Source organism: Ursus americanus, chromosome 3 (assembly GCF_024610735.1).
Source record: "Ursus americanus isolate L20-20 chromosome 3, mUrsAme1.1.p, whole genome shotgun sequence".
Taxonomy (NCBI): domain Eukaryota; kingdom Metazoa; phylum Chordata; class Mammalia; order Carnivora; family Ursidae; genus Ursus; species Ursus americanus.
Window position 1 is genome coordinate 32,741,350 of NC_142129.1, and position 72,089 is coordinate 32,813,438.

The window sequence follows — 72,089 nt, forward strand, 5'->3', positions numbered from 1 at the left end:
GTCAGCCCTTGAAGTGTTTGAAAGTAGTTTTTAAACACCAACCCCTGTTCCTACTAAATCCCCTTTTTAACTGAACAGATTCATTTCCTGAAATTGTTTTTCACATGTCACTGTTACCAAATGCTTCTTCTAATTCTTTTTCTTTGATCCTGTTCCTTATCTCAAAATCACACATAAAGCATAACACTTGGTCTGGGGTCTCAGCAGTATGGGGTAAAGCAAGCATACTGTATTTCCTTCTGTGTGTTGATTTCTAGACTGTTTGATTCTATCCTGGTGCTGATTCAAACTAATACCATTGGATATTAAACTTTCTAAATCTTTGGTATTCATTTGTATTTTGGTTAGGTCATCTCCTAATATGAAGAATTGATTATTTGACCTTAACAGGATGACTATATTATTCCTATTAAATTTCATCATGCTTTGAGTTTCTTTTCTTATTTTTGACAGTTTTCAGTGTATTACTTTATTGTTAATCTGTGATTTTGTTTATATCTTTATCCATAGTCACTGGTAAACTTTTGAATAGGGCCTGGTTGAGAACTGAGTTAGTTATAAATCATTCCAGTGTAATGGCTATAACTATTATCTATATGCTGATGATTGGAAACCTGTTCCTAAGCTTCAAATTTATATATTCTGCTGAGAACTTTGACATCTCAAACTTTATACATACAAAACCTAGCTCTTGATTTCTACCACTGGTCATTCTCATCACATAGTTGGACAAACTCAAAGCCTATGAGTCAACTTGCATTCTTCCATTTTCCTCATTGCCTCTTTCCCCATCAAGCCAGTTAGTTTTACCTCCAAACCCAATGCTTTCACCTTCTTTAATTTTTATTTCCTCTGCCTGGTCTAAATTAAGATCTCAACCTGAATCATCTCAGTAGGTTCCATGTTTGACTCTGCTTCCATTCTTCTCCCAGAAATTATTTTCTCCACACAACAGCCAAAGAATATATATATATATATATTTGTTAAACTGTTATATGATATAATACACATGTATCATATATATACATATCAAATATATATATATATATATACACATATCAAAGTGAGCAAATTATAAGCATCAGCTCAACTTATCACAAGGAAAACACACCTATAACCTCCACTCAGATCAATAAATAGAAGATTACCAGACCTCAGAATCTGTCGCATGCCAGTCTCTGTATCACCCTCATCTCTTCCCACAAAGTAACTATGATCCTGTACTCTAGCATGATGTATTAGAATTGCTTGTTTTAAATTTTGCATAAAGGGCATCATATATAATACCTTCTAAAAATTTAACTCATTTCATTAAACACAACTGTGAGACACATACATTTGTATAGAGGAATAGTTATGTCATTTTCATTTCATTTCCCTTCATTGCTGTGTGGTGTTTCATTGTATGAATAAATCACAATTCATTTATCTACTCTAATGTTGGTGGGTTTGTGGGTTGTTTCCTTTGAGGGGTTGCTATGAATAATACGGCTACGAGCATTTCTGAATATGTCCTTGGTGCAGATATATTCATGTTTCTGTTGGGTTTGTATCTAAGAGAATATTCACTGAGTTAAAGTGTAAATACATATTCAATTATAGTAGATATTTCTATTTTATAAAGTGATTATACTAATTTACACTTTCACTAGCAGTGAGTGAAAATTCCAGTTGCTCCACATCCTTACCTTGAATTTACTAATTCAGTAAGAATATAGGAAAATATTAAGGTTGGCAATGTTAAGAGTGAAAGGTGACAGACCCCTGCTGTCTTTTTAAAATCAGGAGGTGGTTGAAAAGCAAAATTGAGTGCTGGTTTGAGATTACTATTTTTTCCAAAAGGTGGATCACTGGAAAACACACTCATAACACAAAAGGGTCCACATAATCAACCTAGCTCTTTGGGGAATAGAAAATGCATTCTTATTCACTCTACTCGCTTCCTGGGAAGGGATATATCAAGTGTTACAGGATATATCTTGCTTTTAGAAGCTGTCTTGTAAAATATCTAATTATGAGTGAGTGGATTTTTTTTCTGAATATGGTGATGTATTCAGTATCACATTCTTCATTTACATGCTGAAACTTCTCTAATCCTCTTATCTTTGCTGTCCCTTTTAGCTTAACTGCATGCAACTTTAAATATATATACATAAACGTATATATATGTAAATATGTGTAAATTTTTAATACATTTCAAGATCTATAGTTTTGATATCTAGCAATGACAGTTGAGAAGTACTGCTCTAATTCCTTGATGATTCTGATTAACCTTCATGGTATAAAGCCAATGTTAACATCTCAGGTCCAAACTAAAACATTTCTGGGAGTGCAAGGAGGGCACTGTTGATAATTACATTATGATAACCAGTGAAGACAGAGACTGTCCTGGGCAAATTAAAGCCTATTGCCATTGAGCTTGACAACAGTCTTCAGACCATTTTCCCCCATTTCCAGGGTTATTGATGGCAGACACTGTAATTGGGGATGCCTTACAGTGATTGGAGTTGTTCAGGAGGTTGGGGAAAAGAGAATTTTCCCCGAAGGTATCATGTAATAGAAAAAACATGAGTTTAAGGTTAAGTTTTAATTCTTTTCTACAAGTCATTAGCTTTGTAACTTTGGTTGTTACTTGACCTTATTCTTGAGTTCTTCATTGTAAAATGGTAATGACATAAGCATGAAACAAAATGTCTGAGAAAGTGTTAAATTCTGCCATTATCAGAAAAGATACTTAATACATTTTAGTCTCCTCAGAGGGTCAATGCTTGCAGAAAACAAGGTAACCAAAGGGAAGGGAGGTGCCCTCCCTTATACTGAAAAAGGTTCAATTCTCTCAACCAGCTCATAATTCTTAATATTGTATATGTCTTTTATATTTTTCTTCAAATACATTTTACATTTGCTGCCAAGAACTGTCCTTTGAGTTAGACAAGACAATTGTTATTTTATCCACATTAGAGACAAAGAAACTGAGGCTCAAAGAAGTTTATAGAGTTAACAGAGTTTTCATTGTTATTAAATATTAGGTCTGGTACATTAACTCAAGTTTCTTGAGTTTTGGCCCAGGACTTTTTCTAACATGTCCAGGTTCTTCCTGTTTCTTTCAAGGGAATGGATGGGGAATTAATTAACTCTGATCCTTAAGCTTGAGATAGGTAGAACATTGATTTGAAAAAAACCTATCAATAAGATATTTAAGGTGTGTTTGCTTTTAGGGTACACTCTGCTTTATTTTTTGACACAAGTGAGGTGTCAATTATAGTTCTGGAAGCAGCTAAAGAATAAAATCACTAACCTCATAATCTGCATATGTATTATATATTTTATGGTTATTCTAAAACAAAGGTTCAATTTTACAGTGACTTTTCCCTGAATACTAGAAATGCCCCAGATAGCTTTCCTTCAACCCCCTATTCAGTTAGGAGCATTATGCCATGGGAGGGCTGATAGTACATCCAAAATGAAATTGATAATTTCAATCTGTGAAAAAAAGCACATAAATTATTTTGAAGGCAAATGGAAAGGAAATTGTGGGCCAACTATTGTTGAGAATTATTTTCCACCGCCTTCTTCAATTGATAGCATGAGGAAGCTAGTATTAATCCTAAAATATTTGGAGCTTAAAAGTTAAGACTTTGCTAGTTCTTCAACAACAAAGGAAATAAGGGAAAACAGGTAGACAATGTTCCAAGTCAATGGGAGTGGCTCATGCCTTTCCAAAGGGGGATGGGCCCGTGGACTGACCCTGAGCACTGGCAAGGGAAAGGGCCACCCACATGGCTTCAGGTTTGGCCCAAATAGCTCTGAAGTGCCTCAGAAAGCACCGTACCAAAAGAGTAGAAAGAAATAAATGTACTTTGATGTCTTTGGGAGAATGGTCTAAATGGAAGATGGAACCACATGGAAAAAATTTGGGATATTTTTGGGTTTCTTTTTTTAAAGTAACAGCTTTATTGAGCTATAATTCACATACCATACAATTTACAAATTTAAAATGCACAATTCAGTGGTTTTTGGTGTATCCACAGAGTTGTGCAATCATCTCCACAATCAATCTTAGAACATTTTCCTCACCCTCAAAAGAATACACATTAGCTATTATCTCCTAATCCCTCCACTCCCCTCCCACTTATCCCCCCCAACCCTAGGCAACCTCTGATCTACTTTTCATCTCTGTAGATTTGCCTGTCTTGAGCATTTCATATAAATGAATGCATGCAATATCTGGTCTTTTGTGACTGCTTCTGTCTCTCAGCACATATTTCTTTTTATTTATACTTACTTTTTAAATTTTATTTTTTATTTAAATTCAAGTAGCCAACATATATTACATCATTAGTTTTTGATGTAGTGTTCAGTGATTCATTAGTTGTGTATAACACCCAGTGTTCATCATATCACATGCCCACCTTAATGTCCATTACCCAGTTACCCCATCCCCTCACCCACCTCCCTTTCCACAACCCTTAGTTTGTTTCCCAGAGTCAAGAGTGTCTCCTGGTTTATCTCCCCCTCTGATTTCTTCCCATTCAGTTTTCCCTCCCTTCCCCTATGATCCTCTGAACAATTCCTTATATTCCACACATGAGTGACACCATATGATAATTGTCTTTCTCTGATTGACTTATTTCACTTAGCATAGTAGTCTTTGGTTCCATCCATGTCGATGTTTTCAGATGGCTGAGTAATATTCCACTGTATGTATGAACCACATCTTCTTTATCCATTCATCTGTTGAAGGACATCTTGGCTCCTTCCCCAGTTTGGTTATTGTGAACATTGCTGCTATGAACCTTGGGGTTCATGTGCCCCTTTTTTCACTACATTTGTATCTTTGGGGTAAATACTCAGTAGTGCAATTGCTGGGTCATAGGGTAGCTCTATTTTCAACTTTTTGAAGAACCTCCATACTGTTTTCCAGAGTGGCTGTATCAGCTTGCATTCCAACCAACAGTGTAAGAGGGTTCCCCTTTCTTCACATCCTTGCCAACATTTGTCGTTCCCTGTCTTGCTAATTTTAGCCATTCTGATTGGTGGGAGGTGGTATCTCATTGTGGTTTTGATTTGTATTTCCCTGATGACAAGCGATGTGGATCATTTTTTCATGTCAGCAAAATATTTCTAAGGTTGTCAGTGTTGCATCCTATATCAGTACTTCATTCCTTTTGAGGAATGAATAATATTTCCTTTTAGTAATGTTATTTATCCATTAGTTGATGGACTTTTAGGTTGTTTCTACTTTTTGGTTATAATGAATAATGCTCCTGTGAACATTTGTGTATAGGTTTTTTTATAGAGACATGTTTTCATTTCTCTTGAATATATACCTAGGGGTGGAATTGCTGGGTCATATTGTACTTCTATGTTTAGTCTTTTTAGGAACTGCCAAACTGTTTCCCAAGGTGGCTGCACCATTTTTTACTTCTACCAGCTGTGTATGAGGGTTCCAGTTTCTCCATATTCTCATCATTGCTTATTATTTTTTATTTTTTTGAATATAGTCATATGAGTAGATGGTAAGTGGTATTTCATTTGGGATACTATAACAAAATACCACAGACTGGGTGGCTTATAAAAACAAATGTTTATTTCTCACAGTTCTGGAGTCTGGGAAGTCCAGGATCATGGTACCAGCAGATTCAGTGTTTGGTGAAGGCTTCGTGGTTCATAGCATAAAAAATGTATTACCTCAAAATCATATCTGTAGATATTATAGTGGAAGTCACATGGAATAATTGTTTCAAGAAAATAAAGGACCAAGCCAAATTTTTGACAATTAAAGAGAAGCTTGTCATGTATTTGCTCATACATTAATAAAATAGGTGATGATAGTATCAGATTGATGTGATATTTTTATTCCATTGGCTACATTTAAAACAATAATGTTAGTATTTATAATATTTTGGAAATTACATTCTTTGGAGTTATTTAAACTGTAGTAAAGAAGACTTTTTATATATCAACCTAGAAATTTACAAAGCAGTACATACTTTTTTCAAACTTTTTTCAGGAGGTATTGAGCAAAAAAAAAAATAAGTGAAGAACATTGCTATGGATCAAGGAAGGATATTTTCCAATTGCACAGGCTTTGCTTTTATAACTTACTTTCCCCTCTGATGCTATCCATTACATTAATTTTGATTCTGATTTTATCTGAAAAGCCTAGTGTTGGGGGAGGGTGGGAAAGCAAATGAACAGCAGCTGTCCAGCCTCTGAGCACATTCTGCTTCTGGAATTCATCCCAGAAGATGCTCCTGAAAGATTCCAGTGAGATGTGAACCAAGCCTGCTTTTCAAGACTTTCAGAGAAGGCTTTTGATCTTTCCCCTCAGAGTGATTATCATCATTATTTAGGATTTGTTTGTTGGTTTGGTTTTTGGTCAATATATTAAAAGAATTTAAAAATACTTTCCAGTTAAAAGAAAAACCTAGTTATGTTTAAATTATGGTAGGTAAAATTTCAGTAAAGTGATTACATTTAAATATTATAAGAGTGTTACAAGTTGGTAAGTATATTGCAATGTTTGATTTGGCAGTGAGAAGTAAAGCTTTAACTGAGGGTAAGATTTTCATCTTTTCAAGCCAAATATGGTCAATTTTTAACTCTTGACAATGTCCATCCATATATAGGTTTCTGTTTATAGTGTGACTTGGATTTATCACTCATACAATCTTCCATGTTGCAGAATGGGTTTTCCCTGCCTTTGAACTTCTTGTGGTTTGGCACTTATCCTGGCTCCCTCTGAGGTCCAAGCTCATAAAAAATTAAGCTAACAGGAGGAGATCTTTGGTAAAATGGATACAGGGAATCTGTGTGCATTCAGGATCTTGTGAGGAAATGGGCAGGGTCATTAAGGAGAGTGTAATAAGAGACTTTTTCCAAGGGTATGAGGTGGATAAGGGGGACCACTACCTACAGTGGGCGCTGTTGCCAAATACAGCCCTGAGGGGTAGGGAGAAAGGGTTAGTGACCAGAACCCAGAAGCCACCTGATAGTGTGGACTTTGGAAGACAGATACAGCTATTGGCGGGTTTGGGGGGAATAAAACCCAGGTGCATTCTCCTCCCATCCTTTGATCTTCTGCAGGTACCTCTAACTGGCCAAACTGAGCTAGAAGACAAAAGACAGGGGCACCCTAGATGCAGTCCACAAGACCAGCTCTCTGGGACACAGGCCAGAGAGAGGAGAGAATAGGGGAGAATAGAGAGCATATTTGAAGAGCACATTGAGAATATCCAGCATGCTGAGAAAAATAATACAATAGTGCTGTACAAGGTTGTCAGAGCAAGAGAAAGTTTTGTCTTGTAGCTCAATTGCTTATAGATTTCTAGAAGAATTGAGGGATGTGATGAACTGAATGTTTGTGTTTTCCTTCAAAATTCTTGTTGAAGCCCTAACCTCCAAAGTGATGGTATTAGGAGATAGTGCCTTTGGTAGGTAATTGGATTTAGATGACGTCGTGAGGGTGGAGCTCCCCTGATGGCATTAGTGCCCTTATAAAAAGAGGAAGAAACTCCAAGAAGAAGCACCTCTGCTACATGAGGGTACAGTGAGAAGGCAGCTATCTGTAAGCCAAGAAGAGTGCCTTTGTCATGAACTTGACCATGCTAGAACTCTATTCGTGGGCTTCCCAGCCTCTAAAACCGTGAGAAAAATAAATGTCTATTGTTAAGGCTCCCCAGTCTATGGTGTTTTGTTATGGTAGCCCAAACTGACTAAGACGAAGTGTGCATAGGTCCTAAAGTACTGTCCTCTACACAACACATACACATTTTGTATCTGGGAACCAGTACCCTGGGAAGTTATAGGGGCGATAAAAACTTTTAAGGCAGAAAGAGTATGAACTGATAAGAGGATTGATAAAGGAAATGAACTAGTTGATTTCATTCTCTGGGGACTCTGCTATTATCACTGAATAGCAGAATTCCTTTCTTGTAATGGATTTTTCCTCTCCATCTTTTCAAACATTAATGACACAGCTAAGAAATTATTTATGTATATGTATGTATATTTGTGTGTGTTTACACATACATACATACATATATGCATATATATTATATGTTATATAAACGCTGTTCTGAATATTGGTTGTTAATTTTAATTTAAAAAGATAGGTTTTATTTCAGTGTTTAGAAAGAGATCCTATATCTATATGACTTCCAAGTTTTATGCCATAGTGTCAAAACTATATAATTCAAAACTATATTTAACTTGTTTGATTCAGAACGTGTATAATTCCATAGACTTTTAACACTATTCTAGCATTTAAACATTTACAAATAGCTAATTTTAAAAGAAATAAAAAGTATGGAAATGTGATTTCTATAGATATCCTTTAAATAGGATCAGTGATTTTATGATAAATTTATTAGTTCTTGAATAAATATATATTACTTTCTAACATTTTCTTCAGAAGAAAGTGATTTAAAATAAGTGAAAGAAACTGAGTGTTAAGAAGCCTCTTCAGTTATATAAATATTGGCATATTCTCTCTCCATAGAAGGAAAGAGAAATAAATGGTATATTTGTGAGGACCTATATTCCAGGCCTCTTGTCCAGGGGGAGGCAGTAAATAATTGTGGCACTGAGGCAAGATATGGTTGAGAATCAGGAGCATTAACTGTTTGGACAATTGGTGGAAGAGTTAGTTAAAGCAGAGTATCTCCTAAAATTTTCACTTTTCAGAAGAGAGCGTACATATTGAGGGAAATACCTTTCCAGTCTTATTTCAAACAAAGCTTGTAACCTGGAAGTAGGGGGGACCTTAACTCACATCTTGGGATCATGAAGGCAAAGCAACTGTTTACTTGGAAGGCAGATTACAGGAAGAAGCTAAGTATGACTAACTGAATAGAAATAGCTAGACACAATGAAATGTCATAGTTGGAGTGGAAAAGAGGAGACATCTAAATAAACCAGTGTTCATTCCACATTGAACTATGGTACTAAGCAAGCATGTCTGCCTTAAATGGAACAAAAGAAGGCATAATTAAAGAGAAATGAAACAAGCGTTAGAAAGGCTAGAGACAAAAACAAAATGAAGCTTGAGAAAATGGTTGGGGCAAAATAAAAATGTAGTGAAGGGCATGGATGGCTTAAAGCTCAATTTGATGCAAGATGATCAACAAAAGTGAAATTATCTGCCTTCTAGAGGGAGAATGTGGGCCAGTTAACCATTGCTAGAAGGGAGGCTAAATTGCCAGGATTATCTTACTTCAGTCCTATTTGTCAAGGAGGAAAAAAAAAAAGGTAAGAAGCTGTTGAAGCTCTTAATAAATGAAGAGAAAGTATGATTGTGAAAGTAGGAGTTTGCAAAATGATTTATTCTTTTTTGAGTTATAATTACATGTGATAAGATGCACAGATCTCAAGTGTGGAGTTTGATGGATCCTGACATATGTGTACACCTGGGTAACCATCACCCTAATCAAGATTAAGAACATTGCTATTATTCTAGAATGTTCCTCCGTGCCCTTTTTCAGTTAATCTCTATTCATTACCTCCCTGCTGAGGAAATGACAGTTCCAATTTCTATCACCATAGATTAGTTTGGCTGATTCTTTTTTTTTTTTTTTTTTTAGTTTGTCCAATTCTTGAACCTATATAAATGGAATCCTATTAGCATGTACTCTTTCTGTATGGCTTCTTTTGCTCAACATATTTTGGAGAGCTATCCATGGTGTTATAAGAAGAGCTGTGTTTGAGTCCTAGCTCAAACACTCTAATTCTGTGAGTGCCACACAGAATTCAAGCTCCACAAGGGCAGGGATTTTTTTATCTATTTTGTATGTCCCATCCCCAGTGGCTAGAATAGAACCTGATACATGGTAAGTGCTCCACTTCTCAAGTATGACACGAAAATAAAGGTAGTAATCTTTTATTATATTCAAAGGGATTTGTGGGGCAGAAGTAAGGAAAAATATCTTAAATTGCTTTGTAAGCTCTATAGCACTTTCTAAAGGTTATCTTTTATTACAAACAAGCCATGAATTCCTTGAAGACAGCAACCTTACTGATCTTGGAATTTTTCACATCTAACGAAGTGTTAAATATACAGCGTGAAGTCATTAATGTTCCTTGAATAGATTTCAGTTTGTTCTGAGAATCTCAAGTTAGTGTGCACAGCTTTGCGGGGCAAGTAAATAGAATCAGTGTTCTCTGAGTATCTACTCTACACACTTTTTAATGTGAAGGTACTTCACGTGTGCTAATTGCTTGTGTTGCCTGTGTCATAATTACTTGGTAATAAGAAACTCTGAGAGTTCACACTGGGCTAATGTTGGGCCCACTAGACTGGGAGGAGCTCAGAGAAATAAGCTGGCTGTGGAGCTGGAGATGCATCAGATCGAGTCCTCTGAGGAACAGACACCAAAATGGGATTATATAAGGGATATGCAGGAGATTTCTTGGGGGAACACTTTGTGGGAGGAAAAGGGAAAGAAGCCTGTAGGTGGTGGGGAGAATTGTCAGATCACAGTGCAATGTGAAAGAGGAAAGGAAGAGTTGGTTAGGAAGAGGCTGAGACTGCAGCAAAGTTATAAGAAATTTGGGGCTGGCCTCAGCATTCCCATGCTCAGTTATTGGCTGTGGACAACCAGTGAGAAAGTGTGGTAACAGCAGGAACAGGGTATGGATCGAGAGAGCAGCAGCTAGGGCCACTTATCAATTATGCTCCTCATGACAGGAGATCTGAGTGGTGCATTTTGGTGTGGATGGGATTAGAGGCAGTATTCCAAATTACATTGTCAATGGGATGAGGCAAACCTGGTTTAATCTAGCCAGCTGATCCTGAGAAGTGGGTAGAGAAACAGTAAATTAGTAAGGAAGAATGGTAATCTAAAAGCATGTGTCAAGGAGGAGCCAGTCTTCTGGGGTTGAAATAAGTGAAATGGAGAATGATAGGTAGAGACACTTGTATGGTTCAATTAACTTCACTCATAAGGTTCAATTAACTTAATTGAACAATGGGTACAGAATATACTTAATTATACAGATGTTGAATCTTTAGATTCTTTTCAGTGTGGCAATGTACACTTAAGAATGGTTGATGGAATGTGCTGTGTCAGAATTTAGAGAAAAGACATCAAAGAGAATTAAAAGAACAGATCACAAATCTACCTAGTAGTGTGAGAAAAGAGCTAGGTGGAGGCTTGGCTAATAAAATTCTGAAAATTGAAGGGACCGTTTTGTCCTTCCTTTCTATTTTTTGAAAGACCTGTTAGCATTCACTTGTGTTTACTCAGTTATATTTTCTAAAAATTAATACATATCTTATATATTTTGTTGGCATATATGCATATCCTACACCACCCCTGCGCCCCCCCCTCCCCGCCAAAGAGTATCTTGAAACTATTTGCAAACTCAGCTTTGATCACATAACCTTGTGGCAATTATATAATCTAGGGTTGTGATAAATGATTTTTTAAAAATTGAAGTATAGTTGACACAAAATATTACATTGGTTCAGGGGTACAGCATAGTGATTTGACATTGTGATAAATGATTTTATAAGACAAATTCATCCCCTAGAATAGGGGATTTTCTATTTGTTCTGGTCTCCTAGATCTTCTGTGATCTTAGGATAATTGTGTGATGACTTTTCTTGCCATTACCTGATATTACCAATTAAAAAAAATTTTTTTAATGTGAATATACTAAGCTTACATTTAGGAGAAAATATATTATCATAAATTTCCATTTTCTTGATTTATTTAAATCTGTGTGTGAATAAATGGGAGTTACTATTTACCAAATCATGACTAACATTAATAGAAGAAGGTTTATTAAGAATCTTCTTAGGAATTGTAAATTTTTTTATAAGCAGTATAAGTGCTTTGCCAAATAGATGTTATATATTCTTCATATTTTACATAGCATGATAGATTTTGGTATTTACCTACTTTAATTATTGGCATTACTATAAGGTAAATACCAACATATTTAACACATACCTAGCACATTCTAACATATTTTCCACAATTTTGTTGTCCTTTAACTTATGCATTCTGTAACTCATTATAATCACTGTACTAAAATATTTTGTTAAGCATCTAAATTGCTTACTATGTCTTAAAATGGTAATTTTAAGGGTATTTTAGAATCTTTGGGATTTTGACAATGTTAAGGGATTTAAAAGAGAAAATACATTATGAAATGTAAAATATGTAAGGCACCATTTTGATGGCCTCTGAAATTTCAGTGAGTGTTTAATGCCCTATAAAAGGGTGTTTTTCACTATTTGGGTTGGTATACAAGTATTCTGGAATATAAAACATCCATAGCCCCCCTCCCACTTCCCAGTCAACACACACACACACACACACACACACACACACACACACACACATCAGTGTGTCTCTAATCTGTTGTACGCATGGAGCTTCTGTTTTGCTGCCAAACTCTGAGTTTTACCGTAGGAAGGTATCATAGGAAATGGGGGAAGCAGGTAGATGGAAGGGAGGGCATGGCGTATGTTCCTAGCCTGGCTCTTTGGAGTGGAATGGGGCCCTTGGGATTAGATTTAAAGAAAACTGTTCTTCAAAGACCTTGTAAAATTCTATAACTATTGGAGCTATTTTGGGACCCATTCTTGACTCTTTATGGATTCCAGTCCTGCTCTGACATCCCTAAGTTTAATGGCTTTGAGAGCTTTAGGATTCAGCACACTTCACATAGATTTTGGGTTGATGGGCACCATCAGTGGAGACAATTATAGGTTTCTTCAGTGAGACTCAGTGAAATGAGGGAGAGAGGATAGTGGATGCCATTAGGTGACTGTAGCTAGAGAAGAGTGTTCAAATGCAAATATTGATGGCAACCATTTGGAGCATTAGAAATAATTGGAGAGCACTTTGAATAGGTTAGCATTCAATTTGGTTATGTATATATGTACAGATACACACTGGTGAAACAAAGTGATAATTTGTTTGTGTTAAGAAAAGCCTTATGTGTGTGTGTGTGTGTGTGTGTGTGTGTGTGTGTTTAAAACCTACACATTATGAATTTCTTTAGCATAATAAATTTATTATAAAAGGACTTTTAAGTTCATTAAATTAATTTTAAATGGTTCTATTTGTTGCCTAGGATGTATGGGACTTTTGAGCTTAGAGGTGACTGTCCACAACCAGTTCTAACATGACAGTGAATGTCTTTGTTGAAACATTCAAGTTGCAATTATAACACATTGCTTCAGGTAGCAATTTCAGAAAGAAGTTGCCATATAAACTCCACTTAGTCTGAGGCTATACTCATTGTGTAGTCCCATCCAGGAATAAATCCTATACCAGCACTCTGTTAAAAAACAGTGTCAAAGACCAGCTCTAATTTCCCATAGTAAACAATTAGACAACAGAATAAAATAATGAAATAGATGTATTTAGTGATTGGGGAAGCAGCATGAAACTGTGATTCTTGAGAGAAAGAATGTAACTATGAACCCTGCAATCTTCCTGGCTTTCTGCCTAGAGTCAATTTCTAACCCTGGGCACAGAAAGGAAAACCCCATCAAATTCTGGAGGCCTACTGACTTGAGAAGATGAAGATCTGAGTCTGGGGAGACCAAGGCAGCTGGAAGCTAAAGGGTGGAGTTTTGGAAAGGCGGATACACTATACAAAAGAGCTCCATAAATCTGCATGGGGTCTCTCTAGTCTTTGTTTAGTACTAGGCTGCCTGTGTATGGAACAAAACTTCACAAAGATGGACAAAGAATCACCATGGAACTGTAAATGCAAATATTCCCAAAGGTCAGGAAGGGCAGGAAGATGCTTGAACTCTGACCATCCATAATGGAGAATTCTGATTGGTTATCTGGGAAATTTGATGGAGACTCCAGGTGTCCTTGGACTCAGAAGTAGGAGTGAACTAACATTGGAGTGAAGGCTATTGTAGACCCACCCTAACAAAATGTAAAAATAGGCTTCAAAGTGATGAAATGGATCTGCAAGTTATTTAACTCTATAAAGGAAGCAAACAACATCCAAACACTTAAGAACATAACATTCACAGCACCCAGCATCCAACAAAAAATTAATAAGCCAAGAAGAAGGAAAATGTGAACTGTAACCAGGAAACAAATTAGTCAATAGAAAAAGCACAAAAATAACACGAGTTGTTTGAATTAGCAGACAAAAATGTTAAAAACATGAACATAGTAGGGAGAGAAATGTAAACTATTAAAAAGGACCAAATAGAATTTATAGGAATAAAAATACTATATACGAAAAAAAGAAATGATGGCCCCAATTTTTCCAAGTTTGATGAAAGTTATAAACCCACAGATCCCTAGAACACAATGAACCCAAAGCAGGCTGAACACACACATGCTAACACAGATACATCAAAGTATACCATAATCAAATTTGTGAAAACCACTGCAAAAGAATATTTGAAAAGAAAAGAAAGGAAAAAGGCACATTATTTATAGAGGAACAAAGTTAAAATTACAGCAGATTTCTCATTTCATAATGTAAGTGGACAGTGGAATGACATTTTTAAAGTACTGAAAGGAAAAAGAAGCCATCAATCTAAAAGTCAATGAACCTCAACATTGCTTCCCCAAATAAAGCCAAATGAAGACATTTTTCAGAAAAAAAATCGAAAAAAATTGTTTTAAAAAAACCTAAACCCCAAGAAAAGTTGAAATTCTTTAGGTGGAGATGAAGTGAGACCAGATGGAAATGTGAATCAATACAAAGGAATGAAAAGCACTGGTAATTCTAAATCTATGGTTAAATATAAAGACGAGTCCCCTTAATTTTTAGTTCTTTTTTGAAAGTATGTAATTGCTTAGAGTAAAAATAATGCAATGTATTTTGAGAGTTTGTAACATATGTAGAAGTAAAATGTTAATAGCACAAAGGAGAGGAGGGAGAAGTAAAAAAAGATATACAAATGACAAACATGAAAATATGCTCAACATTTTTAGTCATTAGGGAAATGCAAATTAAAACCACCGTGGGGGGCCTGGGTGGCACAGGTGTTGGACTCTTGGTTTGGCTCAGGTCATGATCTCAGAGATCGAGAGCCCTGTGTCACACTGTGAGCTCAGTGCAGAATCTAGTTGAGATTCTCTCCCTCTCCTTCTATCCCTCCTGCTCATGATCTTTCTCTCTCTCGACCTCAAATAAACAAATAAATCTTAAAAAAAAAACCACTGAATTACCACCACACATCTACCAGATAATTTAGTTTTATTTTATTACTTTTTAAAAAAGATTTTATTTACTTATTTGAGAGAAAGAGAGAGAGAGACTGATCGAGAGATAAAAAGAGAGCACGAATGGGGGCAGGGGCAAGGGAGAAGCAGACTCCCCAGTGAGCAGAGAGCCCTATGTGGGGCTCAATTCCAGGATCCCAAGATCATGAACTGAGCCGAAGGCAGATACATAATGGACTGAGCCACCCAGGCGCCCCCCAGATTGTCTAATTTTAAAAAGACTGACCATACCAAGTATTGGCCAGGATGTAGAACAATTAGCACTATCATACATTGATTTTGACACTATAAATGGTATAGTTTGAGAGTTTCTTTTAAAGTTAAACATATACCGGGGCACCTGGGTGACTTAGTGAGTTAAGTGTCTGACTCCTGATTTCAATTCAGATCATGATTTCTGGGTCACGAGATAGAGACCACCATCCGGCTCCACACTCAGTGGGGAGTATGCTTCTTTTCCTCGCCCTCTGCTCCCGCCCCACCACGGCATGACCCCCCTTCTCTCTCTCTCTAATAAATAAGTAAATATTTGAAAATAAAGTAAAATGTAAACCTACAATGGGATTTAAAAATCCCACCCCTCTGTTTTTACCTGAGAAGTGAAAAGTTAAGTTCACATAGACTTATACATGAATCTTCATTACAACTTTATTTATAGCAGCCAGAAAGTGGAAATAGCCTGGGTGTCCATCAAGAGGTGATGGATACACAAATGATGGTAAATGTATAACAGAGAATATTACCAGTAAAAAGGAATGAAATACTGGTGCATGCAGCAACATAGATAAAGCTCAAAACTATTACAGTGAGTACAAGGAACCAGATTCCAAGGAGTATATACTTCATGATTCCATTTATATGAAACTACAGAGAAGACAACATTTATTTAGAGTGACAGAATAAAGATCAATGGTTACCAGGGAACAAGGCACATGGGGCAAGGGTATTTATTGACTTAGAAGGGACACTAGGTACTTTAGAGGCCATGGACGTATACTGTATTCTGACTGCAGTGGTTATATGCTATATATACTTGTAAAAACTCATTGAAATGTATACGTAAAATGGTTATGTTTTACATATGTAAATTATACCTCAATAAAGTTGATTAAAAAATCTGTCATCACTAGAACAGAAAGGAAACTAATTGTATTTGTGTGAAGAGTGGACACATTTTGTAGAGTCCTTTGTCCCTTAAAGTCCTGCTTTAAGCTTGTTTACTGCAAGAAACAGAATACAAAAATATATAACTATAGCAAGAAAGTAACTGAATTCATTTGCTAGTTTGTATCCTTGATCTTATATATGCTCTTAGTGCTTGTTTCTGGTTCAAAATGAAAGTATCTTTGAATTATTTTGGCATCATCATTCTTGCTCATCTTAGAAACAAGTCCGGTCTCTTGCAGTCTGTGACAACTTAAGTGTCCACTGCCACTTAAAACAATTGTTCTGTGAAATAAATATAATAGGGGCTCCTGGGTGGCTCAATTGGTTGAACATCTGACTCTTGGTTCCGGCTCAGGTCATGATCTCGAGGTTGTGGGATCGAGCTCCGACTTGAGCTTTGTGCTCAGTTCAGAGTCTGCTTCAGATTCTCTCTCAATCATTCTCTCTCTCAAATTAATAAATAAAATCTTTAAAAAAATGGAATAAAAGTAGTGTATGAACATAACATAGATGTAGCAGAATAAGTAATAAAATCATAGAATGGTAAGCATCTAGAAATTTTCCCAATATCTGAAGCCAAGGAAGATGAAATTACTGCCTAACACCACAAAACTAGTGAGTGGTAAACTCTTGACTTTTAACTGAATTTCTGCTTTTAATTGATATCGAATTTTAAAATAGAGTCCTTTTTTCTTGCTTTTTGTTACTCTGTCCTTGTTCATTCTGCCTTATATCTCCCTAGATGGGGCTTTTTGCTTTTCTCAGGCTTGTTTTTCCTGTTCCCATCTCTGTGCCTTTGCTTATATTACTCCCTCATCTGGAATGTCCTTTTGATTTTCAGCAAATACAAATGGTCAAGGAAATTGCCATGATGTTAGAGTATTGCAATATGTTTCTGTTTCTTAAGAAAATTATAATAATATACTTAATAAAATACACTCACCTGTATCATTTTTACTGCAATCTTTATGTCCATTATTCATGTCATGGACTGAATTATGTTCTTCCAAACTGTATAGTTTGGGTCAAAGCCCTTTCCTTCCAGTTGATTATTTTTGGAGATAGGACTTTGAAAGAATTGATTAAGGTTAAACGAAGTTGTAAGGGTGGGGCCCTAATCCAACTGGACTGGCGTCCTTAGAAGAAGCGGAAGAGACACCAGGAATGCACATGCACAGAGAAAAGGTCATGTAAGGACACTGTAGGAAGGCAGCCATTCATAAGCCAAGGAGGGAGTCCTCAGGAGAGGACAATCCTGCCAGGACTTTGATCTTTGACTTTCAGACTTCAGATCTGTGAGAAAATAGATGTCTGTCCAGTCTGTGGTATTTTGCTACAGTGGTCCTACCAGAATAATACAGCTCCCTTTGAATACTTTCTTAGGTCCACCTACTCCACGGAAGTATTTCTAACCCATAGTTAGTGTTTCCTCTATCCTTAGTATCTGTTTTGTACTTTATTATGTTTTATTTGCTTTAGTTTTTTTTATAGACAGTTATATCATAAGCTATATATAAAATAATGCTTTTAGAAAATTCATTATTTAGTGCTTATGGGTACTTTTATAGCAAACTAGAATTATTTGTTGGTTTGACCCGAGGCCTACAAGGCCTGATTATAGGCATTTCTCTATGATTATAAGAAAAATGCCCTTAAATTGAATAGCCATCTTTGAATTGTACAATTGATTTGCTTATCAAAAACTCATCCTCAGTTAATACTTTTTTAAAAAGATTGATTTATTTATTAGAGAGAGAGAGAGAGCATGAGCAGGAGGAGGGGCAGAGGGAGAGAATCTCAAGCCAACTCCCTGCTAAGTGCAAGGAGCCCCATACGGGGCTTGATCCCATGACCCTGAGATCATGACCTGAGCCGAAATCAAGAGTTGGACGCTCAACCGACTAAGCCACCCAGGCAACCGTCATCTTTGAATTTTGAGTCAATCTTGCATTCCCTGGAATAAACCCCACTTGGTCATAATGTAATAACTTTATTATATTTTGCTGTATCTGATTGGCTCATATTTACTAAAAATTTTTGCCTCTCATTCAGGAAGGATGATATTCTATTAATTCTGTTGAGGTTGAGATTTCACAGTTTACCGTGGTATCCTCTATCTCATTTTGCCTAATCCAAATGCTGATCTGTACCATATTCTCCCATTTTCTGTTCCAATTTATAGCTTTACTGGAGATTCTATGTCTCTCCCCTTCTTGCCCACCCAGTGTTTATGCTGGGATGTTGCTTTTTATTGATTTTTCTTTCCTTATTACAGGAAAAATTGAAAAAAATTTTGCAGAAAATCCTCAGTGTCTATCAATGTATTTGCTCAAAGATTGCAATGAGAATGAAGATCTTCACTTTCAAATCATTCTCTGTAACTTTGATCGACGATTTCTTTAGATATATTTCTTTAGATATCTATAATAACTTTCATATAAAGTACCAGATATTTTCTTTTCTTTTTTTTCATACAAGATATTTTAATTTGGATTGTTGCACAAATACCTTCACCGTTTTCCTCCCTTTCCTCACCCAATCATCTTTTCCAGTATTTTCTGCTTTTGGCAACTCCATACATTTTATCACCCAAATCAGAGAATGTGGTTCTTCCTCTTTGTCATTCTCTATTTTTGATCTGTAGCCAAATATTGCGAACTCCATACCTTAAGAATTCCTCAGTACTACCTCCTTTTCTGTATCCTATTACTGCCTAGATGCTCACCATATCTCTCCTGGATCACAGAAACTGTACTCTAACTGGCTTCTGTTGCCATTGCCAGCCTGTCCTTTACATTGCTACTAGCTTGACTGTTCTGAAAAATAAATTTACCTTTTCTGCTTAAAAATTATTTAATGTCTCCTTTTTTGTCTTTAGCTCATGAACTAATTAATGCAGTTCCCCAATTCTTCAAGATCTGTTCCCTATTAAAGAAATGTCCAGAATGGGTTTGAGCTGAAAATGAATTCCACGTAACTTAGCAAGGTGAAAAACTATCACAACTTCTGTGCAATAACCCTAGTCAACATTTCCCCAATGATAACATAAGAATTAAACACTTAATTTAACACAGCTAAGATGATGGGAGCTGTCTTATTCCCAGTATTGTATGGACCAGTAGTTACATATTCAATTAAAAAAATTGTCAAGTTATTCACATTTATTTGGCTCTAAATCAGTTTTAATTTGTGGGAGGTGAAAAGGCCCATGACCCTAATGGAAAACTCATCTTAATCCTATTCATATGGAAAATTAGGCTGCATTTGGTGAAAAGACAATGATTGACATTAAACATTTTAGCTCAAATGTCTCTTCATTCCTAATTCTTTACCCTAGTTCTAAAGTGAAAAATTATCCATTCTTTTCTTGTGCTCTGAAAGCACCTTTAAGCTCATACTGCCTTGCTTTGCAGTTGGTATTGAATGTTGAAGTTTTTAAGACAAGAACATAATAATATCTCGTGTGGAGTCTGGCTCAAAGATGTGACATAATAAATATGAATCAAATTATACCAAGATGAAAATCTAAGAATATAGACTCAGAGCTATTACAAACATGAATCTTATACAAAGCCAGCTTTGGAAACTCTGGTTTTTCTCTTCCTCTCTGCCCCGCAAATCCAGAGTTTCATGGAAATGCAAATGTAGGAACATAAAAAACAGCTTCTTATATTTGTATTAGTTAGACTTTGGTACTTGTTTGTATTTAAATAATTTTTTGCTGAAGTTTTATGGTGTAAAGCTCATGTCTTGCCAACAAGGCCAATACATCTTTTGGTTTTCTATCCCCTTACGCTTCAGGTATTTGATTTTGGTATGCTATTATTTTTTATTATTTGTCATTATTGACTTTATTTTTGATGAGAGAAAATATTTTGTTTTTCCTTATTTTTTATTTTGTCTTACAATAACTGTATGAAGTAAATTAAATCAAGGTTTTAAATATGGTTGGAGAAAAATTTTATTGAGAAATTTGGAGTATGTTTTGCATATGGTCAACATATTTAAAAATTTCATTTGCTTTTTACTTTAATCTTGGATATAAGAAAGGCATCATAAAAGCAGAATCTTAGCAGATGCATGATCTTCACATGTGGGTCATGAGCACAGATTACTAATGACTAATGCCAACTTGTTTATTGTTTCCATCCCTTGTGGAAACTTTGATGAATAGAAAGTTAGATCATGAGCAAATTGTAGCTTTCCCCGAAAAAGTAATTTGTATCATGGTACAAAAAATAAATATGCAAATTTATTTAAGGCATAACGCTATATTAGATTTATTTTGAAACTTTTTCTATCTACACCAAAATCCTCTTTGATAAATTTGGTTGTTAAAACCAGTAAAAATGGAACCCCTAGCATATATCATTCTGGCATATTAATCCACGGTATAAGCAAACAAATTAAGTAGGTTTATATCCAATATTGGGATGAAACTACAAGATTTAAAATATCTGGTAAATGTAGAGAACATAGACACTTCTGTCATATTTGGGAAATTGTGGTTTTGTATCTTTTGTTTTTTTGGATACACTTACTAGTTGGATGATTTGGGACAAGTCTCTACGTTGTCTCCGAGCCTGTATTTTTAACTGTGACATGGAAAAACATGTCTGCCTCACCTACCTTAGTTAATCCAGTAAATATTTCTTAAGCTCCTATTATGGGGCATAATGCCTGTTCTAGACATTTATGTTACATAACAGAAGAGACAGAAATAAGTAAGAAGATACACAATAACCACAATAAATCAATGAACCATATAGCAAGTTAGAAGATGGGATGTGGAAAATATAAAGCTGGGTAAAGGCAGAAAGTTTCTGGTGGGAGGGATGGGTTCATTGCTATTTAAAATAGAATCGTCAGGGTAGGCTCCATTGAGAAGGTGGCTTCTGAGCAAAGACTCAAGATACATAAAGGAGTCAGGCACCAAGGAGAATTCCAGCCTTAGGGATTCACTAGGGCAAAGGCCCAAGGCATGTTTGGTGAGTTGGCAGACAGCAAGGAGGCCAGTGTGACTAAAACTGAGTGAGTGGAAAAGTAGTAGAAATCAGAAAGGTAAGGAGGACAAGGGTGAAGGTTGATCATGTAAAGTCTTGTAAGCCATGGTAAGCAGTTTGCTTTGTTGCTGGGGGAGATGAGAAGAGTTATGAGGGTTTGATGAGGAGTGATATGATTTGAATTAGGTTTTAAAAGTACCACTCTAACTACTATCTTGAGAGTATATTCAAGAAAAAAAGAGTACGAGAAAGGAGATCTTTATGAAGCTGTAGAGGGGATCTGAGAAAGATGATGTTAGCCAATGCACCGGGCTGCTGGGACTGGAGGTGGTGTGAAGCGCTTGATTTGTAGATGTCTTTTGAGGCAGAGCAAACAGCATCTCCCGATAGATTGGTTGTGGGATGTGAGAAGTGAGTAGTCAGGGTTGCTCAAATAATTTGACCTGAGGAATTGGAAGGATGGAGTTGACATCAACCCACATAAGGAACCTGCAGTCTACTAGAGTAAATTTTGAGGAGGAACATCGGAAATTCATTTTGGTAACATTAAGATTGAGATGTCTATGTGACATCTAATTTAGAATAATCTAAATTATGCTATAGTTGAAACTAAATCTTAAAAATGTCAGTGGCTTAACATATCAAAAGGTTACTTCTCACTCATGTTATACATAAGACATGCTTTACACCCACAGACAAAGGGACCAAAGTTGATGGAAAGGCTGCCTTATTGTAACTGCTTTTACAAACATCTGGCTTCCAGGATCATGAAACAGGGGAAGAGAAGAACTAGGGAGTTAATCTTGGCTCTTAATATATCTGCCCAAAAGTGACACCACTCACTTTCTCCTACAACCCATTGACTAAACCTAGTCATATGGCACCATCTAATTGTAAGAGGGTGGGAAATATGGACTTTGATATATGAGCAGGCATTCAGGTGAGAGGTCTGTGCTGTGATATGAATTTGAGAGTGATTTGTCATGTGAATAATATTTAAATCCACAGGGGATTGTGAAATCACCAGGGATAGAACTAAGTTAGAGGAGAGACGAGAAAGAAGGATTGAGCTCTGGGGTTCTCCAATGTTTATAGGTCTGAGGGTGGAAGAAAAAAAGCTAAGGAGACTGACAAGGACCATATAATGAGGTAGGAGGAAAGCCAGGAGCATAGGGTGTCCTGAAATTCAAGTGAAGAAACGGTATCAAAGAAAATAGAGTGATGAACTATGACAGAGCTACTGATATTTCCAGTAAGATGAGAACTGAGAATTGACCATTGCATTGACAAGGTGGAGCTCATTGGTGTCCTCCATATTTTGAAGGTCTGATAACAACCTGTTGGAGTGGATCTAAGGGAGAGTTGGAGGAGAGGAATTGGAGATTGTAAGGTGAGGCAACTCTTTTTGAGAAAATATAATATAAAGGGTGAAATAAATGGAGTGTCAGCTAAAGAAAGAAGAGAGATGAAAAACAAGTTTTTTTTTTAAAAAAAGATTTTATTTATTTGAGAGAGACAGCAGGAGGGAGAGGGAGAGAGAATCTGAAGCAGACCCAAGCTGTGCCAGATCCCGTTGCAAGACCCAATCCTACAAAGCGAGATCACTGCCTGAGCCCAAACCAAGAGTTGGAAGCTTAACAGACTGAACCACCCAGACACCCCCAAACAAAATTTTTTTAAATGAGAAAAATAATAACCCATGTGTATGCTAATAGATGAATAGGGAAACACTGATGCAGGAGACAAGGGTAAAAGTTTCTGAAGTCATGTTCTTAAGCAAGGGGGAGTAGATAGGTCTACTGCAAGTGGAAGAATTGATTAGCTAGGGACAAGTAGGAAGGCAAAATAGAAGAATGAGATGTGGTGATGGGAGTCTCTGTAAAGCTTGTGTGCAAGTGTCTATGGAAATTGTGCCTTGGATTTGGCATGAACACCAAATGAAACAAACTCAAAATAACAGAGGAATGTAAGTTATTATTAATCGACTATTAGCTTCTAATAGCTTGGCATTGGTAAAAACTTCCAAGAAGGAGTCCAACAGGAATACAGCAGTCCAGGCTCACTTGGAAGAAGATGGAGCCTGTGTAGAGGCTGTTGGCAGTACTAGAGTCTGATGCAGGCTTTCTAGAAATCATCTTTGCAGAGATGATGTTCGCTAGAGAAACAAGGGGAGACTGAGGATTATCCTAAATTATTCCTATAGAAAGATGAATTAGGAATTGAATGGGTAGAGACTCATACTTCTGTTCGTAGCTTGTGTTTATATAGTTGTGTTAGCTCATAAATTAATCTATAGCCAAGAGTTACTGTATTAACTCAGTTGCATGGGCCTAATTTGTATGTGTCACACGTAAGCAAGCAGAAGCCATTCACAAGGGGTCAATGCTTTGGGACTCAGAAGGCCACATTTAGAAGAAACGTACCTTCTAAACGGTGTCATTTGTATGTTTACTTGAAAACATTTATGTTCTGTTCTACAATAGTAATTAATACCTTCCTAATATGGGATAAAATGAACTCTCTCAGGCTCAGAGTGCTATCCAGGAACCTGACAGACTGTTGACACTTCTGTTGCCTTAGTCATTATCATTTCCTTTTGGGACAAAACTAAACAATGCAGAAATTCATTCTAGTGTGTGTGTGTGTGTGTGTGTGTGTGTGTGTGTGTGTGTGTGTGTTATAAATTCAAATTGGCAATAATTAACCAATTAATTCCACGAATCATTGGAACTTTTCTAACTTTTTGGACCTATAAAAACTGTTTTCTCTTGAATTAGTTGATGTTATATCATGAAGCTGCCACGGTCTGGAAAATCAGACTCTTTTCCTGCTATAGTTCTAAAGATTTTCCAAGATTACTAGTAATCATAGAATTATCCAGAGCATTCCTACACTGCAGAGGTTTGTGTCCAGAGGAGTGAAGTGAAGGATTTTAGAGGCCATGAGGTAGCCCACTGCCATCTGTATTGCCCAAAGAAGGGAAAGACTGTGCACTAGAGTTGCCAGGGAAGCCTCTCTCTGGTTTTGTCAGAGAGTCTTTTATGAAAAACACAATTAATTCATTCTTCCACTCCAGTACTTTTAACAGGATAACAGTTGACAAACTGCCAGGCTTTATTAGCCAAAACAGAAACAGACATCACTATGTCATAACAGTCCTAAACAGGAGCTTCTATGTTTTCTATTGCAGCACTGGATGATTCTGCATTTTTGATGCATTTGCCTTACATACCCACCTTGCTTATGAGGCTTAAATTGATATAGTGAACATATGGAGATTTTCAAAACATTTTATTTTTTCTTACATACATTTGAATTCTTGTAAACATGCCCATTTAAAAAAAACATATAGAAGAGTTTATAATTAAAAGCCATTGGCCCTACTCATCTTCTCCTACATGTAATTCTGTACCCCAGAGGCAACAGTTTTCTCTTTTAAGTGTTTCCATCTAAAACTTCTTTGCTAGTTAACTTTATATATCTCTATGTTATGTATACTATGACACTGTTTCTTAATTTTCTACAGACATTGTTCACCAACTTTCTTTTAGATCCAGATTTAGATCAGTTATCTCCTCCACACCCTTGGCACCACCACCATCACCACCTTCCAGTTATTTACGGCACTATTTTATGACTTCTATTTGTTATCGTTATTTGTGATTCTCCTGATTACAGACAGTATCTCCATAACTCCTCACTTCATAAAACGACATCGATGCTCCCGGTCTGCGTTTAAACTCTCTTCCTTGTTTCCATCTCCCAAATTATATTGTTTGTACGTCCGTTTATAGTGTCAAGTTGAAAAGCATTTCCATTGTGTTCTGTACTCACAGTTAACACGTTCTGATGTATATACAAGTTGACTCTAAAGTTGAAAATTGACGAATTCTGGGCTGTGACTTTTTTTTTCCCCTGGCCAACTTCAGTAGTTATCCTATATCATTCTACTTTTTATCTCCTGAAATTTCACTGAATTATTATTATTATTATTATTATTATTATTATTATTATTATTTTTACACTGATGGTTCATCTTTGGTTCTCTTTTGTTGTAGTTTTATGCCATCTTTATTTCTTTACTTTTGATAAAATCTAGAGAAGGAAAGAGGATAAAAAAGTATCTCAGTACACATTATCTTTCTCTGGAAGCTCCTTTTTAAATTGGATCCCCCACTCCCTCCTCAATACATATGTAACAAAAGAAAAGTGTTGTACCAACAATAATCTAACTAGACTCATGTTTTCAGTAATCCACTATCGGATTTCCATTTTATACATACTGTCATTTTACTTCTGCAGTTTAACATTTCATTATTGCTTTAAATTTAGGAAGGAAAACGTTCTAATCCAAAACACCCTGACACGGCAAATGAGAAAGGCAAACACACTCTGGAAAATGGAAAGAAACATGTAAAAACTAACCATTGATTTTAATTGTCTTTTTATGCTGACATTCTTAAAAATATATCAAAAACAAAAACGTTTTCTTTTAAAGTTTTGGCATGATATCTTGATTCCTTATTTAGTTTCCTACAATTACAGTTTATACTATGCCTGGCAGGCAGTTGCCCGTTTTGATATCTTCATCTGCACTGCAGGATGAGATAGTAACATACTTTCCTCTTTCCTCTGCCTTCTGTAAAGCCTGGTTTACGTTTTAATAATTCCTTGGAACAAGTTACTGTACAATATAAACATATATTCCTGTTTATTCAGAGTGACAATTTTGTTATTGCTGTATTATGAAAACAATTGTGTTTCTAAATAAAACATACTCATAAATTAAAACCAAGAGATCAGCTTAACTACAATATGTACACAATCTAAGGTCCCAAGAATTTTGTCTCACAAAGTCATCTTGCCTGAAACAGTTGTCTACAATAAAGGCAATGTCTGCATGATTCTTATTTTAAGTATGTCAAATTTATGTCTCCCTGTTTTCTTATTATTTCCTGAAAGTACACTTTTTTGGGGGGCTATTTTCTTTACCACTTTGTGAGGCTTGAGGAATGTCTTGATGTGCCAGCGGGACAGACTACTTTGTCCTGGACTGAAGGTGGTCTTGTGAAAAGCTGACTTCAGAAAAAGAGAGGTGTGTAGCTTAGTGGTGAGGGCCTGGCTGGAGGCCAGGTAGTGGGTGCAAGTGCTGGCTCATCTTCTTACTGACTATGTGACCTTAGACATTTGACTTACTCTTTCAAAGCTTATGAATGGGAACAACAATAGTATTTACCTTAGATAGAGGCTAAGAGGCTAATATAAAGCAATTCATGTAAAACATGGCAAAATGCCCACACTTACAAAATACTCATTAAATGGTAGTTATTTTTATTCTTATTATCTTGACTTGTTAATTATTCAAAAGTATTAATTCTGTTGGAGCACATAGAAATATCTACACACATAAATTTTTCCTTAAGTTTTTGAGGACCTAAAATACATTCTGAAGGATAGCTTTCCAATGGGAAAAGGATAGGAACTTCTCTTTCACATTATGAGCATGATTCAAATTTTGGGAATTGCTTGCACATTGGGCAAATAGAAGTATTAAGCCAACCTTAATCTTTCCTCCACTTATGAGGTCAAGTTTGTATATAGTTTATTTATATTTAAATCCCTGTTTTTTATTAAGGTGCTTTCAGTGGTTTACAATGGAAATTAGTTTCATAAAACCTATTTAACTTTCACTTGACATAGCAAACAAATCCCTAAATTTCTAAGGAGAAGTTTGTGAGTCTCTAACTAGGTAAAGGAGAGAAGATGAACCCCGGGGTAATGGTGGGGGTCTGAGGGGAAATACTAAAGACTCGTTTAAATTCTGGCTATACCACTAAATTTGTGATTTAAGTCAAGACACTTTATTCATTCATCATTTTATGCATATTTATCCTGTACAATGTTCCAGAAACTAGAATAGAGACAAATAAAATTCCTTTCCTTAGGAAATACAGTTTAGTTTGGAAAGCATACTGAGTACAATACAACATATATGACAATACATACACAGTGTGACAATACATACACCACCAAATGACATGTATGCATATATGATGTGTGTGATGGTATGTGGTATAATGTATATAATACTATTAAATCTATCTTACCATATTTTATTACTTTTTATCATTTATTTTTTTAATAATATTTTTTATTATGTTATGTTAGTCACCATACAGTACATCCCTAGTTTTTAATGTAAAGTTCCATGATTCATTACTTGCGTATAACACCCAGTGCACCATGCAATACATGCCCTCCTTAATACCCATCACCAGCCTCTCCCATTCCCCACCACCCTCCCCTCTGAAGCCTTCAGTTTGTTTCCCAGAGTCCACAGTCTGTCATGGTTCATTCCCCCCTCTGTTTACCTGCCCCCCTTCTTCTTCCTTTCTTCTCCTACCGATCTTCCTATTTCTTATGTTCCATAAATGAGTGAAACATATGATAATTGTCTTTCTCTGCTTGACTTATTTCCTTAGCATTATCTCCAGTCCCTTCCATTTTGCAGCAAATGTTGAGAAATCGTTCTTTTTGATGGCTGAGTAATATTCCATTGTATATATGGACCACATCTTCTTAATCCAGTCATCTGTTGAAGGGCATTTCGGCTCCTTCCACGATTTAGCTATTGTGGACAATGCTGCTATGAACATTGGGGTGCATATGGCCCTTCTCTTCACTACGTCTGTATCTTTGGGGTAAATACCCAGTAGTGCAATTGCTGGATCATACGGTAGCTCAATTTTTAACTTTTTAAGGGACCTCCACACTGTTTTCCAAAGTGGCTGTACCAACTTGCATTCCCACCAACAGTGTAAGAGGGATCCCCTTTCTCCACATCCTCTCCAACATTTGTTGTTTCCTGCCTTGTCAATTTTTGCCATTCTAACTGGCGTAAGGTGGTATCTCAGTGTGATTTTGATTTAAATTTCCCTGATGGCTAATGATTTTGAATATTTTTTCATGTGTCTGTTAGCTATTTGTATGTCTTCATTGGAAAAGTGTCTGTTCATATCTTCTGCCCATTTTTTGATTTGATTATTTGTTTCTTGTGTATTGAGTTTAAGAAGTTCCTTGTAGATCTTGGATACCAGTCTTTTATCTGTAGTGTCATTTGCAAATATCTTCTCCCATTCTGTGGGCTGCCTCTTAGAGTTTTGACTGTTTCCTTGGCTGTGCAGAAGCTTTTTATCTTGATGAAGTCCCACAAGGTCATTTTTTCTTTTGTTTCTCTTGCCTTTGGAGATGTGTCATGAAAAAAGTCTCTGTGGCTGATTTCAAAGAGGTTGCTGTCTATGTTCTCCTCTAGGATTTTGAAGGATTCCTGTCTCACATCGAGGTCTTTCATCCATTTGGAGTTTATCTTTGTGTATGGTGTGAGAGAGTGGTCAAGTTTCATTCTTTTGCATATAGCTGTCCAATTTTCCCAGCACCATTTATTGAAGAGACTGTCTTTTTTCCACTGGATGTTTTTTCCTGTTTTGTCAAAGATTAGTTGCCCAAAGAGCCGAGGGTCCATTTCTGGGTTCTCTATTCTGTTCCATTGATCTATGTGTCTGTTTTTGTGCCAGTACCATGCTGTCTTTGTGATCACAGCTTTGTAGTACAGCTTGAAATCTATCAACGTGATGCCCCCAGCTTTGTTTTTCCTTTTCAACAATTCCTTGGCGATTCAGGGCCTTTTCTGGTTCCACACAAATTTAAGGGCTGTTTGTTCCAGTTCTTTGAAAAATGTCATTGGTATTTTGATCAGGATGGCATTGAAAGTGTAGATTGCTCTGGTTAGCATGGACATTTTAACTACATTAATTCTTCCGATCCATGAGCATGGAATATTTTTCCATCTTGTTGTGTCTTCTTCAATGTCTTTCAAGAGTGATTTGTAGTTTCTAGAATATAGATCCTTTACATCTCTGGTTAAGTTAATTCCGAGATAACGTATGATTTTTGGTGCTATTGTAAATGAGATGGATTCCCTAATTTCTCTTTCTTTGGTCTCATTGTTCGTGTATAGAAATGCAACTGATTTCTGAGTATTGATTTTGTATCCCGCCACATTACTGAACTGTTCCATAACTTCTAGTAGTTTGGGGGTGGATTCTTTTGGGTTTTCCATATAGAGTATCATGTCATCTGTGAAGAGAGACAGTTTGACTTCTTCTTTGCTGATTTGGATACATTTTATCCCTTTTTGTTGTCTGATTGCTGTTGCAAGGACTTCTAGTACTATGTTGAATAATAATGGTGAGAGTGGGCATCCTTGTCATGTTCCTGATCTTAAGGGAAAGGCTTCCAGCTTTTCCCCATTGAGAAGGATATTTGCTGTAGGCTTTTCATAGATGGTTTTTATGAAATTGAGGAATGTACCCTCTATCCCTACACTCTGAAGGGTTTTAATCAGGAAAGGATGCTGTATTTTGTCAAATGCTTTTTCTGCATCTATTGAGATAATCATACGGTTCTTGACTCTTTTCTTGTTGATAGGATCTATCACACTGATTGATTTGTGAATGTCGAACCACCCTTGCATCCCAGGGGTGAATCCCACTTGGTCATGATGGATAATCCTTTTAATGTACTGTTGGAATATCATTTATTTTTTTTTTTGTGTGTGTGTGTATTCTGCTTGATATTTGCTAAGTTTCTGGAGTCTTTAAATTTATATCTTTGAGTTAAAAACAGAACTACTTTATGATTCAGTAATCATATTACTGCATATGTATCTAAATACAAAAACACTGATCCAAAGGGGTACATGCACTCCTATGTTTATAGCAGCATTATTTACAATAACCAAGATATGGAAACAGTCCAAGTATCCATCAATTGATGAATGGATAAAGAAGATGTGGGATACACACACACACACACACACACACACACACACACACTGGAATATTATTCAGCCATAAAAAGATTGAAATTTTGCCATTTGCAATGGCATGGATGGAGCTAGAGTATAATGCTAAGTGAGATAAGTCAATCAGAGAAAGGCAAATACCATACAATTTCACTCATGTGGAACTTAAGAAACAAAACAAACGAGCAAAGGGAAATTGAGAGAGAAAGAGACAAATTGAGGAACAGACTCTTAACTATAGAGAACCAATTGATGGTTACTAGAAGGGAGGTGGGTGGAGGGATGGGTGGAATAGGTGATGGGGATTAAGGAGTGCACTTTTGATGTGCACTGGGTGATGTGTGAAATTGTTGAATTACTATCTTGTACATCTGAAATTAATATTACAATGTATGTTAATTGACTGAAATTAAAATAAGAACTTAAAAAGCAAAAAAAATTATATATTTGATAAAATTTGGGAAATTTTCAGTCATTATTTCTTTAAATATTTTTTTCTGCCCCATTATCTCTCTCCCCTCCCTTCTGGGATTGCCAATATATGTATACATGTATGTACATATATACATGCATATGTATCAAAGAAATCTTCTGCTCTTCTCCCACAGATATTCAAGACTCTGTTAAGTTTTCAAAGTATTTTTCTTTTTTCTTCTTTTTTTCTATTATTTTATATTAAAGTTCACTGACATCTATTTAAATTATTAAAATATTTATTAAAATATTAAATAAAAATATTAAAATATTTAAAATATTAAATATTGAAGTTCATTTGTCATCTTTATTTTTATTTATTTATTTATTTTTAAAGATTTTATTTTTATTTATTTATTTGACAGAGATAGAGACAGCCAGCGAGAGAGGGAACACAAGCAGGGGGAGTGGGAGAGGAAGAAGCAGGCTCATAGCGGAGGAGCCTGATGTGGGGCTCGATCCCGTAACGCCGGGATCACGCCCTGAGCCGAAGGCAGACGCTTAACCGCTGTGCCACCCAGGCGCCCCTCATTTGTCATCTTTAATTTGCTCATAAACTGATATATTGAAGTTTTATTTTACATATGTAGTTTTTACTTCTAGAGTTTCCATTTGGTACTTTTTTATAGTTTCTATTTCTCTGCTGAGATTTATTACATTTGTTCATTCATCATGAGCATATTTTCTGTTGTTTAGCATAGTTATAATATCTGCTTTAAAATACTTTTCTGCTAACTCCAAAGTCTGGGTCATCTCAGGATTTCTTTCCATTGATTTCCTTTTTCTAAATATGAGTCATGCTTTTCTGCTTCTTATAATCTAGGAGTTTTTGATTACACTCTGGACTTTATGAATGATACGTTCTAGAGACTCTGAGATTCTCTTATATTCCTCAGAAGATTGTTCACTTTTGGTTTTAGCTGGCAATAAACTTGGCTAAATTTATCCTCTCATCTCTGTCTTTCCTATAATGCATAACAGCTAAAGTACCTATTTGGTTCTTTTTAGTCCCAACTGGGCTGTTTATAGTCTGCCCTGAGTGTGTATAGTGCAGGGTTCACCAGAAATTTGGGTAGAGTTTATGCACAGCATTCGGAGCACTTCCTCTCTTGCTCTCTCCGTTTTGGGATTTACCACTCACTTTCCACCTGCTGTGGTCACCTGCACCCTGTTCTCTCATTCTTTACACCAGAAAGACTATTGGATTCTATCAGAGCTCTAGATACCAAGCACTGAGCCAAACTGGGCCCTGTCCTGGGACAAAAGGCTGTAAGAAATGGGGAGCTCATTAGTGCTGATCCCTTCTCTGTGTAGATTCTTTCCCATATCCAGATCCTCCCTGCTTTGGCTTGTTTTCCAGTATTTTTAGGCAATTATTTTTTATATTTTGTCCAGAGGGAATAATTGTTAATCTGCAGGAAGATTGTCCAATAAGAGCTCTTCAGCCATTACCAGAAAGGGAATTCTTGATTTAGAAAATGTAACCATGCCAAGGTTTAGGGTTAGCTGATTTAAGCATATATAGATATAGATATAGATATAGATATAGATATAGATATCTATCTATCTATTCTGGGTGTTGTAGTATGCTATAATTTAAGGATGATGCAAGGTACTTGAACTCACCCCTTTAAAGTTTATTTTTAGAGTAATGTAAAGTGATAAAAAGAGCAGTTCGTCTTAAATATATGACTTAAGTATGCTGTTTATCTGTGTCTGCATATAGGTGTGTTGTCCAAAATGGTAGTCATGCTACATGTGGCTACTTAAATTTAAAATAAAGTAAAATTGGGGCGCCTGGGTGGCTTAGTTGATTAACTCTTGATCTCAGCTCAGGTCTGAATCAGGGTAATCAATTCAGACTGCAAGTTGGGCTCCACACTGGGACTGGATCCTACTTAAAAATTTTAAAAAAAAAAGATAAAGTAAAATAAATATTAAGTTCCTCACTTATACTACCCACATTCCAGTTACTTAGTAGCTACAACTGGCTGAGACTACTCTCTGGGATACAGAAGAATAGAATATTTCCATGATCAGGGAAAGTTCTACTAGACAACATTGTTCAACAGAATGCTTCTCTGTCAAGCAGACAAGTATACTTATTGGGAATTGCATGTGTTCAATTGGTCATCTGAAATCCACAGGGATAGAGGAGCCTGGGTGGCTCAGTCCGTGAAGCATCCAACTCTTGATTTCAGTTCAGGTCATGATCTCAGCATCATGAGATAAAACCCTGAGTTGGGCTCTGCCCTGAGTGTGGTGCCTGCTTAAGATTCTCTCTCTCCCTCTGCCCCTCTCCTGCTCTCTCACTCTCTCTTTCTCTCTCTCTCAAAAAAAAAAAAAAAGGAAAAGAAGGAAAGAAAAAAACTAAATCCACAGATACAGAATTCATTACCAACTAGAGCCATACCTCAGTGGACACCGATGTTCACTCTTTTGTCACGCTGGCTATTTTTTCACTTTGTGGGTTGACAAACTACATACATCACTGCTTTGTTCCTTAAATATCTCTGTAGTCTTAAAAGCAGTGAGAGTTTGAATGATTTCTTCTTATTGAGGACTTAACTATGTTCTAGGCACTGTGCTCTGCACTTTATTTGCATTATCTCGTGAAATCATTACAGCAACTATATGTCGTAGATGCTCTTAGTATCCCCATTTTCTAAGTGGGGAAACCAAGACAGAGAGTTAGGTAACTTGCTCACAGACCTGTAATAAGTGAGGAGTGAAGCCAGGATTTAACTGTGGAAGAATAAGGGAAGTGGAAGAATATTTGATATTTTGATATTCCCTGTGGGAAACTGCCCAAATATTAAAACTTGAAGATAACACTGCTTTACTTTCATGAAAAGAAGTGCAGCACAAAAGAATTACACAGAAATTAGTCACATCTTTTTAGACTCATATCAAAAACTTGTTATGTATCATGCCTTAGTCAGTTACATAAATTCCTGATCTAGGAGTGTTTGTGGAAAAATATTTATACTGCCTTCCCTTTCACCTCTCTCAGATGCCAAACTTCCTTTCAAATTACAAGCCTTGAAATCACAGTACATTTTTCTGATTCTGACCCATATTACTCTCCAGACTCAGGGCCCCTCACCCTATTTTATACTCTTATAACAGTATAATTTTTTGTTTGTTTTTAATTTTCTACTTAAAGATGATTTACTTTTTAATACCTCATATTAAATATGCATTTTCATGTTTTAAACTTCTTTATCCTACATAAAAGAATTCCTTTGCTAAATTAATTTACTTTTATTTTGGAAGGTTTCATCTTTTTTATTAGTATGCATTGATTGTACTTTTTCACTGATTGCTTTTCCACCATTACCCCTTCTTGTACTCCTTAACATTCTATGAGAAAAGTTTCAATGGTTTTGAACTCTTAAATTTAACAATGAGGTAAAAGTTTCCTTTTCTAAGGAAGTGACCCATCCAAGAGAGGAAGCACTGTGGTCACAATGCTGAAGCTGGAGCACAGAACTGCTTTCTTGCTCTGTTTGTTATTTCTCAAATACTGTACCGTTTCTTGTTACCAGAAAATGTGACTTGGTGGTTCCAGCAGCTCAGGCCTCATCAACTGTCTTTAGAAACAGAATAGACTGAACTGACTGTCTAAAGCTCCTTTAGCTCTATATTTGTTACAAAAGAGTAACATCTGTAAATAATATTTTGCCCAGCAAAGGAAAGCATGACCATTATTATTGTGACATACTTTTTCTTAGATGTGATTGGAAGAGTACTCTAAAGAGTATTTAGTAAAATCTAACACCAAAACCATAAAAAACACCAAAAAAATCTGATTATCAAATAGAACAAAGATTTTACAGTGGTCTTTGGCCTCATGTAAATGAAGGGAACTTGTTCTCATCAAAACATTCCTTGCTTATTATATAGCCATCATATAAAAAAGAAAAAAAAAAAGAAAAAAAAGTCTGCAGGGAGATCCAGTAAGTTTAAATTACTGAACTTTGTTTATTGTATTTAGAAACAAAAACAGGAGATCCCTCATAATTCCATCATACACCACAAGAACAATAGTTTTAGAAACATGCAAATTTCCCCTTTGATATTCAGCTGCAAGGAGATCTTTGAAAGAACTTTACAGCCATACTTATTTTGGAGATGCAGCTGGATTATTAACCACATGTAGCAGAAACAGGAAGGCCTCATTTCCTTAACATTTTCCCACTCAGCTCTTCAAAGGGAGTGTGAAAATATTTTTATAAAAGAATGGGATTCCCTGGGTTTCCTAATAGTTGAAATTAGCTGCTCTTCATTAAAGTGTTACATTTTTCCCTCTGGGTGGAGCACCTGTGTTTTGGTAACTCAGTTTTTTTTTTAATAGACATTATGATTACTTGATGAATATAATTACCGTAGATTTTTGTGAATCTCATAGCAGATCAATGTATTACCTATTGAAATAATCAAGGGAAAAAGTCCCTTACACAGAAAATTGGAAGAATCAATCATTACTCTATTTACAAATGAATTTCTCCATCATGGTAGCATATCTAATTTAGGGTGATTTATGATTTACTTCTTTTTCTTTTACTTTGTATTTTAACTTTGTCAGTAATGAATATTTGTTGTGTGATAAAGGAGAAGAAAGAACAAGAAAATGAAGCATTTACTTATTCTATTTTACTCATGAGACAAGGAAAGCTAGATTTAACAACCTAAAGGACTTTAGTCTAGTCTTCGGCATATCATTTTCTCTGATAGGCGTATTTCACCATTGTTAGTACCATCTAGATAAGTGTTGTCCAACAGAACTTTGTGGTGATGGAGACATTCTGTGTCTATGCTGCCCATTACTCTAGCCACATGGCTAGTGGCTACTGAACACCTACCATATAGCTATCGTGACTGAGGAACTGAATCTTTAGTATAGCCAGGTATGGCTAATGGCTTCCATATTGGACAGTTCAGACTTAGATATATCCAAAACAAAAATCAGTCATAGGCATCTAAAAAGTATTGTAGCACTGTTTGTGATTACACAATCCTGCATCTATTTATACATAGTCATTTTGATATTTATTTTCTCTATAAATGATGATGTATGTCTATAAAATGGAAGTCTGTATTTATTAAAAGTAAACTAGAATCTTGTTATAAAACTATTAGTTATAGGAGAAAGTAGGAATGATACAGGTCAGTTGGGGCACCTGGCTGCTCAATTGGTAGAGTATGCGACTCTTAATCTTGGGTTCAAGCCCCATGTTGGAGGTAGAGTTTACTTAAAAAAAAAAAGAAGAATAATGTAGGTCAGAATTAAAAGTAAATACTACAACAATATAAAATCTTTAAGAGAGTCACAAGCCATTGTCCTTGATTCTAACAATTTAGAAAAGCTCAGGTGTATGTTAAAACATGTTAGACCCTCAACACTCTAGTAATGGGGGAAGGAAATAAGCTAGGAGTAAGCACGACAGATATTGGTGAAACTTTCATCTGTGGGACCTGGCCCTACATGAATAGTGAGAGATATATAGCAAGAATGACCTTGATTTTAATGGGGGTCACTATGGAAAGAGGTATATGTAAGTGTAAGCTAGTATCATTAAAATAATTAGGCCTTTGAATTTATGAGTAGGGAACCTTTAGTCATATTCTTGTTTCTGGTAGGTGCAGGGGGTTTTTGTAAGCCATAAGACAAAGAATCAGAGAGAGATAGGCGTGAACATCTGGGAACGGCTCAAGACTTGGGGAGTAGACTAAGCTATGAATAGAATTCATGCTAGTCCCAAGGGCAATGGACATTGTGTCAGGACATATTTTGACATATTTGACCAATGGAGTGGTTTGCATTTTTTGGTGTTGAGAGGAGGGGGAATGGTAGTGATGGGAAGAGAAACAGCAGTCCAGATTGGTAATTGCTACCCTATTAATCATTTTTTTTAAGAAAGTAAGTTTCATGAAGAAAGAGACGATGTTTGTTTAATTCCGATGCAGAGCCTTGCATGTTGTTGGTACACTACAAATGTTCATTAGATGAATAAATAAAAAGACTTTTTAAAAGAAGTTGGGTGTCATGGAGAGGATGGCCTCCTGCACTGGTCTGGTTGTTGGACTAGCTGACCTTTAACATCTTCCAATTCTGAGATGACATGATTTCATGACTTGATATTTTAGTTCCAGCCAAAATGTCTGGATATGAAGCTAACATAATTTCTTAGGATTCTAAGCATTATTTGCTATAACAACATAGGTATTGTTTGATCTTTTAAAAATTAACATAACATGTTAGTCGACTTTAATAAAGCTCATGTTTTCAGGATCAAAGTGAATCAACAGGTTTTGGTGTTACGAAGTTCATTATTTTACTCTACTATTTTTCAAAACCCTCTAAGAAATGACTGAGGTATTCCTAACTGATCTGGATCAGTTAAAAGAAAATGAGTAAGGGAAAGTTTCTTTGGAATACATTTCATCCTCTTTAACACTTCTGTCATTCCTTTATCCACTTTTGTCTGTTAGGAGGCACCCAATGCTCTCACTTTTCCTCATCCACCTAGTCTGACAGATCTCTTCCATAGCTCATATCATGTCAGGTCTAAACTTGTTAGCATTGATTACACAGCCCTCCCGGGTCTGAGCTCTGCCGGTCACTCTGACTTTGCCTATCTGCAGGTCCATACCGAGGCACTTTATATTTGGTGAATCAGTGTGTCATGCTGTGTCACATCTCTTTTCTTTTACATGTTACAGTCACCTTTTCTTCATTAAGAGCCCTTTATTCTCCTCTGCCTCATGCCAATATCTCTGGCAAATTCCATTTTATTCTGGAAGCACACTTTTCTCTCTAATCCTCCCTTGTTTTCTTGCCCTCCACCATACCATATATTTCACTATATGATAGCACTTATCAGTGTCCTGCAGTCTTAAATTTTTTCCTGTATGGGACTCCAACTGTACTTGCAGTCTGTGAATAAGTTATAGGTAGTGAGCATAACTTAGTTATGGAGCTCAGACGGCCACTCTAATGGAAATGCCATGAGGAGTGAGACTCTGTTTTGCTTACTACTGTAATCCAAGAGTTTAGAACAACAGCTGGCCCACTGTAGTTGTTAAATGAATGTATCTATACATCCAGTATCTTTCATAATAGAGAGACTTAATTATTTGCTGAATGACAGAATCGTTCAGAAGTTCTAGGTTCTGTCCTGGATGTACTAGCAGTCCACGCTTGATCTTAAGAGTTAATCTGGCTGCGAAGTTTGAACTGAAATTTGCAGATTCTTTAGGACCAGAAGAACCTTAATAAAGGTTACCTTCTATTGAGGCATTGATAGTGTATTAGGTACTGTTCTAAGTATTTTACCTGTATAAACTCATTTTTATTAATTTATTGTTATTAACTTGTAACATTGTGAGACAAGCATTATTATCGCCATTTTACAGATGCTGGAAATGAGGCACAGCAAGTCTACATGATTCTTTAAGGTTACACAACTAGGGAATACGGAGCTGGGAGTCAGGCAGACAGTGTAGTTTCGAAGTCCCTTCTCTTTATCTCTGTATTACTACTTCTTTGTGATGTCTTTATAGTCATTTTCTATGTTATCTGCTTCTACCCCTGGTGATGCCTTAGTTGTAAGTTGCAAAAAATCCGTTTCAAAATGTAGAGGATTTATCGGCTCATGTAACCAAAATGTTCACAGATAGGTCAGACTCTAGGATAGCTTATCTGGGCTGTGGTTTGGTTCCCTGTGATTCTCACAGCCCTGTGTTTCTTGAGCTGTCAGACTCATTCTCAACTAGGTGGAAGAACTGGTAGGGAGTTGACTATAGTTGTTCTAGGAGCTATTATCTAGAGGATGATACATTGTCTTCAATTGTTCCCCAATGAGAAAACTGTCACAGAAGCACCTCTAAATACTTCTTCTAACCTCACAGACAAAAATAAGTCATATACCCTCCAGTACCAATGGCCAGTGAGTGAATGGGTTTGTGCAGATCAGTGTATGCCTGAACTTCCTGCCTCACCTCTAGATCCAGTGATGAAGTCAGCTTTCCCTGAAGTACATGAATTTCTTATGGAACATATGAATAAATAAACTGAAGGTGGTTGTGGGGGAGATAGAGGAGTGGATAGAAGGCAGGGAACCCCAATTCTTCCTACATTCCTCATTTTGAGAGATGTGGTGACTTATCACAAAGTTGGCTAAAGATCCATTTATTGTTGAGCTATAAATTTCTGATTCCAATGATTTTTTCAGGGAATCTTTAAAAGTCATGTCTTATTAAAACTCTTCAGAGGAAATAGCATTTATCTCTAAATTTTTACAAAATATGAAATAATCAAGACTACTAAGAAATTGAATTAAGTATGAAAGAGAAAACAGTTTGAAGATAAAACAATGTTCTATAATGTTATATAATTGTCATTGTAGACTTAGTAATATTTATAATTGTAAAAACAGTATATATACTACTATGTAGTAAAATCTGCAACATAGCTTACTAATTTAGATTTGGTTTTCCATTTTGCTGTTAACCCCTATGCAACTAAATATAACCAAAATTTTTCTGAAAAGTAGGTGGTTAGGATATATCACAGAATGTCTGCTCATCAGCCCATTGCAATCTCAGTTCTTCCGTGTTTCACTGAAATTACATATGCCATGTTTAAAAGTGATCTCAAAGCTAACTCCAATAGACATGCATTCATATGTTCTCTTATTTGATGAGTTCTGTAGTTGAGCACCAAACTCTTGGGGATAGGGTGGTGGGTACTTGTCAGTTGTGTGTGAATTCTCTGTGGATTCTCAGAATTTCTTCCCTGAGAGGCTTTCCCTAATTTGTGCCTCCCTCCCTTACCAAGCCTTCCGACAGCCTGACAACAGAGAGCAATTTTTATAAAACTCAAATTCAATTATACCTTATTTCTTTTTTTTAGCACCTGTATAATTAACATACAGTGTTATATCAGTTTCAGGTGTACAATATAGAGATTCAGCAATTCTATACTCAGTGCTCATCACAACAAGTGTACTTTTTTTTTTTTAAGATTTTATTTATTTATTTGACAGACAGAGAGCACAAGTAGGCAGAGCAGCAGGCAGGGGAGAGGGAGACGCAGGCTCTCCGCTGAGCAGGGATCCTGACGTGGGGCTCGATCCCAGGACGCTGGGATCATGACCTGAGCTGAAGGAAGCCACTTAACCGACTGAGCCATCCAGGCGCCCCAACAAGTGTACTCTTAATCCCCATCACCTATTTCACCCATCCCCCACCCCCCTCAGCTTTGGTAACCTCAGTTTGTTCTCTACAGTTGAGTCTTTTTTTGTATATCTTCTTTTTTTATGTTTGTTTTGTTTCTTAAATTCCACATATGAGTGAAATCGTATGGTATTTGCCTTTTCTGACTGACTTATTTCACTCAGCATTGTACACTCTAGATACATCCATGTTATTGCAAATGTCAAGATTTCATTCTTTTTTTATGGCTGAGTAATGCCATTGTATGTGTGTATACCACATCTTTATCTATTCATCTATAGATTGACACTTGAGTTGCTTCCATTTTAAATAACGCTTTGATGAACATATCTTTTCAAATTAGTGTTCTCATATTCTTTGAGTAAATACCCAGTAGTGGAATGATAGATCATATGGTAGTTCTATTTTTAATTTTTTGAGGAATATCCGTACTGTTTTCCACAGTGGCTGCATCCATTTGCATTCCCACCAACAGTGCACAAAGGTTCATTCTCTTCACATCTTCACCAACACTTTGATTTTAGCCATTCTCATGGGTGTGAGGGGATATCTCATTGTGGTTTTGATTTGCATTTCCCTGATGAGTGATGTTGAGCATCTCTTCATGTGTCTGTTGGCCATCTATATATCTTCTTTGGAAAAATGTCTGTTAATGTCTTCTGCCCATTTTTTAAATTGGATTGTTTGGGTTTTTGGTGTTGAGTTACATAAGTTCTTTATATATTTTGGATATTAATCCCTTGTTGGATATGTCATTTGCAAATATCTTCTCCAATTCAGTAGGTTGTCTTTTTGTTTTGTTGTTTCCTTTGCTGTTCAGAAGCTTTTTATTTTTGATGTAATTCCAATAGTTTATTTTTGCTTTTGTTTCCCTTGCCTCAGGAGACATTATCTAGAAAAAATTTTTGCTATAGCCGATGTCAGAGAAATTACTGCCTGTGCTCTCTTCTAGGATTTTTATGGTTTCAGGTCCTACATTAAGTCTTCAGTCCATTTCAAGTTTAGTTTTGAGAAAACAGTCCGGTTTCATTCTTTTGCATGTAGCTGTCCAGTTTTTTCAACACCATTTCAATTATACATTATTTCTGCTTAAATAATTTAAATGGCTTTCTGAGACTTAAAGGAAAATATTCAAAATCCTTAGAACAGATTACAGATGTTTTCACAAGATCTGGACCTGACTTTCCAGCTACATCTTGTGTCAGTCTTTCACACATACACCCCCAAACCTGCCCACTTTGCTTTAAATAGAGATTTTTTTTTTTAACACTGTGCCTTTGTACATGCTGGCTCTTCTGGGAGATCCTTTCCTGTTCTCCTCTACCTAAATCCTATTCATGCTTCAAGAACCAGCTCAAATATTACTTATTTTGTGCCTGCTTGCACAAACTCTGTAAGCAGAGTTATTTGTCATTTATTATATTCCCATAGAATTTGATGTGATTCTGTTGTTCCATTTAATACATCACATCGTAATTTTTTAACATATCTTTCTTGTGAATCAAGATATAGTGTTGGTCTTTGCAACCCTGAATTATCATTTTATCAATGTACCAATCTGACCAATGAGCACTTTTATTGTTTCTAAAAAATATTTTCTGATTACTTTTTCTAGGCCAGTCACTGAATGCATGTTTAGCTCCAAAATATGGCATGAGGACTTCATTTTATTTTTAATAATCCAGGTGCTTTTTGGATGGTTTGATGTTTATTTTGGCTTTGGTGATCTTCCAAGATGTATCAGAGTGAGAAACGCTACTGCCACAAGTTGACTGTGTAGTAGAATTTTTTTCCCTGTACATAAAAATATCCTGATATGACAAGTGTGATTTGATACCCTTCCAACAGACTATTTATGATGATGGCAATTCAGTATTAAAATCATTGGCATTTCCTTCCTTTCCTTCTACATAATTCTTATGCCTCTCATATAGTTGAATATAACAATGTTTAAATCTTTCATATTTCTATCTGTAGATTATGGACTGCAGAAATTCCAAGAAGAAAAAAAGAAAATATCTTTGTTTTGAATTAACACTCTTACTTGACCTTCAGATTATAAAATTTTATTAGAAGCTTTAGTGAATCAGTTCAGAGTTCTCTGATTGATACATGAAGCTGAAAAATATATTTTCATGAAAGAAAAATTGTGGTACACTTAAGTGATTTTTTAAAAAAAGTTCAATTGAAGAATAAGCCTTAGGCTCATAAATCCTAATTCTGAATCCATCAGGCATGCTGCTTCTGTTCATGAATATTTTTATTTTAAATATGCACAAAGTATGGAAAGCTTATGCTATTTCCCTGTTATAAAAAGGTTAATTATGAGCACTACATTGAAAAATTGTTAGATGATATTTCAGAATTAGTTCAATCACTTTCTAACTACTATGGAATGTATTCATCTTCCTCCTAATTAATGATTTTAAAAGTGGAATTAGACTTTCTTTTCAAATTTTCAAGAAGTACTTTGTTGTAACTGATTTTCTTACAAAGAGAGTTTTGATTCTTCCTTCTTTACAGTTACTGGTTCTTTGCCTAGAGGATGAATATATTCCATCGAAGCATAAAGAAATGCTATCCTTACCAAATAATTATTGTATCAAATAAAATTAGGACAACACTTACCAGGCTTTTAGAAAAATTTGGGTTTTAAAACAATCCAAAGCTAGGTTAATGCTGAATGATCATTTCACAGAGAATATAATATTCCTCTGGTCATCAGCAGGGAGTCTAAGCAAGGCAGTCTGAATTTTAATGTTAATTAGAGAGAATTTAATCTTCCTATTCCTTTGTAAATAGATTGACAATACACCTCCCTGTTGAGTTTTGTGCTTGTTTGTCCTGGATGTTAGAGCACTAGGATATGCCCTTTTGGGTCTCTCTCTCTCTGTCAAGCCTTGAGAAATGTAGTCTAGTGGTACAAAGTGAAGCATTAAGGCAATGAAAAACAGTGTGACAGGCATAATTGTTTTAATTTGTCCCTGCCAGTTGTCAGTTACAGGCCTTAGACTGCACTTGTATCTCTAAGAATTGGACTAAGGATCTCACCACACACACAAAGAGAGTTAACTCTGTGAGGTGGTGGATGTATTGATTACTTTGATTTTGGTAATCCTTTCACAATGTATATGTATGTTAAATCATCACATTGTACACTTTAAATTTGTACAGTTAGGTTTGTCAATTATTCCTTAGGGAATCTGGAAAAAAATAAATACAATAAAAAAAGAAAAGATATCTGAACAAAGGAAAGATCCTTCCAGGAAACACAGGAAAGAATTTAACATTTCATCAGTCAGGCTCATCACAGCCTCTCTTGAGCTAACCATTTGGCCTACTCAAAGTTCTAGCTGCTGTCCCTACATGAAGACAAACTATAGCACACCATGCAGATCAGACTCAAGCTAATGCCACATTTGAGACAATCCTACTCTGTCTTATTGCAGACACAAGAAATGTATGGCAAGATGGCACAGGAGGTATTAATTTGTGGTAGAGTAATAGTTCAAATATAACTGATATGAACTTTCTTGTTTTCCCTGTTGAACTGCCACCTTCTTCCTATTGGGCAATGAGGGAGGGGTGCACCTGCTGATCAAGGAAGGAAGAGCCCACAGGTGAGAAAAAAAGCAGTTCTACATTCCATATCCTAAGCTGTTTTTAAAGCTGTTATAAGGCAAAAGGCATATTAGTTTAAGAGTAAAAGGTTTTGATGTAGGTCCACTAGCAGGTAGAATAGATGTCTTTCTGCTCTCATACTTCAAAGGAAGAGGAGAGTTTAGAAAGTAAGTAAATTAGTATTGTAGTGACTACATGTTTTGCCACTCCCCATTAGGATTCTGGTTTGTGGGGAAATGGGGCATGGGGAGGAGATGATATAATTAAATTTAGGTAAGAATAGGAGAGTAAATGGTCTTGTGTCCCACTACTCATTGAAAATCTTGAAAGGCAGCAGCCTTGTAGATGTGGAACACTCTACTAGGGACAGTGAAATGGTGTATCTGCATTTGGGAAAAGGGACAAGTTGACCAAAAGGTCTTGAGACTGGGAAAGCAGTAAGCAGAGATGTGAGTGGACCATATACCAGCAATGGGTAAGGATTAGCAATGATAAAGTGCCAGGTGACCCACCCACTGACAATTATTCTCTGAGTGTAAAATATGCTTTACACATGCTCCTCAGTTCCACATGAATCAAGTCACATCATTATAAAGAATCTCAGCATAAGATGGAGAAAAAGGAAGACTAAAAGAGTTTTTGTTCCCACCACCACTGTGGGGTAGCAATTCCCTAATGACCACATATCCCCTTGATTAAGGAATATGAGTTAGGGATAAAACAGGAACAGATATACCTTAAATGAGAGTGAAAAAAAATTAGGATCGGTTTAAAGAAATCACTGGATCTAAGAAAAGTGGAATTTGAATAAATTGAGATTTTTTTGTATCATGCAGATACAGGAGCTCATAATAGATAATAAATTTGTTAGATGAAATAAAATTATATGCTCACAAAAGTGAGAATTTTGTGGATCATTGTGTGGAAAATGTACACACATGTAGAATAATTAGCAGAAAGCAAGATGGCAGATTTTGTGTGTGTGTGTGTGTGTGTTTATGTGTGTGTGTATCCAGAATAATTGACTCTAGAAAGCAAGAGTTTTGTGAAATTCATATCAGGACTGCTGTCATGATTAGATTAAATTTGATCATTCTTAAGGTGCATAATTGTAAAACTGTATTTGGGATAACTGAGCCAGTTACATCTTTTCTATGTTTTTGTTGAAATCTAAAAGTTTTTTTTTTAGCAATGTTTTTCCTTGTAGTGAAGGGTAGTGGGCATATGTGTTGGCTCTGATGAGAGAAAGACAGACAGAGACAGAGGGAAACAGAGAGGTCTTAGGAGCAGCAAGAAGCCCCAAACCCAGAAGACATGCTGCTAGCATTCTGCTCTCTGCCTGGTAGCATAGGTCACCCTTCCTTTATCATAACCAACTGCAAAATCCTATGATAAATGGCTGAAATCACACAGCAGCAAAAAAGGAATTCTAACACACTAGGAATCACCAAATAATTGAGAAAAATAAAATTGAAGAAATTGAACTAAAGGAGAAAAGAGAAAACTTAAAAAAAATCATTAATATCTTCAGGGACATTCAAGAGATAGCATATCAATAAAACAAGAACAGGAGGTTCAAGAATAAAAGATTTAAAAACATAAAAAATATGGGAATCAAAATTTGTATCAATGACTAACAAAATAAAGCATTGCAATGCTAATATCAGGTAAAATATAATCTAAGGAATACATTAATTTAACATTGCTTTCCATTTCATTTTTAGTTCTAAATTAATTCTTCACATACTACTGTACACCATGGGACAGACTCTATCTTGTTCACTATTATGTCCTAGCTAATTACCTTACACTTAGTAAGTACAGTAATTTTTCCTTAATTTAATTGAATTTAATTTAAATCACATGGTCTCCTTTCTCAGTAAGCTAGACTGAGGAGCCATATAACTTAGTTTTTTTTGTGTGTGTGTCATAAGGGGATAAATGTTAGTGAAAATTTTAAACTCTTATATAGCAATTTCATATATATAGTGATGCCTTTTCTAGTTCTATTCCTCAGCCATATTAATTTGCTTTATAAGAGAATGTCAACTCTTGGAATGCTATTTTAAATTTATCTTTATGATTATACTTCTAAGGTCAAATGACTCACAGTTACACTGGGTCTGTAAAGGCTATGGTGACATTGGCTTTAAGCCCAGATAGAAAAAAAATGCCTTTGACTTCCAGTGAGTGGAATTTCTGAGTCATACATCCTTGCCCTGCTTCATATGCAGATGCATCCTCAGAAGATGAGAGCCATTCTGAAGAGGCATTTCCCTGTTTTGGTCAAGGGTCTCCAAAACAATTAATTATTTAATTTCTTCTGAAGTTTTTTTGTTTTGTTTTGTTTTTTGTTTTTTTGTTTTTTTGTTTTTTTTGGTCTTAGTGCAGTATTCTCAGAGGTTCATTTCAGGAGCCCTTGATTTATTTATCACCTACCTTTCTAATGAAATTCACAAGTACTTAAGAAATTATTATCTAGACCTCAACTTTCTATTCCCTGAGGAGCCAGATGCTACCAACAAGACTGTAGGAGAATCCTGCAGAAGTTTTCCATGTGATGACTTTATTGTGACAATGTGTTGATTTGTCTCGAAAGTGAAATCTATTCAGTGAGATAATATCATGTACACAAAGGAGTAATTACTAAAAAACACACTCATCCAGTGGAGACAGGGAATTTTGTAATCTAGGCAGACTTTAAATCTAGAATACCAACATATTATGTCAAAATGCATCTAATAGCAGATTTGCAGGTCCCTGCTCTACTGGTATTACATTTATGATCCAATATATCCTAGCATTCCCAGAACCTTATGGCAGATTCCCTTTTTCCAAATCTCTCAGACTTTGAGATTTTTGTTCCTTCAGTGTAGATTTATTATCTACTAAGCACCAAACATGGCTCTGTGCACCATGGATGCAATCATGAGTTAGAAACACTCTGTGCCAAAGAGTTCATATTCTAGAGGGAGAAAGTAGTAAACAGGTAACTAGAAATAATCCAATGGTGCTGTCATAGAAGTGTGCTCATGGATATATGGAACTACCAATAGGAAAACTCATCCTTATTTGGGGATTTGCGGAAGACTTCCTGTAGGATATAATAATGACACTAAGTTAATTAGGTGAAGAGTGGGCAGGAGGCCATTCTAGAGAGATTAGACTGCACATGTTACTGCATGAAGGCAGGAAAGCATGGTATGCAAGGGATTTACAAGCAGTTCAGTGGAATAAGGGATGGCAGAAGTGATGAATGACAAACCTGGAAAGATGGAGGGCCATATGTGCAATGGTAGCTTTACATTATCTTGTGATTTAGGTGGACTAACATGATCATATCTTTATTTTAAATCTTTTCCCACCTGTATGTGTAGAGAATGGATTTGAAATCCAATTCTGGAGCCAGGAAAACCATTTCAAAGGCTCCTACAAGGGACAATTAGATACTAAGTTAAGGATAGAGAAGTGGGGTAGACTGGTCATATTTTTAAGATGTTAAAACAGCAGAAGACTTATCTGAAGATAAGTCTGAAATGGAATACTAGTATAAGTTTCTTAAGCATAAGAAGTTTCATAAGCATAAGTAAATTTTAGTAGAACTCATCACCAAGAAAGAAACTGGAGACCTCCATCTTGTGTTCTAGTATATTTTCTAGAACTTGTATCTATTGGATCTTGGCAATCATGACTTGAGAAAAACATAGTTATTCTTCTACCTAACTCTCATATACTGTTGGTGGAAGTGTACAATGGTACAACCAGTTTGGAAAACAATTTGGCAATTTTTTAAACAGTTAAACAAAGTTGCCGTATGATCCATTCTTCCCACTTCTCGGTATATCCAAATAAAATGAAAGCATGTATCCATGCAAAAACTTGTACATTTATGCTAATAGTAGCTATACTTGTAAAAGTAAAAAAGTAGAAAATCCAAATATTCATTAACTAATAATGGATAAATAAATTTGGTATATCCATGCAATGGAATGCTACACAACCAATAAAAATGCTACAACATGGACAAATCTCAAATAATTATTCTGAGTGAAAGAAACCAGACAAAAAGTGAGTACATACTATATGATTTAATTCATGTAAATTCTATAAAATGAAAACCAATGTATCCTAACAGGAAGCAGATCACTGGCTGCCTTGGAGGGGTGGGACAGAAGAGAGAAATGACAAAAGGACACAGGGAAACTTTTGGAGGTATAAATATATTTATTATTTTGATGGATTAGTGATGGTATCAGAGATGTATACATATGCAAAGCTTCTCAAATTATACACTTTAAATATGGGTAGTTTATGGTATGTCAATTATACCTTAATAAAATTGTAAAAAGAAATAAGAAAAAAACTCTTACCTGGTTCCCAACCAATGGGTACCTGAAAAATACTATACCGAGGGGTGGCTTAGTCATTTAAGCGTCCAACTCTTGATTTTGGCTCAGGTCATGATCTCAGGGTAGTGAGATTGAGCCCCATTAAGGGCTCTGTGCTCAGCACGGAATCTACTTGTTCCTTTTCCTCTGCCGCTCCCCCTGCTCATGTGATCTCTCTCTCTCTCTCTGTACATAAATAAATAAAATAAAAAAAAATACCATACCAAATTTCCTGAACAGGAGTAGGTGAATTATTTTCCCAGCATAATAACTTGCAATTCCTTAACTAAAGTAGAAATGTATTACATTTTGACAAGAACATAGTCTTGGATAACAGTTCCTTTTTGAAAGGTGAATGATTCTCTGTTATTATAATAAATTAAAGAAAAGTTCAGGGACATTGGCACAATAGTCATTTTTTAAAAAATATTTTTATTTTATTTATTTGACAGAGAGAGACACAGTGAGAGAGGGAACACAAGCAGGGGGAGTGGGAGAAGGAGAAGCAGGCTTCCTGCTGAGCAGGGAGCCCAACGTGGGGCTCGATCCCAGGACCCTGGGATCATGACCTGAGCCCAAGGCAGATGCTTAATGACTGAGCCACCCAGGCACCCCACAATAGTCATTTTTGAATAAAATTTTAAGTAGCAGTCTTTTCCACATAGGTTTTGGGGGGAAGGGTGACAGGATGAGACAATATGTTCTCTGGTCTTATTTTCTCCTCATTTTTTTTCAGAAGGAAGTTTGGACAGATTTGATATTTTCTTAGATCACAAGGCATATCGCACTGGTTAATAGTGTGGGTTTTAGAGTTAGTCTCTTTGAACTCAGATCCCAGCTCTGTGATTCACCTTCAGCAAGTGAATTAATCTTTCCAACCCTCAGTTTCCTCATCTTAAAAATGGGGATAATAGTAGTGCATATCTCACAGAGTTGTTTTAGGGACCAAATAAGATAATGCATGAAAACGTCACATAGAGTCAGGTGTATACACAAAATGTCAGCTTTTATCAAAAATCCTTGAGAAGTTCCCACAAATTGTGGAAAAACCTAGAACTGAGCACCCTGACATGGTAGGGAGCAAGGAAGGAAGTTAACAGAGACAACTGTAAAAATGATACTTTGGCACATTTCCTTTATTTAGAGAAATAATATCACACCACTGGTGTAAAACCAGAGAAGTAAACATGGAGGGAAGTCCTGATGTGAGAAATAATAAGAAGACTAGCTAACATCTGTGCAAATAAACAAACTATCTAAGAAAAAGACATTGGAAACACCATTATATGCATCACTAAGGGGCTACTTTAAACTGAAGAGAACTTTTTTGGGGGTGGGTGGGTGGAGGTTGTATTTTGAGAATAGTTGTGGTAGGTGGAGAAGGAAGAGGATCCATAAGTTCGTTAACTCTTTTCTCGTCTTTGGTTCCACACTCAGTCACTCACTCCGTGGGAGCCTATATAGCATCCAACAGAAAATGGAGGAACTGGATACACAGGCAATTTTTGTACTTCCTTCTGCACTTATGTTGTTTCTCTCCATATCCTGGGCTCAGCTACCTTGTATTGCTTCATCTACATGCTCTTAAGTTAAAATAAACTTTCTATATTAATAGAAGTGGTTTTTTTTTTTCATGACATAGTTTCTCATGAAAATTTGGAAAGGTGAGGCTGAATTCCTTACATTTCTTTTGTCTCCACCTTGTTTTCTTTGGCATAGCATCAGTTCTTAGGTTTTGGACGTTAAAACGTATGTTAATAATCATTGATTAGACTAATCTGGCAAATATGCATAAAGATGGCTAACTTCTCTGCAATGGATGATAATGAAAAAGTATAGCAAATGACTACCATCTTTCCTTCTAATATGAAGTGAAATACATTTAGACAATCAGTCTAGTCTTTCCTAATGATAGGGTATTATATTAGATTTTTCAATCCTTCCTCCTCATTTCATAGTTACATTTTTTAATGTTTAATTGATTTTGGTTTGAGATCTTACTTTAGAAATTTTTACAAGACCTCTCTGGATTCTTCCCTTTTTGGAGAACTATTTGGGTAATGGTGTTCCCTGATGATACTTTTCTTGTCTGCTTGTATCATAGTTAAATGTTAGCAGTTCAGGTTAGTCCTCTCATTTAAACACAGGGATTATTTTCTTTTTATGAGTGCTTATAATGTGCCAGGTGCTGGATGAAATACATTATCTTTTGCATTTTTTTTCTTTGCTGATATCTTTTTTATGAGCTTGTCAGTAGCATCTGAATTAGAGGAGTTTTTTTTGTTTGTTTGTTTTAATGAATATTTGCTTCCTGGAATGATGGTCTCTTTAGCGGCACTCTGCCTAAATCCCTGGGAATGATAAATCAGGTAATTTTTTTGTATTGGCTGTAGAAGTGGTTTGGAGAGAGAAGGGGGAACACATTGGGCAATAGAATCCATTGAGGACTGTGTAAAATATATTTTTCTCTGGCCTCACATGGCTTGTGGCTTAGGGAATATTAGCAATCTTTACTGAAGGCACACTGGAAAGCAAAATAATAACCAAGATATGTACTAAGTACATTTGGAAACGCATGTATAATTTAATTGTTTGGGTAATTTGTGTGTAAGCTAATTATACATGTAACTATACAGTAAGCCATGGCTTTTTCTCCACTGCAGCACACTGTCATTTGGTAGGATGGAATACAAACTTACCAGTAAAATAAAATAACAATTCCAAGTTACACTACAAAGCAGTAATATTTACAAGAGGAAGATCTGTTTCTTGTCTGTGTGTCCCCCTGAAGGTCTTGTGGTCCTAATGTCCCTTCCAGGGATAGGCGGGATCTGCAGAATATGATTCTACTCCTCCAGATAAAACCAGGACCCTAGAAGGAGAGTAGAATGGAGTAATTCAGTCATTGGTGTTATTAGTAAGATGGCTATTACACATGGAGACACCTATTTAATATGGTTCATGTGTTCTTTTGTGTGTGCCTTTTGCTAACGAAGAAGCCTCTTTCTCTTTAATCTCTTTTACTGAAGACCGGGAATGGGATTGGGGTTGGGAGATAGGAAGAAAACTAAGTCCTTATACATATTTAATGTACATCAAATATCTTTACCCAAGATTGTGAGGAAATTTCTCTGAAGTTTTAAAAAATGTATTAGTTAATGCCACCATTTTATTTTATTTTATTTTATTTTTTTTTAAGATTTTATTTATTTATGTGACAGAGAGACAGCCAGCGAGAGAGGGAACACAGCAGGGGGAGTGGGAGAGGAAGAAGCAGGCTCATAGCGGAAGAGCCTGATGTGGGACTCGATCCCGGATCGCCAGGATCACGCCCTGAGCTGAAGGCAGACGCTTTAACGACTGCGCTACCCAGGCGCCCCTAATGCCACCATTTTAACTCTGCAATTTATTTAAATGCTGTTCTTAATTGGGAGTAGGTTTTATATAACATGATAACATGGTTTAAGTAAGGACATACCCTCTGAACTGGTATACCCTAAATGCACCCCATTCTTTCATGGCCAACTCTTTTAGGAGTGTTTTGTTTGTTGTTTTAACATTCCAGAAGATAAGGCGAATTGCTTTTCTAATATGGGACATTGGAGTTGTTTGCCTGGAACACAAACACAGTAACTTATTTCAGATTGGCAGAATGAATATTTACAAACACCTTAAAAGAAGTATTTCATGTTTTCCAAGCCTTCATTGCATGAAAAGAAGCTGTCTTTATTGTAAATATTGACAATGATTAAGTTGCTTGGCATATAGTAGGTAGTTTCTAAATTGGATGACTGAATGGATGAATGAATAGGAATGTAGAAACATTAAGGAGCAGACTGAGTTGAAAAAGGATTTTCTTTCAGAGCAAGTGTGCTTTTATAAGAACTACTAACTACGCTGGTACAAGTCCTCTGAAAAATGTTGTTTAGTTGAAGTTGCTGTGGGGGTTGATGTTCTGTTCCCTACTCCACCTCACCACACTTTTTAAGTAAAATTGCCTGAAAGTCAGTTGATCAGTGTTTTTTTTTTTTTTTAAAGATTTTATTTATTTATTTGACAGAGAGAGACAGCCAGCGAGAGAGGGAACACAAGCAGGGGGAGTGGGAGAGGAAGAAGCAGGCTCCCAGGGGATGAGCCTGATGTGGGGCTTGATCCCAGAATGCTGGATTCACGCCCTGAGCCGAAGGCAGATGCTTAACAACTGCACCACCCAGGCGCCCCTGATCAGTGTGTTTTAAACCAGGTAATGAGGGAGGAAAAGTACAACTAACATTTTGCAGGCAATACTTGTCTAATTTTCTGATACTGAGAGAAATTTGTCTTTGGAAGTGATTCCTTCTATCTCTCTTTCAGACTTGCAACCTTTTTTCCTGCCACCCTTGTCCCAGTCTGGCTCAGTGAGTGTGGAGAACATAGGTGCCAGCGTCCCACCAACCCAAGTGTAGCAGGCCCACATTCATGGTCTGATCTCCGTTCCTTGTTTTCATTCCTTGCCCACCACCCAATACTTAGTTCCTGACATGGCCCTGATATGGCTCTGCCAAACAGCTACTTCTGCTGTCTAAGCCTTTTACCACATGATCCTCCAGACCCAGGGACAATTATTTGTAGTTGCTTATCATAGGGACAAGCTCTTGAGAGGTAGGTGATTGTGAAAGAGCCCAGAATTGAGCATCGGGAACATGGTTTGCAGTCCTGGCTTTGCCACTGCAGCCATGAACCAACCCTTGGCCACACTGATCAGCTTCTGTGTTTTCCATATCCTTATCTGTAAAATAAGATTTAATGTTAGGTAACTAATAAACTCTCTTCTGGATCAAATATTCTCTGTTAACATGAAATAGTCATTTCAAAGAAGAGAAATACAATTGGAAATCTTTTGATGCATAGCTTGTGGAATACTTGTGTTCATTTTGCATAAATATTCTGAAAACTGTTCTGTGAAAAATAAGCTACTGTTAAGTAATAAAAGCCTTGCTTTTAAAAATCCCTTTTGAAAGATAAACTTGTGCCTTTTAACCTTGCCTAGTATCTCTTGTAATTTTCAATAAAGAGGTTTAAGAACTTTGAATAATTAACAAATCATTTCAAATTAGTGAAAATCCACCTCAATATAAATTAGGAGAAATGAATATCCTGATTTATTTTGTTCCAGACTAACGACTGAAGTCTCAAGAATGCATAAATAAGCAAGCAAAATAGAACTCATTGGAAAATCACATCTGTCCACCATCATCATACAAAAAGGCACATTGTGTGGTCTTGAGAAAGATTACATAGCATCCAAGGGAGGAAGCTCTGTCTTTAAGAGACAGATGAATAACTAGAAAAGCAAAGGGTTCTGTGAGAAAAATCAAAGACTGGGTGGGTAGAGCCGGAATTAGTGGAAGAATTGAGGCAAGAGGAAAAACCAAGGACAAATAGAGTTTTTAACTAGACATTCAGGCTTGCAGGCGCCATCTGAAATTGCAAAAGGAAAAAAATAATTGAGCCTGGGAAGTGATTAGGATAGTTATTATTGTGTATATTGAACAAAATATGAATGAATGAATGTGGATGATTTAGGAGGGAATATATTTTTTTCATTCAGTTTCCTTATCTGCATTTAGTATTTGAATGTGAGTGTAGAGTATATAACCAGAGTATAGAGTATATAACCTTGGTAATAGTTGGATCATAGTAAGTGGGGTGCCTAGGGCATCTAAAAAAAACCCTGCAGGCCCCCAGAACATGTTGTATATTGTATGTTCAAATTCTATGAAAGAAGGAAGAACTCCCTAACTTATAAGCGAACAGTGACATTAGGTGTTACTCTACAGGTGTGGTGTGCTTCCTGATTATTTCCAAGAAAAATAAAAATAAATGGTTAAATTAGAGCCTAGGATCCCTTTTGTGGCAGATGCTGTTAGTTGGCTTGCTCAGCATTTAATTTCAACTTTTCTCCCTTTCAAACAGTTATAGAAACTGAAAAAGTGAGATTCTCACTCTTCCCAGACTCCCTTAGAACTGAGGGTGGCCGTGTCGTGTGACTAATGAAAGATAAGCAGACATCTGCCAAGATCTCCTCTTGTCCCACTTGTGCTCGAGTGGGGACATGTTCCCTACAGTTCTGGCAGTTATCTAGTGACCACAAGGAAAGGGTGAATGAATCAGACAATAGATATCATATCATTGAGCCAAAAACCCATGTCGCCAGCCATTTACCTTTAAATTTATAATAAAATAATTTCCCATTTGTTTAAACTCCTGTTAACCAGTTTATTCTTTCTTGTAGATGAATGGATCTTAATGTACCTTCCATAGAAGCAAATTCTATGCTATGTTTCCACATTAGGCACTCTGACCCCACAGTGAGGTGAGACTTATTTTGCTTCAGGCCTCTTATCAAGCTTTCCATAAGCAAATAGAATCCCTTCTCAGGGCATCTTTGCAGACAGACACAGGTGCTTTTGGAAGTCACTCTGGCATCCTGTGTGGTAAAAGGAGTAGGGTAAAGGCTGGCCTCAGAAACCTCCATTCTCTGTCCTAAGCAGAAGCAGACTGGGGTCCTAGAACTTAGCATGTTCCTTCTTCTGCATCTTCCTTCCTTGCATCCACAGGACAAATAGCTCAGGGTTTCTCTGCCTAAGGAACTGTACTGTGTGCGTGTGTGCGTGTGTGCGTGTGTTTGCGTAGTCACCTCTACACTTTCTCCACTCCCTCTATGTAAGGCAAGGAAGGTGGGAATGGAGTTCAGCATCACAACTAGAAGGGATGAAATTCACCTTGAGATCCAGCAGTAGAAAGGTGACTCCAAGTTTGTTGTGAACAGCAGTAGTAAAGGGAAAGTCTTGGGGTGGTTTAAATGAGCTACAGAGAGGCTGAAATGTATGGGAGTTCCATAAAAATAGTTGAGAAAATTTATACAGAATAATTATTTTGGGAAAATAGAAGATGTTCACAAAAAAGAGAGAAGAAAGTGTGAAAGATTATTCTGGCTTAATTTTCTTTTCTAGTCACTCAGTTTGTATTAGCGGTGAAAGTAAGTGGTCATGCACATGTACAAGTGAAACCTGAGCCATATTGGTTAAATAGCTACTTACGGAGTTATTCTATGGAAAGCTTAGTTGGGGTATTCTCCAAATCTGCAAAAGACCTTGCAAATATTAATAAAAAATATCTGGACTATTCAAAAGGGAGAATAAATGTGAATGACAAATAGTACTCACTGGAGACATCTGACCTTCATAAATCCACGTATCATCTTAACAGGGGTAAGAAAACATTTGCCACAGTCTTCTGTCATGTTGCTCAATAAAAATTGTGAAATATATAACAGAGACCACTGTTACCATAGGACAGATCTATTTAGGTGTCATCATCAATAATTAGCAATATTAATATTACTTACTTAAATATTTAAAAAATTTATTTATTTGAGACAGTGAGCGGAGTGTGGGGGGGAACAGGCAGAGGGAGAAGAGAATATTAAGCAGACTCCTTGCTGAGTGTGGAGCCCGTCATACGGTTTGATCTCAGAACCCTGAGATCACGTCCTGAGTAGAAACCAAGAGTCAGACACTTAACCAACTGTGCCACCCAGGCTCCCCTAATATTATTTAATGTTAAATTGTAACTGACATATTATTTGTGCTAAAATAAAATGGTACCTAAAAATATTAATATAGAACATCTAGTTTACTTCATTTAACTCTCAAACACATTTAAGGTGAACTCTTTTTTAAGATTTATTTTATTCATTTATTTGAGAGAGTGCCAGAGCGAGCATATAACTCAGGGGAGGGGAACAGGGAGAGGGAGAGAGAGGATCTCAAGCGGACTGCACTGAGAGTGGAGCCTGACTTGGGGCTGTATCTCACTACCATGCGATCATGACCTGAGCAGAAACCAAGAGTTGTTGGCTTAACCAGTTGAGCCACACAGGCACCCCTAAGGTGAACTTTTTAATATCAAGGAAATGTCACTTCACTTTAAAAAACTAAGAGTCCCTCTGATCTGAGTTGATGATCAGATTTTCTCTATTAATTATGAAAATTTAAAACTATCTAAATCATACATTTTAGACAATTGAAATAATTCCATATATGGATTTTGACTTTCTGCCACAGAAACTGTAGCTTCAATAGTATTTTGGAAATTATTTACAAATCACTTATTAACCGTAGATACCCTTTTATGAGAAAATTAAGATTAATATATTCACTTACATTGGGAGTTGGGAACTTCTCATTTCCACTTTGGCTACCTGTTATCTTTATTTCCAGCTATCATTGACAATTGATGAACGAGGAGTTAGAAAGAAAATAAATCAAAACTGAAGAATTCTGCTGTTGAGGGCAGCACACATATTTTCCCAGAACGCTAAGTTGAGAAGTGGAAATACAAAGTTTCATTAGTACTCTGAATAGTACAGTTTAATATGATCTGATGGATTTTCCATTGACTCCCTAGAGACTGAAAAAGTTTGAATGTCAGGAAACTTTTCTTGGGTTTTTTCTTCTATTTTCCTTTTAATACTTTCCAATCACTATTCCTCATTAACATCCCTCTAAGGGCCACCTTAAGTGATTCCTCATTTTAGTGGTACTTATGCTCTTTTTCTATTTCTTGTGAGGTTGCCATTCTGTCAAATTATACATTTTCTTAATCTTCACTCAAACCTACTACCTCCAACACTTTAATGCTCATTGAACATTTCTTTAAATATGGCTCTGTCTTTAAACTACCAGATAGATACCGAATGTAGCAGCATTATCTAGACATTTTTAATTTAATAGAAATTATACTACAATAATAAAATCTAGAATTCCATATGACTTTTCACTACTATATTTAACCATGGATTTGCATTTAAGCTCATCAACATTTGTTCTTAAATATTTTCCTTCAATGTAATTCCCCCTGAACCAAGTCCTTTGTCTTTACATTCTTTAAACTAACTTATTTCTCTGATGAAAATTTGTATTATTCATTTAACATTGTGTAGTATGTATTTTCTGTATCCAAAACAACAAAGTAAACATATCCTGTGCTCTTAGCATTTTTTATATATTTCATACTATATTGTAGGCACATAATTTCCAGGATTTCCTCCTGACATATGCAGGGATAATTCTGAGGCAGTTCTTTGAGGGGTCCTTGTTATTCTTAACAGATGAGTTCAAGAGTCTCGCATACCAGAAAAACCTCTGTTGGAGGAAGATTTGGACTGTTTACTCTAATGTCTAGTCTCTGATAAGAGAACCCAAGTTTGACGGATTAGATAATTTAACATAGAAAATATGAAGCTCCTAAAATAGCTAGGGAATCCCTTTGATCATCAGTTTTATGAAGAAATATTCCGACTCATTTTTAAAGGAATTTGGCAATCATAGTTATGTGAAAGTTATTTGAATAAAATATACAGTTCTACATGATCTCTTATCTTTTTGTTCTAGTCAGAATCATCTTGGTCTTGTACTTCAGCATTTAGTCATGAAATCTGGGAGAAGAAAGAAAAGATTAGGATAAAATAGGACTGATTAACTTCCAAAAACACAGAACTAGTTTTCTCTGAAAGTGTTTGTTGCCCCTCTTCTTCTCTTTAGCCCACCAATATGGTGAATGGGCCTTTCAGCCAGGATGAGTAAGGGGTGCTTGTGCCTCTGTCCAGGGGGTGCCTTCTAGGCCTTTGGCTAGCACAATCGCTGTTGCCAACGGTGAAGGTTTTTTGGATGTCACCCATTGCCTCTTGACACCAAGCATCTTTCACAATCCCTTCTAAGATACTAATTCATTTGGTTTATAATAGATGAAAACAGATCATATATTTTCAAGTCAGATAATACCTAAGTTATATAATTCCAGAATTTATAGAAAAAAAAGTAGTGGAATCTTTAAAAAGACTATAGTGTGGTACCTGTGGGAGTTCTACAGAGTTCTTTATTAACCTTTAAAATATAAAGCCCCAGGCTCTGGCTTCGAAACATTTTACAAATCTAGGGAGTCTCGGTGTAGAGTATCACTTGCTTATTACTGTTTTTCTAAATGATGAATGTCATCTCCCAATGGTCATTAATATTCTCCAAACTTTCCACCTGTCAGAAATGGTGAAATGTGATCTAGTGTAAATAGGATGAAGAATTTTCATTGGTTTCTGTGGTCTACCCTGGCTTGCTGCTGCTCCCAAGGGGAAAGAGAGGTATCAGCTGGTTGTGGGGTTTTTTTTTTTTTTTTTTTTGTAAAGTGCTACATCTCTGCTCCTGGCTTGACACTTGCAGGCTAGAAATTTTCCAATTGTGTTGATCAGAACTTCTGTCTTCTAGTGGATATTCTACCACTTCCCCATTTAAATTTCACTCTCACCTTTGTTTGAACTAACACTTGCATTCATTTTGAGCCAATACAAACTACAAGAAGGAAACATCTGTATTGTTAAGTAACTAATGTTACTGATACTCCAGCAAAATGAAAATCTTATTAAAGATCATAAGGGTAAGATTTCAGTGGATGATTATTTCAAGACAGAATAAAATTTGGTACTACAATTGTTAATATCACATATATTAAATTACATTCATATCTAATTTGTATTCGTAGTGTCTTATATTTTACAACATTTTAAATAGATACTATTCCATGACATTTGTTCCTTGAAATAAGTTGAAGGATAGGTATGTTACATAGATTTAGCTTTGGATATACGAATAATTAGTAGAAGAGCTGATAAAAGATTCTAGCAAATTCCTCACAAAAGTTACCTGCCTGTGTTAGAAAATATTGTTGCACTGTAAGTGAATTATTGAGGATATTCTCCATTGACTTGTTGATAGTCATTTTAAATGATATACGAGCTTTCTGGAAGGCAATTTTAAGAACCTTTTACGGGGGCACCTGGGTGGCTCAGTCGGTTAAATGTCTGCTTCTGGTTCAGGTCATAATTGTGGGGTCCAGGGAAGGAGCCTGGGATCAAGCCTGGAATCGAGTCCTACATCAGGGCTCCCTGCTTAGCAGGGTGCCTGCTTCTCCCTCTCCCTCTGTAGCTTCCCCTGGTTGTACTCTGTCTCTCTCTCTCTCTCTCTCTCCCGTTCTCTCTGTCAAATAAATAAATAAATACACCCTTTAAAAAAAAAACACAAAAAACCAACTTTTACGTTTGCATATCCTTTGACCCTAGAACCAGAACTAGAATAGCTTTCTTAAGTTGAGGTAAAAGATTGTACAGTTTGACAGATACTGTGGGTTGCTTACCAAACAGCCTTTTTCTCCCCACTCCTCAATACTAGCAAAGTGCTTGTCAGTATGGAACCTGAAAATGTCAGACTCTGGCTTTCCCAGTTATTCTTGCAGCTGAGTCATCGGCATATTATTCAATCCTGTCCAGTGAGCCAGGGAGAAATCTACCTGGGAACTCTCAGAAAGGTATTACTCCTGGTAGTGAACTGTGGTCTCAAAACTTCTTTGTATCCAGACCCTTTGCAGCATGACTTTGTGATTTCCATGTGTAGAGGTGGAGTCTGTTTCCCCACTTCTGGAAGTTAGGTCAATCTTGTGATCTAATTTTAACAACAGAATATAACAGAAGTAATGGCACACCATTTTGAAGCCTAGCCTCAAGAAACCTTGAAAGGTGAGACACCAAGAGTAACAGAGTAAAGAGCTTGGTGGACTCTTCCCCAGTGAAAATTAAAAAACAAACAATTATTTAAAGTCTCTGAAAATTGTCCATATGATTTCACTCATATGTGGGATTTAAGAAACAAAACAAATAAGCAAAGGGAAAAAAAGACATAGAGAGACAGACCAAGAAACAGACTCTTAACTATAGAGAACAAATTGATGGTTACTAGAGGGGAGGTGGGTAGGGGGATGGGTGAGGTAGGTGATGAGGATTAAGGAGTGCACTTGTGATGAGCACAGGGTGATGTATGCAAGTGTTAAATTACTATATTGTACACTCAAAACTAATATAACACTATATTAATTAGCTGGAATTAAAATAAAAACTTAAAACCCCAAACATTTAAGAACTGGTAATATTTCTGAAAATGGGGATGAAGGTAGAGATAAAAACAGAAGGAAAAATTGGATATCTATTTAAAGAGTATTTAGAGCCCCAAATCCCCTCCTTGTCTCAGCTTGGTAGATGGATGCCATGTCTATTCTCACCCCAACAGAAGTCTGGGATTTATTCTCTGGAGAAGTCTGTGAACTGCAGGATAAAATTTATATATATATAAAATTTATATATTTATATATTTATATATTTATATATTTATAAATTTTATATATATATATTCCATATATAATGGAATGTTACTCAGCCATAAAAAAAGAATGAAATCTTGCCATTTGCAATGACATGGATAGACCTGGAGAATGTCACTTGTTGTGATAAACACTGGGTGTTGTATGGAAGTGTTGAATCACTATATTGTACACTTGGAACATTATTGCACTTTATGTTAAACTAATTGGAATTTAAATAGAAACTTTAAAAAAGTATCTGAAAATTGTCCTAAGAACATACAGTAAATGGAGAAACATTCATACAATAAAATCTACCAAATCGGCAAAAACAGTAAGAGTTTATGCAATTGCTGCAGTCGTTTTGGAATTATGAAGAAAAGCATTGGCAACACACTGAGGAGAGAAGAACGGAAATACAGAGAAGAAGTTCTTGATAGCATCACTGAATCTGTGAACTGACTAATTCTTGAACTATCTACTTACTGATTTCTTTTTATGTGAGAAAATACTTTTCCTATTGTTCTTAAAAAATTTTTAGTCTGAATACTTTATTTTTGCAAACTAATTGATATTCACATGATTCTCTGAATAGAACCAATCCCTGGCAAAGTCACGTAAAGTGTGATGTTTGCGCCTGGGTGTGTTCATTCTGAAGCACTGTCCTTGACTCACCCACTCACCTCCACCTGCCTGCAAAGTGCTTCATCTCCAAAGGCTACTTTTCCTGGTCCAGTGTGCATGCATGTCTGCATGCTCCCACCATTAGTATTTATGACTCATTCAGATCCACGGTGTTGAATAACAAGTGTTTGCTAATTCAAATGGGATTACCTACACTAAACATGTGCAGTGTAGCATTTGCATCCTAGGCTCTATCAAAATGTGTAGTCAGGTATCATGAGATAAACAAGGGGCTCATTGGAGTCCTTAGATAAACACTGAATGCTGGCTTATTTTCAGAACTTGTTTTTATTGACCTGGGTGTGTGCATGATGAATCTCTCTGCAGAAGAGCCTTAAAGGCATGACACAGCCTGTACAAAATTGAATAATCTAATGTAAGAATCCAAGTCGTCTGATTCCAAAATTAGTGCTGCCTTCATTGGGTGCAGGTGTAGACTATTTGTCAGCTGTCTGAAGCCCACTTATGTGTATGTTGGAGGAGCAATCACTTCTAGGAAACATTTTGTTTTATTATTTTTTTTTCTGAGAAGCATTTTAAAATTCGTGCATTTTATAATGTCATAATTACTTCAAAATTTATTATGTTTTACTGTCTTTTCTTTGTAAGAGTACTTGCCATCAAAACAATATGGATGAGAATGGATGAATAAATATTTGGCAATAGTATTTTTATCTTTAGTTTTAGAAACTTTATCAATTTTTCATATTTGAGATATAAATAAAGAGAAACTGTATAGTTGAAATAAAACAGCTCCCTTGAAAGAGAAACAGTGACATATCAGCTTTTCATATTTAGTAAACTTAGCTTTCCTAGGTGCTATTTCAGTTTTCTCCTCAATAAGAAAAAATAACAAATAGAGCTCATGATTATATGTAGTACCAAGATAGGGACTTGGAGGAAAATAGAGCCTCCTACTAATGTAGCTGAGTATGTTTGAAATGCATTTCAATTTATATTCTTTTCATGAGTTGCTTGCTCATAGTTGATCACTTCCCCTGTGTTGGCTCCTTTGCAGTATCTGGTTTCAGAAATTGCCTCTTGAAGGCCTTGCACTTGGCCGTCGGTCTTTCATTTTATAGTAGTGGAGTGCTCTCTGGCTGGCCTCAGATTCAGGCAATCTTAAATCTTATCTGCTATTGTTTCCTGGGGGAATTTTCTTTTCATGGGTTGTATTTCACTAATAAAAGTGTGCTGACAGCAAAGGCTTTGCAGAATAGGAGAAAACTGGAAGCCAGCAATTTCACAAGCAACTTATGAAATAGAGTTAAGGGTATGACACTTCACATATCCCTATTTATAGGAGAAGAGAGTATTTGCAAATTGAGAATACCTTGTTTTTTTGTGCACTATTATTCCTCTAGCCGTTTCTAGATAGCTGGCATACAATCTATACATACACTCTATACCCTAAAAATCAACACTAAACTTGGGTTGGAAAAACCCTGGTTCAAGCCTTTTCTACACTTGATGTGATGTGATTGAGAAACCCCTCTAGGGGTCAGTGAGAGTTTTACTCAATAAAGAATTGTTTTTCATAATTTTTCTTGATGGTTTTGAAAATAAGCCATATTTATTGGTATTCTACTAATGTCAAGGAGAACTGGTAAAAGGTTGCTTCTTATTACTAAATTTGCCTTTTGGATAATTAAATATCTAACTCTGAATTGCACATCAGCATTTTTTCACAATAATATATATTTTAAAAAAATCCACTGAGGCTATTCTCACCTGACTAAACTGAATATGCCCGGTACCCAGTGCTGCCCTTGAATTGAACAAAATACTGCTGTTTGGAACTTAACCTTACCATGATAGTTTCCAAGTGATGATAGCCATCTATGGCTAAGAAAGGATTCAATTTCACAGTATCTGGTCTTGCCCTGGGGGCATAGGAATAAGTTGGAAGAAAAGAGCAAGTTCTTGGTTATTTGCATGGGGAGAACCCTTCATTATAGCCTTCATTATTGCCTTAGTTATAGCCAAAGCATAAACAGTCTTGCTTTGAGTATAATGCAACCTTTCATCTGTAAGACAATTCCCAGTACCTTCATAAAGATTTAATATTATGTCTTTACTAATTATTAAAATAACTATAGAGCAACACTAACTGAAGACATTTGTTAGACTAAACAGAGCAGGCAAATATGAGCTAATAAACCTTGGATAGTCAATCAAGTGAAAGTTTTTAGGCTAAAAATAGCAAAAATAGGGTTGTTAGTAAGTGCTAGATAACTGGTCAGATGTATAGAAGAACAAAGAAAATAACAAGGAATAGAGAAATGGACGCTTGGTTATAATCTAAGCAAAGTGCGCAAAAGATTTTGAAATGTCTATTGTGGTACTTCATTGAATAGCAAAATGATGCAGGCTTTTGAAAGAGAAATGTGATGCAGTGATTTTTTTTTTTAAATGATCATGTCTGTCTTTGTTGTTTGCCTACCCAGTATTGGATTTCTTCCTTATCTCAGCTCTGCCACTCTTCCTTATAATTGGAATCCCAGTTTTGCTTACATGTCAGGATGTCAATTGCTCTGACTTTTTTCTACCTCAAGATTATGAATCTTGATTAATCTAAGTCAGGGGATGGTAACCTGCAGTCTTGTCACCTGTTCTGTAAATAAAAAAAATTTTTAAAAGATTTATTTATTTATTTTAGAGAGAAAGAGAGAGAGGGTGTGTGTGTGTGTGTGTGTGTGTGTGTGTGTGTGTGCATGCCTGTTTATGCATGTGCACATGTGCAAACAGGTTGGGGCAGGGAAGGGGCAGAGGGAGAGAGAGAAACAATCCTTAAGCAGACTCCACACTGAGCACAGAGACTGCATCCCAGGACCCTGAGATCATGATCTGAGCCAAAATCAGGAGCAGGGCCTTAACTGATTGAGCCACCCAGGTGCCCTTGTAAATAAAATTTATTGGAACATACCACACCCAGTTATTTAGTATCATCTGTAGGTGCTTTCCTGTTACAATGGTTGAGTTCAGTAGTTGCTTCAGAGATCAGCTGGGACACACAGAGCACACAAGGAGAATATTTTCTTTCTCCTGACCTTTATATGTTGTGTGAGGATGTGATGCTGGGAGCTGCTGCAACCGTGTTGTAACCACAAGAAGACAAACTTAAAGCTAACATTAGGAAGATGGAAAAGAACTTAGGTCTTTGATGTTATCACTGAACTGTTAAATGAGCCAACTGTAATGTTCATATCTTAGGCATTCTTATGTTGTAAAATAATAAATCCTTCTGTTGTTGACATTATGAGTTGGGTCCTTAATTAATTGTTGCTAAAAAATCCTGACTAATGCATATAATACATATAACTTGTAAGAGACCAAATTAAAAAAGACAACAACAAAAAAGATTGTAAGTAAGCATGACGTACATGCACTATTACTAGCAGGTTTGTGGGTATAGGATAAAAATTCTGGAAAAAATGAGAACTATTAGGATTAAGCTATTGTATACATATAAGAATGATTATTATGAAATAAGTATAATAGAAAAAATTGTACACAACTTAGAAGTTCGGTCATAGTGGATAGATTATGGCTGGGTTGCCTCACTGAACAATTGTTTGACCATATAATGGTGCTTCAGGTGCAGAATATAATGCAAACTCAAATTCAAAATACAATGCAAAATGCAATGCAAATGCAAAATTGGATTCAGTTCTTGTCACTTTTATCTCTAGCCCTATAAGTATGGTTGTATGATTTGGATGATCTATTATATTTGACAAATGATATTCTTTCTACTGTTTCCTTTGCTCCTAAACGATCTCTCACAGAAGTTGTAGCTTTGACTTACTTGGTTTCTATTTCATATAAATGAATGGTCTAGTTCTACAAAGTCAAATGCAAAGATTCTCCAGATATCAGAGTCCCAAGAGATAGTCTCTACATTCAGGAAGTGTGAAACACACAGTCTTTGCGTGGCTGCCATTTCTTTCAGAGTAGTCTATACCCAAAGGTACATTATTACTCACATCTTTGGAAAGGATGAGAAGAGTTCCATGCTCTTCGATGTAAATTCCTTTGCTTGCATCTTCCCAAATGTGTAATGTAAACCTTGAAAATGACTGGCAAGTTTTTTTTTTTTTTGAAAGAAATAGTTACATTGGGGAGCCATCGCTCCATGCTTTAAAAAGAAAAAAAAAATAGCAGTTGGTTGTGTGACAACCACTAATCCAGTGATCCTTTTGGTTTTTCTAATCTATGAGAAAACATCAGCACTTTTTAAAGAAGCAGTACATTATTATCATTAATCAAATGCTTTGATCTGGAGAATCAATTCATTTTTTTGAGAGAACCATCTGTGAGGTTTCTCTAGGAAATCATAATACTTAGGAGAGCTCAACATTTGTGGCAACTTGGAGAATTCCTCCTGATCTTCAGGTCTGATCTCAGAATAAACTATAGAACGGTTTATCAGGCATTTCAAAGGACTTAGAGCCACTTGGAGGCAATATAATGTGAATTTGGGGAACTCAGTGTATTTAGCAACATTGGAAATTTTATGGCTCCAGGAAAAAAAAATTGGAAAATATAACTAAGAGTTTTCGTCTTGTATACCATTACAGAAAAGAACATTCCTGTTTTTAATTAACTGTTCATTTCCTTTGCAGAATGTGGCTTCAAGCAATCAAAGAAATTATTTGTAACAATGTCTATGGCTTTCTAGCTTGTTTCATTAAAGCATCATGTTAATGAGCCCAAGTTTCAGATTCATCCCCAAGTGAGCCAATAAATTTACTCTGGGTTGAAACCAACAACTCCACCCAGATTTAGCCAGCCATCTTACAACATTGTTCCTCGAGACTGGTTGAGTATGGATGGATGGATCAGTACAAATCCATTCTCACCACCCCCTGGAAAATCCACTCATATTCATTTATGTCAATAGTAGTGTCTTCATAAGGAGCAGCAGATTCTTGGTATAAATGTTGCAAGGCCCAATGGTTGAGCATATGGACTTTCCAGACAATCTATCTGAGTTTATGTCCTTGCTCCGGGATCAGTAGGCTCCAGCCTCACTCCACTCTGGGTAAATTACTTAACTTCTCGGCCTTAATCTCTCCATTTAAGAAGTAGGTCAGATAGTAGGTTGTAGTAATTCATAGAGCAGTTGTAGCATTAGTTGTGATGATATATTTCAAGTTCTTAGTGTAGCCTCTGGCACTTTAGTAATCGCTCAGAAAATGTTACTACATAGGTTTCTTGTTTTAAAAAGCAGCTTTTCAACACTGATGGCATTTGTGGAATTCAAAGGATCATAGATACTTTTCTTGTGACCCTGTTTGAGTTCAACACAAAGGATGATCACTATGGATTCAACATGAACAGTGTGCTCTGGCAGGCCTGGATTTCTACTCTTTATGGAATGTAGTGAGTTGGATGTCACCTGCCACCAGCTAATTGCCATTTAAATGAATGCAAATAGAAGCCCAGACTTCTACCCCACAGCTGAGTGAGTCAGGGATTCCAACCCAGCAAATTGCCTGTTTTTGGAATAAATCATTGAAAGCTCTCTCTGTGTGGCATTTTCCAGGTTTACCTGAAATCTGTCGCTGAAGCCAGTGGTGGTCTGAGAGAGGGTGTGTAGGAGGAATTTAACCATGAAAAATCTTATCTTAATCTTTTCCACAAGTACTCTGTGTCTTGACAATCTCGGGAATTTTATTGGCAGGTTGTCATGCGCCTTCTGCTGCAGAGATTGGAATGCACCACTGGATGAGACAAACAGATGGTGTGGATCAGAGATTTTCCACTTTTTACTGAGAAATTTGAAAAGATGGGGGAAAATTAGAATCACCATTTAAGGTGACAAAACTTCCCGATTCTTTATCAGTTAAAATCATTACCTGAAGCAAAAGTGTTTCTCCAAACACAACATTATGTTTTATATAAAATTATTTTCTTTCACTTTCTGTAGTGCTTAAATAATTTTCCAAAGATACAAGTGAATTTAAGTAGTATACAGGACTGCTGAAATTCTGTTGTTTGGGTTATAGCATTTTCCTTACATTAGTCATTAGACCTATTTCTAAGTAATTTGTCTGTGATGTGGTATTTTTTTGGTTTGTTTTGCTAGTCTCCATTTATAGCTCAAGCATTTCCACAGTTGTTTCTGTGCTCACACTCTGCTTTCGTTAAAATGTATTTTTTCTCCATTTATGAATGTCAATATCGTGCCATTTCTAAAGCCCCTTTCGCACTTTTTAAAAATTGAGGTATAACTGACATATAACATTGTACTCATTTCAGGTGTAAAAAGTAAGGATTTGATATTTGTATGTATTGTGAAATGATCACCACAATAAGTCTTTGTAACACCTACAACCATACAGAGTTAGAGAATTTTTTTCTTGGGATGAGAACTTTTAAGATTTATTCTCTTAGCAACTTTCAAATATGCAATATAGCATTATTAACTGTAGTCACCATCCTGTACATTACATTCTCATGACTAATTTGGAAATTCATATTTTGTGATCTCCTTCACCAATTTTGCCTTCCCCTTACCAGCCACCTCTGGCAACCACCAACCTACCAATTTGTTCTCTGTATCTGTGAGCTCATTTTGTTTTATTTTTAGATTCCACATATACGTGAGATCATCCAGTATTTGTCTTTCTCTGTTTGACTTATTTCATGTAGCATGTGGCCCTCAAGATTTATTTGTGTTGTCACAAATGGCAAGATTATATTCTTTTTAATGGCTGAATAATATTTCATATATCAACCATATTTTCCTTATTCATCTATCTATGGACATTTAGATTGTTTCCATGTCTTGGCAATTGCAAATAATACTGCAATGAACATGGGGTGCATATATCATTTTGAATAAGTGTTTTCATTTTCTCCAGATAGATACTATATGTTAGTTCTATTTTTAATTTTTTGAGAATCTCCATACTGTTTTTCATAGTGGTTGCAACAATTTACATTCCCACAAACAGTGTAGTAGGGTTTCCTTTTCTCTACGTCTCCTCCAACACTTGTTATTTGTTGTCTTTTTACTAATAGTTCTTCTACCATCTATGAGATGACATCTCATTGAGGTTTTGATTTGCATTTCCCTCATGATTAGTGATATTGGGCATATTTTCATGTACCTGTTGGCTATCTGTATGTCTTCTTTGGAAAATTGTCTATTCAGATTCCCTGCCCATTTTTGACTCTGGTTGTTTTTTTGATATTGAATTGCATGAGTTCTTTGTATATTTTTGATACTAACCCCATATATATGAGCTATATGATTTGCAAATATTTTTTTTCTATTCAGTAGGCTGCCTTTTTATTTTGTTAATGGTTTTGTTTGTTGTGAAGATTTTTAGTTTGATGTAGTCCCACTTATTTATTTTCACTTTTGTTGCCTTTGCTGTGGGAGTCAAACCTAAAAAAATCATCACAAAGACCAAAGTCAAAGAGCTTACAGCCTAAGTTTTTTTTCTAGGAGTTTTATGGTTTTAGGTTTTATGTTCAAGTCTTTAATCCATTTTGGGTCAATTTTTGTGTATCGTACAAGATAGTGGTCCAGTTTCCTTATTTTGCATGTGGCTGTCCAGTTTTTCCAGTCCTGCTTATTGAAGTGTCCTTTACCCATTGTATGTTCTTGGCTCCTTTGTCATAAATTGACCATATATGTATGGGTTTATTTCTGACCTTTAATTTTATTGATTCATGTTTTTGTGCCATGTCTGTTTTTATGCCAGTATCATACTGTTTTGATCACTATATCTTTGTAATGTAGTTTGAAATCAGGGAGCATGATGCCTCCAGCTTTGCTCTTCCTTGAGATGTAGTATATTTCATTATATTTGCATACCTCTCTAAACGGCACTATTGATATAAAGACATGATGCCCCCATACAGTTTTTGTTAAACTAGTTGAGTCCCAGAATTTTCGGGACCTTTGTCATTCTGTGTCATAGAAATCATGCATTTGGGGCAAAGGGAAAATATAGCATCATACTTATTAATTAAAGGTTTACTTGCTAGAATGCAATGTCCTTATTTTTTAAGATAGTGTTTTTCAGGTCCTCCTTTTTTTGTTGTTGTGTTTTTTTTTTCTTTTTCTTTGTGAGAGGGTATAAACAGGAGGTTAGCCCACAGAGCTAAATGTAATATTGCTTAAGATGAATAAATGGTCAAATGGAAACTGATAAAGTGAGGTAGGTAGAATAATGCCCCCCCTCAAAGATGTCCATATGTTAATCCCCAGAATCTGTAAATATGTTACCTTACACAGCAGAAGGGACTTTGCAAAAGTGATTTATTTTATTTTTCAACATTATTGAAGTATAACTGACAAAATTGTAATGTATTTAAAATGTACAATATGACGATTTCATATATGTATACGTTGTGAAAGAATTACCACCTTCGAGGTAATTAAAACATCTATCATTTCACATATTTATTTAGTTTTTGTATTTTTGTTTGTTTTCGTGAGAACACTTAAGCTCTACTCTCTTAGAAAATTTTAATTTTACAACACAGTATTATCAACCATAGTCACCATTACATTAGATCCTCAGACCTTATTCATCTTATAAGTGAAAGTTTGTATGTACCCTTTCACTAGCTTCTCCCTGTTCCCCATCCCCACCTCACTCCCTGGCAACCACCATTCTTGTCTCTGTTTTATTAGTTTGACTTTCAGAATATGTTTAGATTCCACATATAAGTGATACCATGTACTGTTTGCCTTTCTCTGTATGATATTTCACTTAGCATATTGACCTTCAGATTCATCCATGTTGTTGCAAATGGCAGGTTTTCTTTCTTTTTTAAGGTTAAATAATATTCCATTTAAGGCTGAATATATATAGATGTAGATATAGTTATACACGTACACAGACACACATACCCTAACACACCACATTTCCTTTATCCATTCATCCACTGATGGATAATTAGGTTATTTCCATACTTTTGCTACTGTTAATAATGCTACAACGAACATGAGAATGCAGATACCTCTTCGAGATAGTGATTTTGTTTCCTTTGGATATGTACCCAGAAGTGGGATTGCTGGATCACATGGTAGCTCTATTTCTAATTTCTTAAGGAAACTCCATGCTGTTTTCCATAGCGGGTGTACCTGTTTACATTTCTACCAACAGTGTGCTGGGGTTCCTTTTTCTCCACAGCTTCTCCAGCATTTTTTATCTTTTATCTTTTTGATAATAGACATCTTAACAGGTGTGAAGATACAGCTCAGGGGTAGAACACTTGACTGCAGAAATGATTTAAATGAATGCAAATGGAAGTTAAAGGTCTTGGGATGGGGTGATTATCCTGGATTACTTGGGTGAGCCCAGTGTGATCATGAGGGTCCTTTTTTTTTTTTTTCCCCACAAGGGTCCTTATAAGTGAAAGAGGGAGGTAGGAGAATCAGAGTCAGAAAGAGATCTGAGGAGAGAAGCAGAGGTTGGAGTGATGTGATTGCTTGCTTGAAGTCAAAAGGGAACTTGACGATGGAAGGGAATCACTAACCGTGGAATGCAGTTGGCCTCTAGAGGCTGTCAAAAATAACAAGAGCTTTTTCTCCTGGATCCAACAAAAGGCACATAGCTCTGTTGACACCTTGATTTTAATCTCTATAAAAACCTATTTTGGACTTTTGGTCTCCAGAACTATAAGGTAATAAATTTGTGTTGTCTTAAGCCACTAACGTTGTTCTAATTTGCGGCAACGGGAGTTGAATACACATAGGAACCAGTTCACAAACTGTGCTATTGAAAACCCAGAGCTTAGAACTCATTTGCTCTGTGAATATAGAGGCAACTGGCATCTAATGCCACTCTAGTGACTGTCAATTTTTCCTGGCCAAGTGTGTCTATTTTTTCATATCCCAATGCATCCTCAATGCCTTCTTGCCTGTATGCTGATCCTCTTATTGTCCCCACGTCTTGGAATGTCCCCTTGTTATTCTGTTCAAATTCTTTTCCAGCCAGCAGGTTCACTTGTTTTATAAATACACCATTGTTTCTTTGTCCTGAATTACAGTCATTTAGCTGAGGGAAAAATCACCTATCTTGATTTAGCCGTGGAAACTACATACCCCTTCTGTGAGCAAAGATTATAAGCATAAATTAATCCTAAATCTAGTTATTGCCTTGAGTTGAGATGAGAAGGTTCAATTCCAACTCAAACATTTAGTGAGCCATCACTGTCTTCAAGTCATAATAATTGTATGAGAGGAAATATGCAGAATAAAGCCTGCCCCTAGGTAAGGACATAAATAAGTACACAAAGATGTGTATGATAAGGGCTGTGTGTGATGATAAATGGAGATAATAGGACTTTGCCATAAGAAAGACTTGAATTACATCCATTTACTAATTTTCTGTTGTCCTTGATTTCCTCATCTTAATTTTTTATCTGAAAAGATTTCATATTAATTTCTACTTCACAAATTGCTGTGAGGATTAAATGAAAGTATGGATTGGTTGGTTTACAGATTAATTCAACAAATATATGCCTACTGCTTACTATGTGTTGGGCACTATTCAAAGTTCTAGAAATATATTTGTGAATGAAATAAAGTCACAGTGTTCACAGATCTTATGCTGTTGTAGGAAGACACATAGAAAAAGTAAATGGATAAATATAATATCAGCAAATGAAAAATGTTATCTAGTTAAGAAATAAAAAGCAGGGTATAGTCAGAGAATGACTGGAGCAGGGAGGGGAAGTGTTGAGTAAGAGTGCCCCCAGCATCATCACACAATTTCTGACATGGCATGCTGACCAAATAGATGTAAGTTCCTGTTACTTGAAGAAAGGTTTCCAGTTTGTAAATTTTGCAGAAATTGATGGTGGAGGTAGTGTTTGGATTTTAAGGTTGAGGAAGATTTCAGCAAGTAGGGATGGCAGGGAAAAGTACTGAAGCTGAGAGAGGAGAACATGCATTGACACAGAGATCCCAAAGTGTGTGTTACTTCTGAGAAAGTACATTAATTCCCACTCTCATCAGACCCTATTTCACACTGCATTTGGGTTCCATTTTTGAGTAAAGGGCATTAACGTCACTGGGGACTTTGGCCTAAAGTTGGAAAGCATTCTCTCCTCCAGTGATTTAGCTGATTGCTTCTGCTGCTTTCTATACTTCAGGCAGCTCTGCAAGTTTGGGCCAACTTGTTGACCGAGGAAACTAGACCACTGGACAGGCAATCAGTAACCAAGTTTTATCTCC